We start from the raw sequence: 72,089 nt of genomic DNA on the forward strand, positions 1-72,089 counted from the left end.
CATCAATATTTATGCCCCCAATCAGGGAGCACCAAAATATACCAAGCAACTACTAACAGAACTAAAGGGAGAAATTGACCAACACAAAATTATAGTAGGAGACCTAAATACATCATTGACAGCTATGGCTAGATCATCCAACAGAAAATAAATAAGGAACTAGCAGGCCTAAATGACACATTACATGAAATGGACATAATTGACATTTAGAGAGCACTTCATCCTAAAACATCAGACTACACATTTTTTTTCTAATGTACATGGAACATTCTTAAGGATAGGGCATATATTGGGACATAAAACTAGCCTCAGTAAATTTAAGAAGATTGAAATCATACCAAGCATATTCTCTGATCACAAGGCTTTGAAATTGGTTATCAACAGCAAAAAGAAAGCAGGAAAACAAACAAATACGTGGAGATTAAACAACATACTTTTAAAGAACCAATGGGTCAAAGAAGAAATTAGAGGAGAGATCAAAAGATACATAGAAACAAATGACAATGAAAACACATCCTACCAAAATTTTTGGGATGCAGTGATAGCAGCTTTAAGAGGGAAATTTATATCATTACAGGCCTATCTCAAGAAACAAGAAAAATCCCAAGTAAATAACCTCATGTTACACCTTAAAGAACTAGAAAAAGAAGAACAAGTGAAACCCAAGATCAGCGGAAGAAAGGAAATAAAAATCAGAGCAGAACTAAATGAAATAGAGAACAAAAAGACAATAGAAAAAATTAATGTGACAAAGAGCTGGTTCTTTGAAAAGATTAACAAAATTGACAAACCCTTGGCTAGATAAGACAAAAAGACAGAAGACACTAATTAACAAAATCAGAAATGAAAAAGGGGAAGTTATCACGGACACCACAGAAATACAAAGGATCATTTAAGAATACTATGAAAGACTATATGCCACCAAATTCAATAACCTAGAAGAAATGGACAAGTTCTTAGAAACATATAGCCTTCCAAGGCTGAACCATGAAGAACTGGAAAATCTAAACAGACCGATCACCAGTAAGGAAATTGAATCAGTCATCCAAAACCTTCCCAAAAGCAAAAGTCCGGGACCAGATGGCTTCACTAGTGAATTCTACCAAACCTTCAAAGAGGATCTAATACCAATCCTGCTCAAACTCTTCCAAAAAATTGAAGAAGAGACAGTACTCCCTAACTCATTTTATGAGGCCAACATTACCCTGATACCAAAACCTGGTAAGGACAGCACAAAAAAAGAAAACTACAGACCAATATCTCTAATGAATACCGATGCAAAAATCCTAAACAAAATTCTAGCAAATTGAATACAACAATGCATTAAAAAGATTATTCATCATGACCAAGTGGGTACATCCCCAGGGCACAGGGATGGTTCAACATCCGCAAATCCATGAATGTGATACATCACATAAACAAAATAAAGGACAAAAATTATATGATTATATCAATTGATACAGAAAAAGCATTTGACAAGATACAACATCCATTTATGTTTAAAACACTTAATAAAATAGGTATAGAAGGAAAATACCTTAACATAATAAAGGCCATTTATGACAAGCCCTCAGCTAATCTCATAATTAATGGTGAAAAACTGAAGCCCTTTGCTCTACGTTCAGGAACACGACAGGGCTGTCCCCTATCACCTCTGCTTTTCAACATAGTGTTGGAAGTCCTTGCCAGAGCAATCTGGCAAGAGAAAGAAATAAAAGGCATCCAAATTGGGAATGAAGAAGTTAAATTATCACTCTTTGCAGATGACATGATGCTATATATATAGAAAACCCTAAAGACTCCACCAAAAAGCTATTAGAAACAATCAACAAATACAGTAAAGTTGCTGGCTACAAAATCAACATACAAAAGTCCATGGCATTCCTATATACTAACAATGAAATCTCAGAAAAAGAAATGTGAAAAACAATTCCTTTTGCAATTGCAGCAAAAAGAATAAAATACCTAGGAATAAACTTAACCAAGGATGTGAAGGACCTATATGCTGAAAACTATAAGACATTTTTGAAAGAAATTGAAGAAGACAAAAAGGAATGGAAAGACATTCCGTACTCATGGATTGGAAGAATCAACATAGTTAAAATGGCCATATTACCCAAAGCAATATACAGATTTAATGCAATCCCCATCAAAATCCCAATGGCATTTTTTAAAGAAATAGAACAAAAAATCATCAGATTTGTTTGGAACCACAAAAGACCCCGAATAGCCAAAGCAATCTTAAGAAAAAAGATCAATACTGGAGGTGTCACACTCCCTGACTTTAGCTTGTACTACAGGGCTACAATAATCAAAACAGCATGGTATTGGCAGAAAAACAGACACATAGACCAATGGAACAGAATTGAGAACGCAGAAATAAAACCACATAAATATGGACAGATAATTTTTGACAAAGAGGCTAAAAACATACAATGGAGCAAATACAGCCTCTTCAATAAATGGTGCTGGGAGAATTGGACGGCCACGTGCAAAAGAATGAAACTGGACTGCCATCTGTCACCATGTACCAAAATAAATTCAAAATGGATCAAAGACTTAAGCATAAGACCTGACACAATATACTGCATAGAAGAAAACATAGGTACTAAACTTATGGACCTTGGGTTCAAAGAGCATTTTATGAATTTGACTCCAAAGGCAATGGAAGTAAAAGCTAAAATAAACGAATGGGACTATATGAAACTTAAAAGCTTCTGCACAGCAAAAGAAACCATCGACAAAATAAAGAGGTAACCAACTGAATGGGAGAAGATTTTTGCAAACAGTGCCTCTGATAAGGGGCTAATATCCAAAATATACAAGGAACTCATGCAACTCAACAACAAAAAAACAAACAACCCGATTGAAAAATGGGCAGAGGACCTGAAGAGACATTTCTCCAAAGAGGACATACAAATGGCAAATAGACATATGAAAAAATGCTCAACATCACTAATCATCAGAGAAATGCAAATCAAAACCACAATGAGATATCACCTCACCCCAGTCAGAATGGCTATCATCAACAAGACAAATAGTAACAAGTGTTGGAGAGGCTGTGGAGAAAAAGGAACCCTCAGACACTGTTGGTGGGAATGCAGACTGGTGCAGCCGTTATGGAAGGCAGTGTGGAGGTTCCTCAAAAAATTACGAATAGAATTGCCATATGACCCAGCAATCCCTCTCCTGGGTATCTACCCAAAAAATCTGAAAACATTTATACATAAAGACACGTGTGCTCCAATGTTCATTGCAGCTTTTTTTACGGTGGCCAAGACGTGGAAACAACCAAAATGTCCTTCGATTCATGAATGGATAAAGAAGTTGTGGTATATATACACAATGGAATACTATTTGGCGGTAAGAAAAGATGATATAGGAACATTTGTGACAATATGGATGGATCTTGAAAGTGTAATGCTGAGCGAAATAAGTCAGACAGAAAAAGAAGAGAACCATGTGATTTCACTGATATGTGGTATATAAACCAAAACAACAAAAGAACAAGACAAACAAATAAGAAACAAAAACGGGTAGACAGACAATAGTTTAGTGGTTACCAGAGGGTAAGGGGGCTGGGGGATGGGAGATGAAGGTATGGGGGATCAAATATATGGTGATGGAAGGAGAACTGACTCTGGGTGGTGAACACACAATGGGATTTATAGATGATGTAATACAGAATTGTACACCTGAAATGTATATAATTTTACTAACAATTGTCACCCCAATAAATTAAAATAAAATAAAATAAATAATAGAAAAAAAAAGATAGTTATGGCAACATGAGGTCATTAGGGTGGGTCCTAATCCAATGACTGACACCTATAAGAAGAGGAAATTTGGACACTTATAGGTACAGACGGATGATGACGTGAAGACACAGGCAGAAGACGGCTGTATAAGCCAAGTATAGAGGCTTCAGAAGAAACCAACCCTGCTGAAACCTGGTCTCAGACTTCTAGTTCTCAGAATGGTGAGACAATACATTTCTGTTGTTTAAGCTGCCCAGTTGTTGGTACTTTGTTATGACAGCCCTAGCAGGCTAATACAACTCAATGTCTGTGACAGAAGACAGTGCTGGATTTATTTTTTTACTATAATGAGGGAGAGCTATGCTAGTCAGGAAGTTTCTCTGTGCAGATGGACTGATTTTATTTGGGGTTTGGAGTTCAGAGGTTGGAGGGACTTCAGAGACAAAAACAGGTTGGCATCAACTGTAGAACTATGGTTTCTTGAGTGAGACCCTGGTTGATTGGTTGGTACTCAGAGGTGTGTGTATCAGTGAGTCCATCCTTGATGGGCTCTTTCACTGGCTGACTTTCCAAAGCAAAGTACTGACACTGATTATTTGACTTGCAAAGTTGTGTTCACTGTCATCGATCAGGTGAACGGGTTTAAAGCAGATTCTGATAGCTGCTTGTTTCCCTGGCTGCAGACCACTCTGTCTTTTTCTAAGCTAGTGGGAACCTTCTTATTCTCTACTCGTTTCACAGTCGAGGCCCCTCAAGACTTTCAGCTCCATGAAAATGGGAACATGATCTCAATTGCTCATCTAAATACACCACAACAACTCGAAATGACTGGCATAGAGTCGGCACTCAATAAATGTTGGCAATTATTATTATGTCTTTCTCAGTGTTATTAGTTCCTGGGAATAGTTTGTCATCTAGGCTCCTCAAATGGGAATGGCTGGGTGAGAGGATGTGCACATTTTCAGCTTTGGTACCTAAAAGTAGAATAGGAGGAGCTGGAATGAGAAGGTGGAGCTAGAAAACCAGGAGAAGAGAGGGCCAAAGAAGGTACTAGAAGAAAGTGTTTTTAAGAAGGAGGATGAAGCCAACTGTATTGATGGCCATGGTGAAGCCACATAACCTGAGGACAAAGAAGTACCATTGGATCTGACAACATTGTGGATTTTGAGCAAAGCAGTTTCAGGGGCCTGGCGTGGATGGAAGCCTGCTTAGAAGGAACTGGTGAGAGGATATGTCCTAAAATATAGTGTATTAATAGAAAATTTGAGGTATAGCAAGGCCAACAGATCAGAAGATGACTGTCATCAATAAGAAAGTTTGTTACTCACACTTCCCAAGAAGAAGGGGCACACCATGCCCTGGGGCACCGCACAGGGCAGTACCAGTGTTGGTCTGGAGTTAGAGGGAGTGAGAGGGAACTGTGGACAGGAGCCTTTATTATGCTTGCCATGAGAAGGAACAGGTGAGGCAGAGTAGCCAGGCTTAGGATTGGCTAGTTTGAATAATTTCAGAGAGTCCTGGGATATAGGGGATGTCTCTAGGCCTCTGGTGCCTCACTCTGGGGTGGTTAGAGCAGAGAAATGGTGGCCCCAAGTGTGAGAGGCTACTAATGGAGTGGTTAGGGGTGTGTAGACTCTGGATTAATTGGTTTGTGTTTGAATAGTATGCCCCCAGGAAGAGGACTCCTCCCCAGGAGAAGAGGTGCAATGAGGGAGGCAGGAGGTCCAGGCAAGGTGACGCAGGCCTATCACTGGGTTGTCCAGAAAAGGCATGTCCAGCATACACATGTCGGGCAGATGTTAAAGCATCAAGTTTACGGAAACTAGGAACATGGTTAATACAAAATGGAAGGTGAGGAACAAGGTGTGGGAGCAATGAGTATAGATATGTCTTTAGAGAGAATGTGGGCTCCACAAAAAATCAAAAGTCATTATGGCTGAAGTATGCAGAGCTGGGACATGAATATGAAGATGAAGATGAAATCTGGGATAATGTTCTGGAGATGCACATTTCCAAAGCAGAAAAAGATGTCCTTTGTGATAAATAGTCTGTCTCAGAGGTCAATCCCTGGATCCTGGTTTTCACGTTTTTCTCCCACATTCGGGAGCTGATAATCTTCTTCCCTCACATTCTGATAAAACAGTTCAATGTCCTGAATTCTTTCACAGTGACCAGCACAGAAAAAGAGTCTCATAATTGCCCACTGAACTAAATTCCAAAATATATCCTGAGTGTAACCATAGAGAATGAGAATATTTTCAGTTATTGTCATCTCACTGCAATTATATCAAGGTATACACAACACACACACACACATTCCTACCTAACCACATATTGATGAACATTGTCAGTTTTTTGGAATAGTAATATGATGTAGTGGTTCAGAAGGTGATGCAGGGGCGGCCAGATGGCTCGGTTAAAGTGCGAGTTCTCAACAAGGTTACCGGTTCAATTCCCACAAGGGACGGTGGGCTGCATCCCCTGAAACTAAGAATTGAAAACAGCTGGACTTGGAGCTGAGCTGCGCCCTCCACAACTAGATTGAAAGACAATGACTTAGAGCTGATGGGCCCTGAAGAAACCCACTCTTCCCCAATAGTCCCCAATTAAAAAAAAAAAAAAGAGAGATGCACATGTGAAACTGATCAAGAGTGTAGGCGTCTCCCTGCATTAAAAAAAAAAAAAAGGTGATGCAAACATAGCTTTTAGACATATTCAGGCATGCCTCATAGTCACCCATTTTTTAAGCCAATCACCACTCCCTTGACCTTCCAAACAAAGCTTGGAATTTCCGCTCTGTGTAAGCCTTGCTGAGGAGTTGGGTCTTCAGCTAAAGAACCACAGGAAGCTTTTGGAGGATTTTTAGGTATCGGAATGATACAGATTTTCATTTTTAAAAAGACCATGGAGAATGGATTCGAGAGGGTAAATATGCAAGGGGGATAAGAAGTGACTGCAGGGATCCAAGCTGAGGTAGTGGTGGCTTTCACTGTCTTGGAAACAATGAGATCAGATGTGAGGAAAGCTATTTCAGGAGGCAGAATTGGCAGGCTGGTGATTGACAGGATATGTCAGGTGTGGAGAGGAGACCCACAAGGACCACACTCAAGTTTCTGCCTAGGGCCCTTGAGAAGAATCAGTTAAAAACATGTGGATGGCAAGTCCCCTGCAGGATCAGGATCATTTTTAAATGTCCATGATGGGGCAGAGGAGTTCGTGAAGGAAGCAGACCCAGTGGGCTCATCTTCTGGGAGGAAAGAAGTGAACTCCTGAAAGCAGTGTTGGCTATATAATTTACAGGAGTCAGTGCAAAATGAAAACTGTTAAAAAAACAGCAAAAAACAAAAAATGTGCATTGAAGGTACTAAAATATACTGCTTCTTCCTTCCCTCCATGGTCTCCCTCAAGATGTGTCCTGGTAATTTTCCTTTGCTAATAATTAATGCTGTGCTCCCTAGGGTACAGGGATAGTTATGGGGTGAATGCAGACCCTCCCAGGCACTTGGGAGTCCTCTCCATGTTTCAATACTGGCTAGGTTCCTCCTCCTGTTGGAGCCAGAGCGAAGTACCAGGCCCTGGGCAGGGAAAGGAAGTGAACCAGGTATTCCCCCTTCCCATCCCAATACTGGAGGGTGAGCAATTCCCAAAGGCCTGAACCAGGGGTGGGTGAGTGCTACACCCCTCAAATTGCCTACTGAGTGCACCCTGCCTCCACTTCCACATTGCCTCCTCGCCTGTGTGTCTAATTGCTCTTTGCCTCACTGTTATAGGGACACTTGTCACTGGATTTAGGGTCCAGTCAGGTAACCCAGGATGACTTCATGCCAAAATCCTTAACATAATTCTATCGGCAAAGACCCCTTTTCTAAATAAGGTAACATTCACAGTTTCCAGGGCTTATGACACTATCTGTAGCACCTAGCAACATGCTTAGCATATTATATATGATCCACATAGTTCTTATGTAAATGAATGTGCAGCTCATGCTTGCCCCTCTCCCTCCAGCCCTATAAATGGAGGCTGTTATAGAAGCTCAGAGGACCTGTATGGTCACTGGTTCTTGACTTCTGTGCTGTCCTGGTTGAGTGTGAAGTCCTTAAAAACTGGGATCATGTCTTTGTATCTTCTCTTTTGTGGAATCTTACACCAGGAAGATGTCTGCTATAGATTGAATATTTGTATTCTCCTACCCCCAAAAATTAATATGCTGAAATCCTAACCCCCAAGGTGATGGTATTACAAGGTGGGACCTTTGGGAGGTGATTAGGTCATGAGGGTTGGAGTTCTCATAAATGGGATTAGTGTCCTTATAAAAGAGGCCCCAGAGAGATCCCTGCCCCTTTGTAGGGCAAACTTCTAACTACTGAATATCTGCTCTTCTTATTCTGTGAATGATCTCCTCCCCTCTGAAATTCCAGGGCACCTTGTCTCATTCCTTAGCTCAGGATGCCATATATACCTTATTTTACCTTTCTGTTTCTGAACCTTTCATGTATGTGGGATTCCCATCTGTGCGTATGAAATTAAATTTGGTTATTTTCTCTTGTTAATCTGTCTCAGGTTGATTTAATTGTTAGACCAGCTGGAATAACCTAGAAGGGTAGAGGAAATCTTCTTCTTCCCCCACAAGGTCATGAATGTTTTGATAGCAAGTCTACCTTCAGGATGTAGCATTGTCTGACACATAGAAGGCTACTTCCGCTCCAATCATTATTGGTTGAATGATAGACTAAATGAATTAATAAATGAGAAGGATGCATAATGTTAGTGTTATTGGTGCTTGCAGTAGCTTCTGAACTGAAAAACTATGACTTCATTGAGTCTGCAGAAGTTCACATAGCCAACTTTTTGTTCTTCTGTAGAGACCCCATCCAAGGACTTATTTTAACACATACAAAAGTCTTGCATAAACCACTGATGGAGGAGGTTTTAGGGCTTTATGCAGTCCGCCCCATCACCCAGTCTAAGTTGATGTCAATGTTTTTGGCTTGTTCCTCTTCAAGTGCTCTTAGCTCTTATTAGCTATAGAAGGCAGGTTCAGTTTGTTACCATAGAAACTGCAGCTGGAGTGGGGAAGGGGAGGGAAGCTGAGGAATGGGCAGAGACTGGAATTTTCCAGCTCTGGGGGTATACTGTGTGACGAATCAAAAGACCAGACCAGCACACAGTCAGTTCTCAATAAATATTTTTGGGGTGACAGTGAAAATGTGGGAACTTGAAAAAGTGACCTCCTATCTCTGTGCCTCTTTCCTCATTTTTAAAATAAAAATAATAATTATCCTATTGCATAGGAGGCTTCGATTAAGATAAATACAATTCTTAGCACAGGGCGAGGTACTTTATACATCAAAATTTCTTAAGCATGGTCTTCAGACCTGCTTCATAATTGTTTGGAGATAATTATTTATAAATTCCAGATACCATTTCCCCCCTTCTCCAGTTCTCTTTCTAAAACAAATGAAATCATCTTTCCTCCCCACCTTAACAATGCTGCCTTCTTACTAGGGTGCCAGATAAAATATATGAAATCCAGTATGCTCAAATGGGACATACTAATGCTTAAAAATTATTTGTTGTTTATCTGAAATTCAAATTTAACTGGGTTATCTATATTTTTACTTGCTAAACCTGGCAACCCTACTCCTCCCACTGGACTACTTTGTGACAAATGAAAAGTAGGTTTTCCAATAAACTTTAACTTAAAAAAAAAAAAGTCACTCCAATAAACTTTAACTAAAAAAAGAAAGAAAAGAAAGAAAAGTAGGTTTTATCAGCTAATCTAGCAGATGATTCACTTTAACGGTAATTCTACCTCCGCACAGCATTCCCCTTTAAAGATTTCATTCAGTCAGTCATCTGAGAAATATACATGGACCATCCATACTGGATACCTGCACTGACAAGTGCCTGCCCTCTCAGCGCTTGGTTGTCATAGAATCATATATCTTTTTCACAAAGGATAATGAAATCTATTCAAAACATGATCTAATAGAATTCTAAAATTGACACTTATTTTTAAAGAATTAGCTCCTTCGCAGTTCACTTTACCCCACACTGAAAACAAACATACAAAAAAGCTCATTGCCTACATCATAATATACAAGTAATGTGCCCGAATACAAATGTCACCAAGCTCTAAAAAAACAGCTGGAGGTAGTTAAGCGATGTGGTAGTTTGCTCATTGCTCAATGTCTGCTTCGGGTTCTGGCAGTGAGCTCCGAGGGCAGGGCTTGTCTCGTTTCACTGATGGTTCCCAGGCCCTCTTGTGTAGGGTCCCCCGTGGGAGGGTGGGAGTAAGTGCTCGCTGACCAGGGAATGCCTGTTCTGGGCCCCACCTCTGTACTTCGCTGTGAGTGGGCCCGAGTCGGAGACGGGAGACTCTAACACGGTAGTAAATGGAGGCGATGGTTCTACTAACTATTCTCTACAGAGGTGCAGGATTGCTAGTCCACAGCTGTGGGCGAACACCTGGAACTCCAACTCCCGGGCTTGGGCCTAACATGGAAGGCAGGACGGGGCGCATGCCCAGATGGCCTGGGGGTGCGACACCTTGGGAGGCAGCTGCCCGCCTTCTCGGCGTAGCCTTGGGGCTTGCGAGGTTGGTGGGCACGTATTGTGGGGCCTCCTCGGGACGTAGGCTTCCTCCCTCTTTCAGAGACGCTTCCGGCGACTTCCAGACTGCAGTCCCAGCGTCTCCATCAGGCCGCAGGCGTCGCGCTAGGCCCAGCCCCTCGGAAGAGAGGTGTTCGTTGATGACCTTTCCTCGGTTCCCTTATGGTCTCTGTGTTGCGGCACTCCCTCGACCAGGCCCTCCAAAGACCTCCAGCCTCGCTGCCAGGGTCTTTTAAAAAGTGAGAAGAAACAGAAACTTCCAGGAGCAGCTGCTAAAGTCCGGATCCGCTCTTCTACGCCTTCCACACTAGTATTTCCCCTGAAGTTGGAATTTCTATCGATTAGCGTTGACTTTATCGGAGAAAGCCTGTGCACGCTAGCACCGTATCTAGGAAATGGCCAGTTGGTTATTGGGATATCCAGCCTCCTTTGTGATGTAAATTTACATACTTAAACCTTACCCAGTGTAAACATACAACTTAGTGTGTGTGTGTTTGTTTGTTTTTAGCACATGTGTGCAACGCTCACTGCAATCCCGTTTTTGGAACGTTTGCATCACCCTTCCAAAATTCCTTCAAGTCCATTTGCAGTAGGTGATGGCTTCCAACCCCAAGCAACCACTAACCTGTTTTATGTCTCTTTAGAGTTCCTTTTTGTGCACAATTTCATGAAGATGGAATGGTAAGATATGTGATATTTTGCAGCTGGATTCTTGGGCATATTGCGGCGATTTTATCAGGAGTTGGCTCCCACCTCTTTTGAAAGAAGATAGTTTGGTTTCAGAACTTCTCTGCTGGGAGTTTAGATGGATTGTGAAGATTGTTGACTGTGTTTGGACAACTGGAGGAATGCTGTTGCCTCCTTACCCATCTTAAGTTTGGCTCTCTTTTGCCAATTTCTGTTTTCCTTGGGTCGAGCATGTTTATTTAGGATTTTCAGGAAATTGCACATTTCCTTAATATTTGCAGATTCATTAGGTTAAGATTAAATGGTGTGTTGAGCGTGTAGTCTCTGAAGGCAGAAACAAGGGTTAGAGGCCTGTGCTCTTACCAGCTCTGGTGCTTTGAGCAATGTGCTTAACCGCCTGACACCCAATTTCATTCACAGAATTGGGTAACAGTGAGACCCTACTTTCCCTAGGTGTCAAGAGGATTAAATGGAAATCTTTTACTTAGCACAGCACCTGGCAGCATAGGGAGAGTTCTATAACTGTCAGCTGTTATTTTCATTATACAGAGTCCTTGCCAATTAAAACAGCTTAGTGATTGTAAACCTCTGTGAACCAGTTGACTAAAGGAACTGGGAAGCCCTCCACTGTTTTCTAGGCCTTGGAACACATTATGGAACAGAGAAATTACTTGTTCCTTGAAAGTTGGAAGGGAGTTTCCATTCCTATTCCAGTCACTCTTTAAAGCCATGCTTTTTCTTCCTTTTGGGGTATACTTTTTGTATACCCTATTCCATTTCACTAAGAGTTTTAAATTTAATACTAAATAACGGGTCAGTAAACCTTTTCTGTAAAGGGCCAAATAGTATATATTTCAGGCTTTGTGGACTATACGGTGTCTGACAGAATGACTCAGCTGTTGCAGAGTGAAAGTAACCATAGATAGTATGTGAACATGGGTGTGGCTGTGTCCGATGAAACTTTATTTATGGACATTGAAATCTGGATTTCATACAATTTTTGTGTGTTATGAAAATATTATTCTTTTAATTTCTTTTTCAACCATTTAACCACTTTTATTTCAACCATTTTGTATGTGGACAATACAGAGACAGAAGGCTGGATTTGGCTTGCGGCTGTAGTTTGCTGACTTCTACCACAGAATTTCATGACATAGTGACTAGCGGTGTGTTCTGGAGTCAGAAAGACTGTGTTCTGGTCTGTATTAATGGAAGGTATTTGGGCAAGTTACCCAGCACTCTGAGCCTCAGCTCCTTCATCTGGGAAACAGGCATTATACTAACATACTTACCTTCTCATCCTGTTATGTTGAAATAGTACTTGTGAAAGGTCTTGCACACTGTTGGGAGGCTAGTGGAGCACACATTAGCTATCTCATTCCTTTTTGAGAGTTAGTGCTGGAGGGTGTAACTGGATTGAAATCCTGGCTACTTTTTAGCCATGTGACTTTGCGCTAGTCACACAATCTCTCTATGACTCCCTTTCCTTGTCCCTAAAATAGGGATTATAATAGTACCTACTTCAGACAGTTGTCTTAAAGATTAAATAAGCTAACACTTTATAAAGTGCTTAGAAAAATTCCTGGCACGTATAAATTCTTAAGATTAGCTATTATTATTTCACAGTAAGATGTATTTGGGGTTGAAAACCCCTGTGCTGTTTTGTTAAAATGAAAAACTTTTGTCTCTTTGCTGAAGCGGTACAATTTATAAGGCATAGGGATTATTTATTCCTTGGAAGCGTGAAGAAAATTGCCTGTGAATTGCAGAGGCTTAGAGCACTTTTTGAAGAAAGCACTCCCTTGACATTTGCCAAGTTTTTATTATCTGCCTTCCTTTCAAGAATGATCCATTTCATTATGGCTTTCAAATTTAATAGCCTAGAAATATACCCTGTGGTGGTTGAGAGCTCAGGCGTCTGACAGATTTGGGTTTGATTCCTGACTTAGCCACCTACAGCATGTAACCTGGGACAAGATACCAACCTCTCAAAGCTCGCCTGTGATCTGTAAACCTTGGTAATAATAGTATCTACCTCACAAAGTTATTGTGAGGATTAAACATAATGCACATGAAGTGCTCGGTGCCAGGCCTGGCTGGTTGTAAAAGTTTAATAAATGACAGCTATTTTATTATCCTCCAGGGCACTCTTAAAGTAAGACTCATTTGAAATTGAAAACCATTTGCTAGGTTCTTACGTGGGCAGCCTTCCCTCTTATTCTAGGTTTGGAATGCTTAATAGTCGTATAGGAATTATTTGTAGGAGACGGCCTTCATGAACCCATTAGTTGTCAGTTTCTATTTTCTCAAAAACGGGGCTCATTTCTTAAAGGTTTTCACTGTATTTGTATAGGATTGTGTTGGGATATACGTAGTAAGCAGTGTAGACAGAAAGACCTAGCTTTGAATTCTGGCTTTCTCAACTAATTAGATTATGACCTTGAGTAGATAACATTCTCTCTGAGCTGCAGATGCCTCATCTATAAAACAAGTATGTTATAGTTTCATTAAGATTATTGGGAGAACTCAGCCAGATATATATTATTTTAGTAACAACTTTTATCCAGATAAAATTCACATACCGTAGAATTCCCCCATTTGCAGTGTACACTTCAATGGTATTTAGTATATTTATAGAGTTGTGCAACCCTCAGCACAATTTTGAATATTTTCATTACCCTAAAAAGAAACCCTCATGTCCACTTCCCTCTTCCTCCAGCCCGAGGCAACTATTAATCTACTTTCTATCTCTAAAAGTTTTGCTTATTCTGGACATTTCATGTAAATGGAATCATACAATGTGTGGGCTTTTATGACCAGCTCCTTTCACTTAGCATCATGTTTTCAAAGTTCATCCAAGGTGTAGCATGTATCAATACTTCATTCCCTTTTATTGCCAAATAATAATTGTATGGATAGATCACATTTTATTTATGCATTCATCAGCTGATAGGCATTTGGGTTGTTTCCACTTTTTGGCTATTATGATAATGCTGCTGTGAACATTCATATACATACAAGTTTTGATGTGGACATGTTTCATTTCACCTTGAAATGGAACTGCTGGATCCTATGGTCACTCTTTAACCATTTATGGAACTGTCAGACTTTCCAGATTGTTTTTAAAGCACTTAAACCAGTGCCTGACACAGAGCTAGTGCCTCGTTCATACAAGATAGCTAATCTGGTAGCACATTTTCCTTGTAAGAAACATGTTCTCGAAAATCACTTTTCTAATTTAGTTAAATGAATTGGCAAGCCTTCTGTTTTTTTTAATGCCCTGGAACAATTTGTAGAGACTAATTTTTTCCTTGGGCATTTAAAAGACACTTCCAGTCAAACTGAGATTTCAAGTAATTTCTACTTCCCTAGAAATGATACATTTCTTTAAGGTTTTTAATTTGTTAGCATTGAATTATACAGCATAATGGTTGAAGAGTCTGACCTCTGGAGTCATTTACTAGGTAGGCAAGTTTGAGTGAGATACCATGAGCTTCAGTTTCCATATATGCAAAACAAGTGATGAGGACACCTATCTTGGAGGTATTATAAGGAGGAGCTGCAAATACATGCAATGCTCGATACAGTATCTAGCACACAGGAAGTGTTCCGTAAATATTAGTTTTTAATCTCAGAGCTTGTGCAGTTGAAAATACCTGTATTACATTATTAAAACATACTGGAGAGTCTTAACACATAGGAATTCTTTGTAAGAAGGTTTTTCCTAATGTTTTTTTCGTGGTCCTTTGGTAGTCAGTTTTTGTAATTTTTATTTTTCTTGAAAATGTTCCTTGTCATTAAAATTTTCATGTGTATTAGTGTAAAATCTTATTTAGTATTAACACGTTTGCTTTAACTTTTAATAGGTGATGCCGTATTTTGCCATACATAATGCACACTTTTTTGGTCCAAATTTGTGAGGGAAAAGTAAGGATGTGCATTATACATGGCTAGTACTAATTCCATATCTATATAAATGTTTTTAATTCTTTTATTTAGGCTTATGAGTTAAAAGTGTAACTCTAGAAATGAGTAATGATATCTGTATGCAAAATATGTATGCAAAATAATACCTGGAATATAATACCGGTTTTGTTGAACTTACGATGAACTTGCAACTATGAAGGGTTCTTGGCTTTCTATGATGCATAAATATTGTAAATTTGTTACTGGTACATAAAATTTCTTGTGTTTTGTAATAATTTGTTACATAAAATTTCTTGTATCATAATATGTTAAAAAATAAATGCTAAAATTCCTTTATAATACAAAAAACACCTAAATGTACACAAATAAAAATTTGAATTAAAAAATAAAAGAGTTTTTTCCCTGAAAGTTTGGGCCAAAAACGTGGATGTGCATTATATACGGGAGCTCATTATACATGGCAAAATACAGTGTATGTGTGTGGTTCAAAATTCAAAAAGGAGAAAAGGGTATATAGTGAACACTTTTCCACATTTCATCTTGAAGCCACTAGTTTTCCGCCCTCTAGTATCACTAGTTTTGTGAATAATCTTTCCAAAGTTATTCCATGCATATAGAAACAAGTATGTATATATTTATTTAACAAATGAATGTCAGTGTTTAGTGCTCAACAGCTTGGCTTTTCACTTAACAGTGTCTCTTGGTGATAATTCTATAAGATACTGTCTTATGGCTGTGGAATTTTCTATTATATGGAATTTGTAAAATCCCTGTCTCTTATCTCCAGCTGTTTTTCTGCTTTCTGATTCATGTTTTACTTTTATCTCAATGATTGTCTTTTTCCTGTTTTCTTTAGATTTGTCTTGTGGTGGGCCTTTGACAAAACCAACCCGATAAGAATGCATGTCCTCTCCTGCCTTGATGAGCTGCACTGTGGAAGCCAAATCACCTTATCTTTCGAGTCACATCCTGAGCTTTTGATATGTGAGTCTATGTAGAAATCATTCCATTTTTTGGGGGGGAGATTTTGGTGAGGATTTGAGTTCTGCTCACCCCAGGAAGAATTCTGTTAAGCTAGAGGTTGTTTGTCAGGGATCGCTAGTCCTTCTTTGGTGGCCTCCAGGGCCCTGCAATGTCTGACATCTCTCAGACAGCCTTTGTCGCATGCCGGTCTGTATCCTAGTTCCCCGTTCTCCATATTCCTCTTGTACACGCTGTCAATTAGGCCTGGCATGTCCTTGTCTAGCACCCAGTCCAGGTCATACTCTGTCTTTGTGCTACGGCTCCGTGTATCTTCACATTTATTGCTGCTTACTTGTATCGTTTGTACGGTTATTTGGTTGATTGGTCTCATCCATGGACTCTGCGGCCCATAAAGGCAGGGCTGCGTCTCTTTAGCAGTGTGTCCCTAGTGTCTGGATATAGTTACTACTCAGCACCTGTTTATTGAATGGTTGAATAAATGAGCATCCACCATTCTGCCAGTTCAGGATTAGAGCTTTGTGGCTGGTAAACCAATCTGAGGAAAAAGGATGTGAATAACCCTGCATTTTCTACATAGGTATTATGGTTAGCATGTGAAACTTGACTTCTGACTGCTTCCCATGGAGAAGGGGCCCAGTGCCCTTTTGGACAGGCACATGCAAGCGGAACACAAAAGCTTTCCTGCCATATAGGAACACTCGTAGTTCTGAACCTAAACACCAGCTGCCAAATATCAGACACAATGTCCTTTTATAACATCTGATTTGTGACAGGGTTGTCCTTCGCTTATCTTTAATCTTATATGTAATCAATTACTTTTCGGAACTCTTAATATCTGACTTTAGGAACAGTTTTGGTCAAAGAGTTGGTTGCCTTTAATATGAATGTTTGGTTTTCTGTTGTCCTAAAATTCCTCAACCATGTTAAAAAATAAGTTTACCCTTAAGGAAAATTGGTAAATTGGTTAGATTTGTATTACTGAGTAACTGTATACAAATTTGTATACTAAGATATTTACCTACCATACACAAGAGCCCTAACTACTGAAGAACTGATATCTTTATTTTGTAAAATAGTGTTTATTTATTTATTTATTTATTTTTATTAGCTTCAGGTGTACAAAACAATGTAATAGACCTTTGTCATTTATATCCCTCACACAGTGATAACCCCCCTCCCCCATCTACTAACCCTCTGACATCGCATGCAGCCATTACATTTCCATTGTCTCTATTCCGAATGCTGTACTCCACTTCTTGTAACTATATATATATATATATATATATACATATATATATATATATATATATATATGTATATATATATATACACACACACACACACACACACACACACACACATACACACACACACATATATATGTGTATATATATATATATATATATATATATATATATATATATATAAACTTGTAGTTGACATTCATTATTGTTCAGCTTCAGCTTCAGGTGTACAGTGCAGTGATCAGACATCTATATCATCCCTGAGGTGGTCTCCCTAACGAGACAAGTGCCATCGGATACCCTACAATATCTTTACAACATTATTGATTATATTCCCCAAATCGGTTTCGTTTCCCTGTGGCAATCTTGTGGTTATTGACTACGTTCTAATCCCCCACCTTCCCCTTTATCCCCACCCCCCTCCCATCTAGCAACCCTCAGTTTTTCCTCTATGTCTCTGAGACTGTTTCTGATTAGTTCATTCATTTATCCTATTCTTTAGATTCCATGTATAAGTGAGATCATATGGTATTTGTCTTTCTCTGTATGACTTATTTCACTTAGCATAATGTTCTCTAGGTTGATCCATACTGTTGCAAACGGTAAGATTTCATTCTTCTTTATGGCTGTGTAATACTCCATTGTATAAATGTACCACAGCTTCTTAATCCAGTCATCTACCGATAGGCATTTCAGTTGTTTCCATGTCTTGGCTATTTTGTATAGTGCTGCAGTAACCATTGGGGTGCATACATTTTTTCAAATTAGAGTTTTGCATTTCTCTGGATAGATACCTAGCAGTAGAATTTCTGGGTCATAAGGTAGTTCCATTTTCAGATTTTTGAGATACCTCCATACTGTTTTCCATAGTGGCTGCACCAATCTGCAATCCCATCAACAGTGCATGAGGGTTCCCTTTTCTCCACAACCTCGCCAGCACTTGTTGTTTGTTGATTTATTGATGATAGCCATTTTGACTGGGGTGAGGTGATATCTCATTGTGGTTTTTATTTGCATTTCTCTAATGATTAGTGAGGTTGAGCATTTTTTCATATGTCTGTTTGCCATCTGTATGTCCTCTTTAGAAAAATGTCTCTTCATGTCCTCTGCCCATTGTTTAATTGGGTTGTTTGATTTTTTGGAGTTGAGTGAGTTTTTTTAATAAATTTTGGATATTAACCCCTTATCGGATATATCATTGGCAAATATGTTCTCCCATTCAGTAGGATCCCTTTTTGTTTTATGGATGGTTTCCTTTGCTGTGAAAAACCTTTTTAGTTTGATGTAATCCCATATGTTTATTTTTTCTCTTACTTCCCTTGCCCAAGGGGATATGAGATCAGTAAAAATCTTACTCCGGTAATCTCTGTAAAGTTTCTTCCTGTACTTTGTTCTAGGAGTTTTATGGTTTCAGATCTTACATTTAAGTCTTTAATCCATTTTGAATTTATTCTTGTATGTGGTGTAAGAAGGTGGTCCAGCTTCATTTTTTTGAATGTGTCTGTCCAGGTTTCCCAGCACCATTTATTGAATAGACTGTCTTTACCACACCATAAATTCTTGCTTCCATTGTCGTAGATTAAATGACCATATAGGCATGGATTTATTTCTGGGCTGTCTATTCTGTCCCATTGATCTATGTGTCTGTTTTTATGCTAGTACCATGCTGTTTTGATTACTGTCGCCTTGTAGTATAATTTGATGTCAGGTATCGTTATACCTCCCACTTTGTTCTTATTTCTCAAGATTGCTGAGGCTATCCGGGGTCTTTTATGGTCCCATATAAATTTTAGGATTATATGTTCTATTTCTGTGAAAAATGTCTTCGGTAGCTTGATAGGAATTGTGTTGAATCTGTATATTGCCTTAGGCAGTATGGACATTTTAATAATATTAATTCTTCCTATCCATGAGCATGGTATGTGTTTCCATCTATTTGTATCTTCTTTAATTTCTCTCTTCAGCGTCTTATAATTTTCTGAGTACAGATCTTTTACTTCTTTGGATAAATTTATTCCCAGGTAGTTTATAGTCTTTGAAGCAATTGTAACTGGGATTGTTTTCTTAATTTCTCCTTCTGATATTTTATTATTGATATATACAAATGCAACTGATTTCTGAATATTAATTTTGTATCCTGCTACTTTACTAAATTCATTTATCAGTTCTAACAGTTTTTTTGGTGGAGTCTTTAGGGTTTTCTATATATAGTATCATGTCATCTGCATATAATGACAATTTTACTTCCTCTTTTCCAATTTGGATACCATTTATTTCTTTTTCTTGTCTGATTGCTGTGGCTAGAACTTCCAGCACTATGTTGAATACAAGTGGAGAAAGTGGGCAACCTTGTTCCTGATCTTAAGGGCAATGGTTTTAGCTTTTCCCCATTGAGTATGATGTTAGCTTTGGATTTATCATATATGGCCTTTATTATGTTGAGATATAGTCCCTCTATGCCCACTTTCTTAAGGGTTTTTATCATGAATGGCTGTTGGATATTATCAAATGCTTTTTCTGCATCTATTGATATGACCATATGATTTTTATTTTTCATTTTGTTAATGTGGTGTATCACATTAAATGGTTTGTGGATTTTGAACCACCCTTGCATACCAGGAATGAATCCCAGTTAATCATGGTATATGATCTTTTTAATGTATTGCTGAATTCTGTTCACTAAGATTTTGTTGAGGATTTTTGCATCTATGTTCATTAGGGATATCGACCTGTAGTTTTCTTTTTTTGTAATGTCTTTGTCTGATTTGGGGATCAGGGTGATAGTGGCCTTGTAAAAAGTGTTTGGGAGCCTTCCCTCCTTCTGGATTTTTTGGAATAGCTTGAGAATAGGTGATAATTCTTTTTTGAGTGTTTTGTAAAATTCACCTGTAAAGCCATCTGGTCCAGGGCTTTTGTTTGTTGGGAGCTTGTTGATTACTGATTCAATTTCCCTGGTGGCAATCAGTCTATTCAGGTTTTCCATTTATTCTTGAGTTAGCCTTGGAAGGTTGTATGCTTCTAGAAAATTGTCCATTTTTTCCAGATTGTCTCATTTGTTGGCATATAGTTAGTCGTAGTAATTTCTTAAAATTATTTGTATTGCTGTGCTGTCTTTTGTCACTTCTCCTCTTTCGTTTCTGATTTTATTAATTTGGGTTCTCTCTTTTTTTTGATGAGTCTGGCTAAAGGTTTGTCGATTTTATCTTCTCTAAAAAACAACTGTTGGATTCATTGATCTTTTGTATTGTTTTTCTGGTCTCTATTTCACTTATTTCCACTCTGGTATTTATTATTTCCTTCCTTGTACTCCCTTTGGGCTTATTTTGCTCTTCTTTTTTCAGATCCCTTAAGTGTGATCTGTGATTTTTCCAGATCCCTTAAGTGTGTGAAAACTGTTGATTAGTGATTTTTCTTGTTTCTTTAGGTAGGCCTACATTGCTGTGCATTTCCCTCTTAGGACTGCTTTTGCTGCTCTCATAGATTTGGGTCATCGTATTTTCATTTTCATTTGTCTTGAGATGTCTTTTGATTTCTTCTTTGATCTCATGGTTGACCCATTCATTATTTAGTAACATGTTATTCAGCCTCCATGAGTTGGTGTGTCTTCCAGTTTTTTTCCTTTAGTTGATTTCTAATTTCATAGCACTGGTCAGAGAAGATAATTGGTACGATTTCAATTTTCTTAAATGTATCAAGACTTGTTTTGTGGCCTAACATGTGGTCTATCTTGGAAAATGTTGCACATGCGCTTGAGAAAAACATGTATTCTACAGTTTTGGGGTGAAATGCTCTGAAAATATCGATTAAATCCAAGTGGTCCAATGTGTCATTTAAGGCCGTTGTTTCCATATTGGTTTTCTGTCTGGCAGACCTGTCCCTTGTTGTCAGAGGTGTGTTGAAGTCCCCTACTATGATAGTGTTGCTGTTGATCTTTGTCTTAATGTCAGTCAATATCTGTTTTATATATTTAGGTGCTCCTATGTTGGGTGCATAGATGTTTACTAGGGTTATGAAAGCAGTGTTTATTTTAACCTGACTATTCATGCAACAAACTAGCTCTGTGCAGAGGACTATCAGAGTTAGAGTTCTAGCACAGACCTCTCTAGAACCTCTACTCAACATTTCCACGTGCTTGAGTATAAGCATTTCAAATGAAACATCTCCACTTGCTTGAGTATAAGTATTTCAAATGTAACATATCCAAAAGAGAACTCTTGAATCTGTGCTCTTCCCCTGCCCAGATCTGTGACTCAGAAGATTCACTTCCTATCTCGTTGCACAGACCAGAAACACAGGAATCATTTCGATTCTTCTTTCTTTGCCACACATACACAAATTATCAGCAAGATTTGTCTATTTTATCCCCAAAATAGCTCTTGTATTTGTTCATTTTTCTCTGTCTCACTGCCACCATGCCAGTTCAGAACACTGTCACCCTCTATGTAGACAGCTGCCTCCTAACTGGTCTTCCTGCTTCCAGTCTTACCTATCTCTAGTCCCCTCGTTCTCCACACAACAATATGAATCATCTTACCTTATTTAAAAGTCTCTAATGGATCCCCACCACATTTAAGGTTAAATTCAAGATCATTACCTTGGCCTACAGTTCCTAAAGGGCTGGCTCTCGCATACCTGTCTGATCTCATTTTATGCCCCTCACCCCAATCTTGACATCCTCAAGCCATTCTGGCATCTTTACTTTTTTTTTTCCTTTATGGTCTTTGTACATTGCTATTTTATCTGTCTAGAATGCTCTTCCCCTTGTTATTCCCAGGGCTGGCTCTTTCTCACTATTTAGTTTTAGTGTCTCTTCTTCTGAGAAGCCTTCCCTGACTATACAACCCTCCTCGTTTCAGCATCTTTTTTTTCCTTCAAAGCCCTCACTACAATTTTTAAAGGTTTATTTTGTCAATTTACTTATTGTATCTATCTTTCCAGCTAGATTGAAGCTTGAAGACATAGTTATCAAATAAATTGACTAGGGCAGGCGCCATTTCAATTTCATTCACAATGAACTATGCCCAACATTGGGCCTTATATGTAGTAAGCACTCAAATATTTGTTGAAAGAATGAATGAATAAGCATTTAGTGAGAGACTTCTATGTATTAAATTCTGAGCTAATCCAGGGGATTACAATACCCAGATAGCCCAATCTATCACAAGGAAAGTTTTAAACAAATATGAAATAATAATATATAAGCCGTATCATTTGGCTACAATGCAGTTAAATTAGAAATCTATAATCAAAAAGTTTTTAAAGAACTTGGAAACCTAAACACATTCCTTAAGGTTATTAAGAGGAAATTTAATGGAAACAATGTAATATAGCACTTAACAACAATGAAATAAATATATGGAATGTGGTTCAAATGGTACTTGGGGGGGCGGGGGGAAGTCATAGCCTTAAATGTATGTTAAAAATTTAGAAAGATTAAAAGTAAATGAGTTAAATATACAACTCAAGACAATAGGAAAAGAAACCCAAATAAGTAAAAGGAAGAAAATAATAAAAAACCAATTAAATGGAAAACAAGAAAGAATATGGTCAAAAAACCAAAAGTCACTTAAAAGACATAAAATTGTCAAATCTTTATCAAATTGATGAAGAAAACAACAATAGATTAAATTATATTAATAGATAAAGGGATATAAATATGAATGAAGAGATTAAAGACAAAAGAATACTATGAATAATTACATGCTCATAAATTTAAGTGAAATGGACAGTTTTCTTAGAAAATATAAATGACCAACACTGACTCAAGACAAAGCAGAAATATAAGTCCAAAATTAAGGAAACTGAGTCCATATTCCATGCAAAAATAAATCAGCTTTAGATCATTTTACAATGAGTTGTACTAAATTTTCAAAAAACAGAGAATCTTGATTTTCTGTAAACTGTTGTGGAAAATATAAGCAGCAAGATAACAATCCAAATCATTTTATAAGTCTAGTAATAACCTTGATACTGAAACCAGACAAGTAAGTCTGGTTTAATAAAGTATAATAAAGTAAGAACTCAGATGTAAAGAATGAAAGTAAAATATAACCCAGTAAGTATCCAGCTGCATGTGTGTATAAATCAGACCCTCATAATCAAGGAGGGTTTGAGAATGTAAACATGTTTCAACAGGAGAAAATTTGCCTTAATTCTCCACATTAAGAGATTATATAAAATAATAAAGTACAATTTTCCCAATAGATATAGAAGAGACATCATATAAAATTAAACTTATTATGATAAAAATTTTAGAAAACTATAACTTAAAGGAATTGCCTTAAACCCCAATAAAAGATGCTTTACAAAAAAGCTTGTTGTGAACATTTTTATTTGATGGTTAAAAGTAAGAAATACCTCTTTTCAAGTCTAGAATGAAACTTATTCCACATCACCCTAGAGGTCCTACCCAATGCATTATGATAATGAAATGAGGTATGATTGTCAATCCAAGTAAAAAATTGTCATTAATAAATATGTTAACATTTTTAAAAATCCAGGAAACTCTTAGACAAACTATTAGAATTACCACGAGAGGTCAGCAAGTTCTTTGGATGCAAAATCAACACATAAAAAGCAGTAGCAGATAATTATTTTCAAAAACTCATAACCCAACACACATCTTGAGAAAATATTAGACAAACTCAAATTGAGAGACATTCTACAAAATACCAGACTAGCAATCTTTAAAACTGCTAATGTTATGAAAAACAAGGAACTACTAAGAAGCTGTCACAGCTCCGAGTTGCCTAAGGAGACCCAACAACCAAAGGTGCCATGGATGGGGTCTGTGCCAGAGGGAAGGCATTTATGGAAAAATGGGTGAAATCCAAATAAAATCTATAATTGTTTTATACTGATATTAACTTCTTTATTTTGGCAATGTACCAAGGTTACGTAAGATGTTAACATCAGGAAACGGGGTAAGGAATCTTTATACTATCTTTGCAAATTTTCTATAAATCTGAATTATTTTTTAAAAATCCCCACAAAAAAAACCCAAAAGAACTATACCACAGTTGTAACCCAAAAATAACCAATTAGATAAAAAATAGGCAAAAAGACCTCCTAAAGTCAAATAGGACCTTTATAGGAAAAAAAATTACAACATACTGTTGATGGCCATAGAAGACATGAATAAATGGGTGGCATAGACTGTAACCAAAGATAGGAGGCCATGAAAAAAAAACTGAAAACATTTTCAGTTTTCTCTACATTGCTCTATGGATTTAATAAAATGTCAGTCAAAATCCCAGTAGGATAATCAAGTTTGACAAGCTAATCCTAAAAATCATTTGAAGACAGAGGGCTAACAGTAGCCAAAGACACTTGTGAAAAACTAAGTAGGGCAGTTGCCCTTTCAGATATCAAGATAATGTAAAGCTGTAATAATGGGCCAGCGGGACAGACTAGAGTGTTTAGGGACAGGCCCACTCATACACAGAAACATGTCAGGAGAAAAATTAGATCCCTACCAGAGACTATTACAAAAGTAAACATAAAAAAACAAAAACATAAGGCTATTAAAATATCTTTAAGACTTCAGTGTGGGGAGGGATTTCTTAAGGTATAAAAAGCAGAAATCTGAAGGAAAAGATTGTTAAATTTTGCAGCACCAATAATTAACACCCTTCCATGACAAAAGATATTGATGGCATTTCTTTTAACATTGCTTATGGTATGACTTATATTTAGGTGTGACTGGGGGAGGGGACAGGGGGTAAATCCAGCTGGAATATGACATCTTCTTCTCCTTTAAAGATCATCCTGGATGCTGTGTAGAGAATGTTGAAGGGAACTCTTTGCAGTGGAAGCAAGTGGTCAAGTGAGTAGGCTAATATCCAGGAGAAATAATGGTGATTAGGACTGTCATGCAGAGGGAAAACATGGGACAGATTTGGGATGTAGCTTTAATGTACAGTCAGCAGGACTTGCTGATGAATTGGATGTTGGTGGTAAAGAAAAAAGAAGTTGAGAACAATTGTGAGATTTTTGGCCACTGCAATTGGTGCAATTTATAGAAATGGGGAAAAGGGAAATTAATATTTTACTTTGAGTTGCTGATTAGACATCTAGGTAGAGCAGCCAGCTGTAAAGCAGACAGTTTGGATATATGAGACTGGGCTTCTGTGGCAGAGGATTTAAATTGGGGGGCTATTGGCATGTAGGTGGCATTTGAACCATGCACTAAGTGAGACTGCTGCCTAGAGAATGGCTGTTGCTGCGATAGTCCAGTGACTGAGTTTTGAGCATTTAGAGGTTGAACAGAGCAAAAACCAGCTGACACAGGAAAGAGGCCATTGATGTGAGGGGGGAATCAGGACAGTGTAGTATCACCGAAAATAAAATGTCAGTCAAAATTTGTTTGTTATCATTGTTTTAATGAGGATGTTGAATGTTACTGACAGTGGAGTAAGAGTAAGAACACATTTCCTAACCGGGTAGGGAATTGCTGAATTGTTGAGCAATTGTAGAGTTATGACATAGTAGGGAGAGAGAGTGTACTCTAAGGCTTTGGAATCAGTGACAGAAGACCACACTGGCAAGAGGGTATTGGGGGGTGGTAGAGGAGTTAGTAACTGGAGGAGCTCTGAAAGCATTTGGTATCTGATGGGCATGAATGATCCAGGATCCCAGGAGAAGGTTGTATTGAAGATAGAGGCCTTTGAGGAGAAGAGGAAATGGGGTCTATAGAATGTGTTAAAATTACCTGCAAAACTGTAACCAGACATTAGTTAGGATCACCAGGGGAGCTCCAAATATGTCTGTGGGATGCTGAGCATCTACAGTGTTTTACAGCTCCCCAAGTTATCCTGATGTGTAGCCAGATTTGAAAACTTCTGATCTAAGGGTAGTACTAAATTCTAGTGGTGCCCTTAGAATTTCTGTAGAGGCTGCTGAGGAATATGTTTTATAGGTACATAGTAAACACAATGTTTTCATTCAGATTTCATGTTTATGTGGCACTACTGGGTAAATGAGAAGAGACTGGGAAGACTTGAGTTTAACACATGCCTCACCCCAAGCCCGGAGCTTCTTAAGGTAGGAAGCTATTACTGATTTATATTTATACTTACTAAGTATAAATATAAATTTGGGGTATCATATTCTGTATGCCCTTAGGTAACCAGATTTTTGTAATTAACTATCTTACTAATTTTTTCCTGTAAAATTAAAATCATACACTTTTATTGGCCACATAAAATTGCAACGTATGGATTTACAAGAATACAATTATTCTGTGGAGTGCATTTTTTCTAATAAAAATGATGCTCCATGAATATGCTTGCATATAATCTTTTGTATATCTCTGCTTATTTCCTTTGCTTTAGTTTCTTAAGAGTAGAATAGTTGGATCAAAGAGTACATTAATGAGCTTTTTATAATTCATTGATTTTACTACTAGAAAAGAAATAACATATTTCTGGCAGGGATATTCAAATAGTATTGACTGGAGAATCCCTCCTTTATCCATCCCCCTTCCCTTTTTCCTAGAGGTAACCAGTTAACAATTTCTTGTATACTTTTCCAGAAGTTTTACCTGCATAGGTGTTCGTCCTTAACAAACAAAACAAATGAAAACACTTACCAGTTCATTTCTACAAACTTCATCACCTTGTGTTTCACTAACTCTATTGAGTCATCGGTCCTTATTAGTCTCCGACAGCTCTACTTCATCATTGTCCCAATATACAGGATTTCCTATTGTCATCTGTCACTCTTGTTCTGTACTACAAGCCATTGCCATGCGAGATTGCTTGTGTAGAACATCCCATGAACAGTATTTGTCCGGGTTTCGGTTTAGTATTTCTTTAAAAGTCGCGTCGGAATTTTTCTCCCTTAGGTCTGTCAGCCATTTGTATTTTCCTGTGAATTGCCAGTTTCCTCCCCTTTTGCCCATTTTTTCTGGTTTGGTTTGTATTTATATTACTGATTTCCAAGAGCTCTTCGTTTATTAACAAGTGAGCCCAGTGTCTTTTGTTTGTCCCAGGCAGAAAAGTCTCATCTCTCAGTTTCTTGTCTCTGGACTTCAACATACATGTTTTTTGCCCATTGGATTTTCATTTTTTAGACAAATGTGTTTTTTCTTTTTCTTCTGAAGTTTTGCTTTTGGGAGTCGTTAGTGGGTGGGCCTTTCTCCATGTCAGCCCCCTTTTCTTTGTTTGGGGGTCGCACCCCCCCCCCTTTCCCAGACCCCTCTTTGGGGCCCCTGGCGTAGGCTCAGTTGACGTCAACACCCTTGGTCCTGGCGCCAAGCCGTCACCACGGCAACTGCAGCCTGATTGGCAGAGCTCAGGGGCATGGCGAGGTGGGCCCAGGGTGGGCAGTGTGGCTGCTGATTGGCCTGTGCCGGAGCCCCGCCTCTGCGGAGAGTTTCACAAGGAGTCGTGGGCAGAGGCTCGCTGCAGTAGCTCGGGAGCTGTGGAGAAAGAAGTTGGGTTGGAGGAGTGGACATGTCCACCCCGGGCTGGTGGCGCCGCCGGGCGCCGGGGGCCGTGTGGGTACACTAGACAGTGCACGGGCTGTACCTTGGCCGAGCTGTCGAGCCCGGGGCAGTGAAGTGCGGTGAGGTGAGTCTGGCCGCATACCCATGCCTCGGTGTTAGGCGGGGCACGCTGCCGGTGAGGGACCCTGACCAGCAGGCGGCTGGCAGTTGTCGCCTGGTGGGGATCCTTAGCTGGTTAGACACGAGTTGCCGCGCTTGCCGCAGTGGCGCCATCTTACATGGTCGGCCACACTTTTGAGGTGGCCGCGGAGTCGGGGGGCTGCCGCGCCATCTTGCTGGTATGGAGGTGGGGGACAGGGATGGGATTGTCGCGGCTGCTGCAGACTCATGTCACTGATGGCCCGCCTGGGTGGGCGTCGAAGTAGCGGCCAGTTCCTAATGAGCGGAGTCGGTGCGGTTTGGTCTTGGGGTACCCCGCTTTTATGGGCTGGGTCTGGGGGCTGCAGAGCACTCTCCGCATCTCACAGGGTCCTTGCTTGGCTTGCTACCCAATGGGCCGCCCTGCATCCTTGTAGTCTTTGGGGGTGTGGCTTGTTTTGCCGCAGTGGCGGTGGGAGGAGTTATGGGCTGCGAGGGGTGGTGTCAGGGGGGGCTTTCGCGCCTATAGGATATTTAATCTGGGCGGTGATGGGCTGTCCCCACCTACCTTGATGCCATCTTTGGTGGGGTGGCTGAGGTGTGCTGGCAGGTGCTGTCCTGATTGGTTTACTGGATTGGGGCAGGGCCGAGGGCTATCGTCACTGCGAGTCACTCGTCTATGACGAGCTTGTTAAGCTCCGCCTGCCTCAGCGCCATCTTTGATGGAGGCGGTTGAGGTTTGCCGCGCAGGCAAGATCTTGGCTGGCTGACCGCAGGGGGCGGGGCCAAAGGCTGTGGTATCTGTGGTGGCCCGGTGTTCTTTGCAGTGATTGAGGCTGTGGGTCCTGCCTACCTCGCACCTTGTTTGGTGGGTGTGTGTCTGCCCGCAGAGGCTTGCAGTGTCAGTGCTACCCTGACTTCTGAGATTGGGCCACGGCTAGTGACCATATTTATCAGCCAGGTCCATGTAGCACCTGTTGAAGCCAGGCACTACGCCTGGAGTTTGCCATAACTTGCCACTGTGGAACTGTTTGTCCTGAGGGACAGGGCTGTAGGATGTCAGTGTGCCTGCTCTTTCTCCTTGGCTAGGTCTGGGGGCTACAGAGGCTCACCCCTTCCCCTGTCGTCTTTCCAGGACTGTTTTCACTCTGAGACGTGTCTGGCTCCATTTTTTGGCAGGAGGGTATTAGGGGACGGGTTGAAGCCAAGGTATATTATGCAGGCGCCATGTCGGCGAGGTTGAGGGATGGAACCACGGTCGGTCTTTGAGGACTGACAGCCCAGCAGGGCCCCGCCCACTCTGCTATATATGTTGGTCAGTAGGTGGCTGCCGACGCTTACTGCGCAGGTGCCGTAGTGAAAGACGGTGGAGCTGCAGGGGCAGGCCTGAGGGAGGGCTGCTGAGCACCGCCCATTCTAGCGCTAGTTTGTTGGCTAACAGGTATCAGCTGAGACTTACTGCGCAGGTGCTATCTTGAGTGACAACATGGCTGGCTGCAAGGGGCCGCTCCAGCGCTTTGTTGTCCAACAGGTAGATGCAGATTTACTGCGCAGGCGCCATTTTGAATAACGGCGGGGCTGGCTTGCAGGGAGTGCGCCGAAGGGAGGGCTGCGTCTCCCAAGTGACTAATGGGGTGTGTAGTCCCATGCCGACTCGAGCGCTGTGTTGGCTGATGGGTGGCCGCCGAGGCTTAATATGCAGGTGTTATTATAAATGATGGTGGACCTTTAGGGGGGCAGGCCTGAGGGAGAGGCTGACGTATTTTGAGTGACTGATGGGTGCCGGGGTGTGTGCATTCCCCAGCCCATCTAGTGCTGTGTTTGTTGGCCAGCAGGTGGCAGATAAGGCTTACTGTGTAGACGCCATCTTGAATGACCGTGGAGCTGCAGGGGGTGGTCACAAGGGATGGGCTATATTGTCTGAGTGACTATCATGTTGGTACAGACCCCTGCGCTCCTAAGCACTATATTGGCGGACAGGTGGCCGGTGAAACTTACTGCGAGGGCACCGTGATGAGTGACAGTGGAGCTGCGGGGGTGGGCCCGAGGGAGGCGCTGTGGAGCTCCGCCCTCTCCAGCACAATGGTGGCCAACAGGTGGCACCCGAGGCCTACTGTGCAAGCGCCATCTTGAATGACAGCGGGGCCAGCTGCAGAGGGTGTGCTCAAGGGGAGGGCTGCCTTGTCCTGAGTGACTGATGGGGCTGAAGAGCCTTGCTTATCTAGCGCTGTGTTTGTTGGTTGGTAGGGGGCCGCAGAGGCTTCCGCACAGGCACCATTTTGAATGGTGGCAGAGGTGCAGGGGGCAGCTCGGTAGGCCAAGGCTTACTGAGTCAGCGCCATTTTGAGTGACAGCAGGGCTGTGGGGGACGGGCTGAGGGGCTTTGGTATCTTGAGGGGCTGCGGGCATACAGCCTGCCTCTGCAGGCTCTTCTGGCTACTGCGCAGTCACCGATCTGGCCGGCCTGGTGCGCTTGCTGCAGTGTCGCCATCTTGGGCGGCCGTGCGACGTGGCAGCCGGCGCTTTGTTTCCTGTGAGGGGAGCCAAAGCCAAATGTTGGAAAATGTGGGGACAAGGTTCAACTGTGCCGTTCTGGGTAAATTAGGAGAAAACCAGGGACTCATAATTTAGGAATTTTAATAGACTGGGAAAGAGCAGGATCTTAAGTGATAAAACGGAGGAGGTGGGCTGTTGGGTATAAGATACGGGTTTGGAGGCTCTGAGGGCTGTAGGGGGTTTACGCACAGTAGAAGGCCTGAAGCCTGTGGGATAGGGAATTCAGAGCTGTAGGTGGTTATGGGAGGGGGCGTGGCGTGGGAAATGCTGAGACCTTTCTCTAGGCAGATAGGGCCGTAGTTTGGAGTTGTGCTCCCCAAATCCTGAGAGGTGGCCGGCCATCGGAGAGCTAGACAAGGCGGGGCTTCCTCCTAGAGGGCGGGGCCACACGTGGGAAGAGCAGCTTATAGAGCTGTTGCGTCCAAAGGACTGCTGAATTCACTTTCGCTATATTTTTGGGGGAGAGAGTGACGGGGGAGGGGAGGCGGGGAGTGCTCCTAGTCCTGGTTCCATACAAGAAGCTTGAAATCCCTACCACTCTCTCTTTTGTTCTTTTGAACTAGAGAAAGTGACACAATGGGTTCCTCCTTCACAACTAGGGTGATGGGAGAGAGCTACTTAAGTATATATCTGCCAGTGACAGCATTAACATAAACCAGAGCCATAATCATGAAGGTACTTCCCCCAGGAGCCTGTGATTGAATGCATGCTCTGAGGCACAGTGGGACTTGAAATATGTAATGTTAATCCACTGGAAGCATGTTGATAACCTCTAAAATATTACATAAGATTAAGTAATGATACCATTACCTAATAACGGTTAAAATAGCATTAAGGTCCTAATGTAAGCTAGTCCCTTTATATTATTTAAATGTACAACAGAGAGTTGAATTTCTGGTCCTGCATCACTAGCTATGAAATGTCAGAGCTGGAGTTTTCAACTCACCTTTCTAAGGGGTACCACATGGTTTCCATGGAAAACATCAGTAGATAAAACTTTTTTCCAGATGGTTTTAGGTTGATCTATAATAGTTTGTTATGAGCTCTGAGATTGAGTTGTCTGAGCCACTCTTTTTCTGTGAAATGAGAGCTTTAGAATCAATAGTATTGTGAGGATTAACAGGATAAAAGTAAGGTGCTAAGCACTGTACATGGTATGTAATTAGCAGAAAATAATTGTACCTAGACACTTTTCCCCTCCAATTTGTAACCTGCAGCATGTGTCCCTTGCCTTTAGAGGGATGGCCAGTACCACGTAGATAATAAGTGGAAAATTGGGTTCTTGAATTGATTTAATCCAAAGCCCTGTGTCTTTACTATTTTGCTTTTGTTATAGAAGGTTCTAAGACACCCAGAGATTGACTTGCACACCTGTTGACATAACTTCATTGGGAAAAGGCCGTGATTACAGCCCAGGGTACAACATGTGCCTCGGGGAGTGATGCCCATGGCCCTTCTATCCTGCGAGGGCAAACTGTTCTTCCTAGTCTCGCTTGATCTCTGCCACTGTAGAAGATAAAGATACAGCTGTGGGGACATTTCCAGCCTGAGGAATATAGTAATTGTAAAATAAATTTGGTGTCTCATATTTTCCTTTCCTTCCCCAGCTCTGCCTTCTTGACCTTCTACCCTTTGTTGAGACAACTGGCAAGAAGAGGGACTAGATCTAAACACTAGGTGGCAGAGTCCAGGTGAGCTGAATTCCTTTCTCACAGTGCCACACCCATCCTTGGAGTGAGCGCATCCTTCCTCATCCTGACACTTTTACTGCACACATGTTCCATATAGCCACACAAGCACCGTTTGTGCTCTCTGAGAATGTACAGACTCTTCTAGTGGATTGTGTTTGCCAGAAATTCTCCTTGGCTTCATGCCATTCTTTTTGGTATCCTGACTCTTTTCCTAACACTCAGCTACTCTTTCAGGCCTACTCTTTCTCTTACCCGGTGATTAAGAAGCATGAGAGTCATCATTCGTCTATTAAACATGGCCCCAAGTGTGAAAGGAAGTGTTTCCCTCAAGCTAATATTGTCTATTGGTTAATGAAAGACATTCAAAAAAATAATTGTGTGACTCATGCCTTTGAAAGAGCACATTCATTGCAGGTATTTAACTTGATCTGGGAGAGGTCATATAGGGTCTCCCTGCGAAAGTCAGGGACATTAAGGTTAAGCCCTGAAGGATGGTGGGTGGTAACGTGTGTGGGAAGAGCAGTTTTAAGGAGAGGGCACAGGGCTAAAGGAACCAGCGAGAGGAGCCGAAAATTTAGCATGCCTAGACCAAAGGAAAGAAGGGGGTGATATTTGTTTGAGGTGGAAAAAAGGTAAATGGGGGCTGAATCGTGAAAGACCTTGCAATCAATGGTAAGTATTTGGGCTTGATCTGAAGCAGTGGGAAGCCATTGAGGAATTTTAGCCATGGATGTGACACGATAATCAGATTTGTATTTTTACAATATTATCTGACAAATTGGTAGTCACAAAATGGTCACGGGATGTGAAATACAGTATGGGGAATGTAATCGGTCATGTTGTAAAGACTATGTATGCTTTCAGATTGGGATTGGATTTATTGGGGGGATAACTTCATATCATATAAATGCTTAACTACTGTGCTGTACACCTGAAATTAATATAAAATAATATTGAATGTCAAATGCAAATATGTATAGGCACAGGATGTAAAGTACAGCATAGGGAATATAGTCAGTGGTATTGGAATAGCTATCTATGTACAATGTCAGAGGGTAGTAGACTTGGTGGGGTTATCACTTTGTGAGGGGTGTAAATATTTGTGTTTGTACTGGAAGCTCATAATAAAATTAAATTAAAAAAAAACCACCTGGTTGCAGGGTTCAGAAGGGGAAGACAATGCATGCAGGGAGACCTACCTCAGATCTGGGTGAGAGATAGTGGCTCAGATTAGGGTCATGGCAGGGGGATAAGTGAAGTGGATGGATTTGAGAGCAGTACTGAGGACAGAGACTCAGGGCTTGTACTCTTTGTTCATGGCTGGCTGGCTGATTCAGACCAGACTCAGTGAATCATGTTACCCAGGGAAGTGAGCAAAATAGCCAAAGGTGGTTCATTCCATCAGCAAACATTGATACTGTGCCTGATCCAGGACAGGAACATGCTAGACTTTGGGTCTCTGAAAGTGAGTGATATAATCCCTGGCCTCAGTGTCTACTGACTGAGAACCACAGTTAAATGGAGAGAGTGAGAAATCATGCGTACTAAGATAGGTGGCTGTGCTGATGGTGCATTACCATCTGGAGAAAAGCTAACGTGCTGTCCCAGATGGGCCCCTGGCCTCAGCGAATGCTGCAAGCAAGTATCCAGTGTCTGGTGCTCAAGCCCATGGAGACTCAGAAACTATACTCCGCCTAAGGACTCATCTTATGTTGGTAGATCAACATTAATGAAGCTCAGGAGACTTAAAGTAAGCCATACTGACAATTTATGTTGAAAATGGTGTGACTGAAATATGATAATTCTGTTCTCTCAAGTTTGGTGTATTGATCTAGAGTGGGAGATCACTGTAGCAGGGACCCAAATACTCAAAAGTGTGTATGATCAGCACATTCTCTCCCTGTAGGCAGACCTACATGGGAAACGAAACCATAATGAGAAGGTTGCTTGGTGAGTATGGAATCAAAACAAGAGGACAAACTTAAATAGCACTGGTCTGTAAGGTAGCTACCATCTGGTTGCAGTGAAACTCTTGCTGGGGTTACCATGATACCAGAAGCTCCCTAATCTACAGCCCCCACCCTCCCCAATCTCCGTTCAAATTGGTCTGACTAGAGTTGTTCACTGTCTCCTATAGAGGTTTTGATGTTTTGAAGGCAGACCATGTGGTCTGCCTTTTCATGCCTGCCCTCAAAAAAAAACCCCCAAAAATTCTGATCAGTCAATTTTTGATATCAACGTATGGTCACATAAGTCATACTTAAGACTTTAAAGAGATAGTCTGTCTCTTTAAAGTAGCTTTATTCATCTACAACTATTTGGGGGCTGATCATAAAACTAAACTCTTTTTTTTTTTTTTTTTTTTTTTATTAAATTTATTGAGGTGACAATTGTTAGTAAAATTACATAGATTTCAGGTGTACAATTCTGTATTACATCATCTATAAATCCCATTGTGTGTTCATCACCCAGAGTCAGTTCTCCTTCCATCACCATATATTCGATCCCCCTTACCCTCATCTCCCACCCCCCACCCCCCACCCCCCTTACCCTCTGGCAACCACCAAACCATTGTCTGTGAAAACTAAACTCTTAGATACTATCTCCTGTCTTTGGAAATTTGGGGGGAAACCCCTCAAGAATGAACAGTAAGGAAATCTTGCTGCATTGTGGTAAGCGCTAAGCGTAGGTTGCAGAGGTAAGCCCAGGGTGATGTGGAGACTATCTGAGAGGAGCCACCTAATAGGCCAGAGGGTGGAGGTTGTGGCTGGTATGGTAGGGGTAGTGTTCATTTACTACTAGCTTACATTCGTGTATAAGATTGTCACTCCAACAGCCCCTCTTGTCTATATGTATCTGTCCGTAGTTGATTGGATCATACTGCACAATGAAGCATAGAGCCGTGGTTTTCAAAGCACAGGAGTGCTTGTTGGGATGCCTTTTCCTAGGGAACCACAGACCTCCTAAATTGGGACACTTGGAAAGGCAGGTGCAGTTTTCATAAGTCCCTCAGATGACTTTTTGGCACCCCCAAGTTTGAGAACCACTACCCTAGAAGGAATTGAGCTGTAATGTGCACTTGTAGACTCAGAATTTGGGTGAATGCAGGCACAGACTGATTAGTCTGTGTGTTGAGTACCTAACCTGGGAGGTGAAGTAGGACTGGGGCTGGGCCAGTGTTTTCCTCCATGTGCGTGCTGAAGTAGAGAATGTCGGTCTGCAGAAAGAGGCAGGAGAATGGCGCAGATGAGGAGAGGAGACCGCACACCATGCTGTCCCTGAGAAACGAAGAAAGTAACTACGTTGGTTCCTGACTCAGGTTCTCAGTTCCAGCCCCTCTAATGAGGTAGGTAGCACAAGTGAGGGGCTGAGTCTAGGCACTCCATGGTGAGGGACCAAAGTAAATAGAAATGGGGTTGAAGGGTCTCGCAACTGATGGGTTGTGGGGAGCCTGAGGTCAAACAGTGAGGTCACGGAATTTCTTTATCTCTCCTCACATGTTCCAGCCACATTTCTAGCTTCTGACACGTGTGCTTTGAGTTCTTCCCAGTTCAGTGAAACATTTGACATTTGATCCTCTGAGGCCAAAGAACCCCCACGTGTGGTGGGGATGCCTGAGGAATTCTATTTTTATTTGTTTCAGTTACATTGATTGTGAGACCCATGCTTTTGTTTTCTACTCATTTTTGTGAAATAGAAGTAAAGTGGTATAAAACATTCAAATGATGTAAATACTGCTGCATAGAGCACAGTGGCAACGCTCTTCTCCAGCAGGCAGCAGCACCATCCTTAGACAGTCCAGCTCACACATGAAACTTCCTCTGCATGCAGTGCATCCATTTCATGTCTGGATGTCTAGTGTATTTAAGAACAGATCTTTGGAGCTGGAAGAAGAGCTAGAAACCCATAAGCCCCCTGCCCTTGTGGAAAGTGAGAATTTACTACTGGTGCCCATCATTTGTCTCTCTCCTTCCCTCCCCTTGGAATTGGTGGCCTCTCTCAGCCCTTAAGACCACATTCAGGCCTGGTCCCTGTGTGTCCACACCCTTGTCCCCCACATGTGGTCAGACTTTTAAAAATCCTGCCCTTGGCTACTACTTGACTCACGCTGGGATTTCTGCTCCAAAGAGGGAGATGTGGAAGCTTTAGTAACTTGGGGTGTGGGAGAGGCCACCTCCAAGTCTGGAAATGGAGGTGATGGATTTGCCATGTGGCCAGAATTCAGTTGGAGCTATGACACAAGAGGGGGACAACTGTCAGTGAGGTCAGAGTCTGGGTGTGGAGCCCCTTTAGTGGTGCACTTGCCTGAGAGGGGTTTGCAGATAGTGAGTGGAAGACTCCTGGGAGTGCTGCAGAATGGCAGAAGGGGCACATGAGCCCCTTCTGGTCAGAGTGAGCAGCAGGCCATGTCCTGGGGACCACCGCAGGAGACGGGGTGCTGATAAGCAGTAATAAACAGGAAAGGAAAGACAAACACAGTTGAACTTCCGAATTTTACACAAAAATTTTTTCTGATTGTGAACTTAAAACAATACTAAATTAAAATACAGAAAGAAATGGAAGTATCTTATTAATTATAGATTCTGATTTTCCCTATTCTATGAGAGTCTACACAAGTTTATATGGAAGTCTTCTAGTTTAATTTATATGTACTGCCATATGTTTAAGTACCTATGTAGGGTATTTTGTGTTTTTTCTTTTTTTTTTTTTTTTTTTTTTTAACATAAATGAAATCATGCCCCCAATTTGTTAACGTTTCAAACTCAAGTTACAAGAGAGAATTATGTAAGGTGTTAAACAGTGTTTGGGGAGAAGGTGTGATGTACCATCCAGAGCTCATAAAATGTGTCCATCATGCTTTCAATCTACATTTATATGGTTGGGTGTGTGTGTGTGTGTGTGTATTTCTACATACTACTTTGCAGCTATTTTACAATACAAGAATTTCTATGTAAATACCTCTCCATCTATAGCTTTGATTTCTAAAAACTGCATTATATTCCATTTGTGGACATTCTCATTCTGTGTACATATAAATGGGTATATTTGCAGTAAGAATGCCACATGTGCTGTACAGTTTTATAGCCTAATATTTTCATTTACTGCTTTAAATATTTTTTTACATTATTCTTTCCCATGTGTTTAAATAAACTGGTGTATTCATAGCATGAAATACTGTGTGGGCTTTAGAAAGAATGCAAATATAGAAAGATAGCCATCATAAGTTACTGGGCTGAAAAATACATATACACATGTGCAGAACTTCTGGTGTGCTCTCATTTTGGTAAAAACAAAAATGTTAGTATGTATATAAATTTTAAAAGGTTTAGTATAACAACAGATTTGATCAATGGGTATGGCTTGCAGTTTCTACATTAAATGTTCTGTAATGTTTGAGTTTTGTACTCTTCTATGTTTGTAAACAAAATAAAGCTGCAAAATTTCTTGGAAACGTGACAATGATACATAACATTCTATTAAAGATTTTATGTTTTCATTCCTTTTTGTTCGATGAAATTTTTGAGTGCAGTGATTTATTTTAGTGAGAACAAAGTGTGTCATTCGCTTTACAGGCCTTAGCCTTCTAGCAATATGTAGTTGAAATACAGAATTCCTTGGGGGGAGGCCAGACTCCAGCACAGTTTTATTGGTCTTTCCTAATGTCAAAAACAAACCTCTGGACGACTTCTTTTTTGCTTCTTGGAAATACGTACTTGAATAACTGGTCAGCAATTGAAGTGTTGGCCGTCCCCTCTTGTCACTTTTGTTAAAATTATTCATTATCATTTAGTCCTAAGAAAGTTCCCTAGTTTGTACTTAAACAGTTAATGCTTTTCTTGAAGCATTTAAAAACTTTCATTATCAACTAAATTCCCATGTGTATACTAGTAAATACTTTTCGTACAAGTCAGTTTCTGGACTGTATTATGTTCCATTAGTATATTTGTCCTTGCACCCATATGATTGTGTTGGAAAGAATATTTGGTTTTCATGTTTGGGTCATTTTATAGACAACCCCTCCCCCCTGCCACATACACACCTTATTCAGAATTGTCTCGGTGTTCTTGCACATTTATTCTCCCACAGAACCTGGGTTTTGGTCAGAGCTCCTACTTTTTGTTGTATTTTCATTTATGTTTAAGGGAGGGTTGACAACAACTTCCATGTTCCTGTCCAGAAACATGTCTTCATTTATTTAGGATTTGTTTTATGTCCTATACATTTAAAAAAATGTTGTTTGGGGTTGCAAATACTTTGTTGAATTTATTTATGGGAATTTATTTAGCTATTAATATGGTGGAGGGCCTCCCTTCTTTGTTCCCACCTATCAGTAGAATACCTTTAGTGTCTAATATGCTTGCTTGCATTTATTTGAGATAAATTTTTATTATGTTTAGATGGTCTCCTAACCTCTTTGCTAGGGATTTATAAGAAAAGGCTGTTGAAGTTTGCAAATGCTTTTTAACATGGAACAGTGCTCAAAGGGTCCCCTTCCCCCTTAAACCATTATATATAACAGTCTACCTAATGGGCTGTCATCCTTGTACTCCTGAAATAGCTTTTCATGGACGTGGGCTGTTATTTAAACTTGTCTAGGTTGGATTTATTAAACGTTTTTGCATCTAAGTACAAAAAAAAAAGGTTTCTTGAGCACCTACATGGGCCAGTCCTGTGAAGACAGAAGCACAATGATGAAAAACGTGACAGAGTCCTTGCACTCAGGGATTTTGTGGTAGAAGTACAGGCACTCTCATTTTCTATTGAGTTCATACATCTTCAAGCACATCTCTGATTATGTGGGTAAATGGTTGTTGATGGACTTTCTGGGCCATCCTTGGACAGACTTAACCCCCTCAGTCTCCACATTTCCTTTGATCAGATCAGGCAAACCTTTAGACAACTCCTTGCTGCTTTTCTCCTTGCCACTTCCAAACCTATCTTCTGTTTTCTTCAATGTTAATCGGGACTGTTGCTGTGGAGGCAGAAGCTGGACTGGGGTTGTGGGGGCCAAGTGGGTAGAGCAGTTATGCTTTTCACTGGCCAGAGATCTATCACAGGAGTTCATCTGGGATCTGGGTCTTCCCCAGGGTGAGGTGAGTATGGGACCCTCGCAAGTACTAACTCAGCATCTGGCCCCACTCGTACTTGCCCTTTGGGCCTCAAATGGAAGATGGGGTGAGTTGGAGTGAGGGTTGTGTCCCTCATCCAGGAAGGCCCCTAACCTCATCTTGTAGGGCCCACCTGGTGTCAGGTAAGCCTGTAGGAGAAAGTTGACCAGTGTTTCCCTTTCCTGAATTTGACCCTTGGTTGCTCCGACAGGATCTGAGCCCCCTGTTAGGACTTAAGTCATATAACAACATGTGAACAGGACATATACTTCTCCGACACGTGCTCGTCCCTTCCCAGGATCCACATGTAAAATGGTGTCACCTGCTATCATTTATTGCAGCAGCTTTTTAGTGCTGAAGGTTTTTACCTTTTATAAACTGGAAATCAGATATACATACAAGGACTTAATCATAGTGGGCAGCTGACGCCCACCATCCACATGGGAATTGAACCTTGTTTAGAGCCCGTGCTCTAACCAACTGAGCTATCCGGTGGCCCCTGGAGAAGTATTTTTAATGTTTTTTAAAATATATGCCGAAATGACATCCAGAAATATGGTTCACACCTTCATCAGCCAGGTTCTCAACATCAATTTTTATGTTTTCAAATACTTGCCCATTTGATAGGCAAAAAAGTGTTCATTTTAATGTACATTTTTAAAAATTTCTAATGTAAGTTATTTTACATCCCTTTCTGATGTAAAGACCAGCTGTTACCACTAATTTTATGAACTGTGTATTTATGTTCTTAATTTTTACAGTGAGCTATTTATTTTACTGCTTTCTAAGAGCCTTTTACATTTCAAATATTAACTCATCTGTATTGCAAAATGCGTCCCACCCCCTTTTTGGTTTTCAGTTTCGTTAGTTTTTATAGGGTAGAAAATTTGTATCAATCTTTATTTTCACATCTGCTGTGCAGTGGTCTTTCAGTGGTCTCTGATATTGGGTTTCTGCCCGAGCATTCTCCTACCCGTCCCTGTTCTTTGCTGCTGTAAACAGTGCGTCTGTGGACACACTTGTGAACTGTCTTCATGCACATGGGCAGATAGACAGGTCCATGGTCCATCAATTAGATTTCAGAAGTGGAATCACTAGGTTAGGGGTTGGCATTGCATTTGTGTACGAACAGTTGCTGGAGATCTGAGGGATACATTCAACTTGCAGGTGAAATTTCCATAAATATTTCTTGGGTCTGAGAGGTTTCACAGTTGACTCTGAAGTTTTCTAAATTGCCTGTCATGTCATCTGCAGATGGCCAGTGTAGCTAGATTCAAGATGAGAGGTGGAGTGGGCAGGGGAGGGAGGAGACCTCAGTGTAAGGTGTTAGCGCTGTCTGCACCCACTCCGGCCAGCGCCCTCTCAAAGCCTGTGCCAGTGCTTTCGTTTATTGTTTTGTTTTAATTTTGAATTTATTTTTTTGACTAGGTAATACATGCTCATGGTAAAAAATTACAAAAACAAAAAAGGAGAATATACAATGAAAAAGTAAGTTGTTGCCCTTCTTTCTCTGGCCCCCAGTCCCTTCCTCAGAGGCAGTCACTGCTAATCACTGTTAATAGTCTCATATATCCTCCCAGACATTGTCTTAAGTAAATGCATCTGTTTTTATAGTTTCTTAGAATGCTGTACACATTGTTGTGTCGCATTTTGCACTTAAACTCTCTTAGAGATCATCTTATCCATTAATTTACAATTACCTCATGATTTAAAAAGGTTTCATAATCATTAGATGAATATACTGTATTTTGTCCATTATCAACTACGTCAATGAATATATTTTTGCACATACTTGAATGCTATTCGTATCTCGGGGATAAATTCATAGAAGTAGAACTTACAGGATAGGATATGTACATTTTAATTTTGTAGCCAAATTGCCCTGCATAACATTTACATTGCCACAGCAGTACATGAGTATTCCAGTTTTTTCACATAGACGTATATTGTCTGCCCTTATGGTTATTCTGTTCCCGTGGCCCCTTTTTACTCTTCAAAGGAATTTCTTCTGCCATTGTGGGTAGGAGCATTTACGGTCTGATTTTTCTAAGGTTTTTCTGTTAAAAATCTTTCATTTCTCAGTGCTCTTGCTGACCAAGTGCTCTTGCTGACCATGTTTTGTTGGCCTGCTCATAAAACCTTGAGCGCATTTCGAAGTTCATATTTGTTTACTCTAGTCTTGAATTTCTTGAGGAAAGGAATGAGTGAAATTTTGGGATAAGAGTTGGCGACCTCCTTGGGACAGAATACTAATGGGCGTTCAGATAGTCATTGCTGAGTTAGGAAGTCCTCCATCTCTTTTCTATGACCTAGAAGGTTTCTATAGCATAGTAAAATACTTGGTTCATAGACATTTTATTTCCTCCCTCAATTTTCCTCTACTTCCCAAGTCACGTGTGCCTATTTGTATTTTCTTAGGAAAACTGTTGATTCCCTGTCAAGTTTTTTAAGCCTCCCGATCTTATACATAGTTTTCACTGATTGGTCCTTTATGCTTCAAAAACATGCCTGTTAGAAAGAAAAACTAATGTAATAGAGAATTATATGTATAAAATCAAAGTTGTCCTTAATATATCCTGATTTTACTATTGTCAGGTTAGAAGAGCCCTTCCTTGCTCCTGGATAATAAAAATTAGTCTTTCATTTTATTTTATTTTGATTTTAGTTTTACCATTTTTTTATATATGGTATGATCCAAATTAATGATTGGCCAGTTTTCCTATTACTATTGATTGAAATAATACATACATCCCTTACTATTTTTAAATGCCACTTTTATAGACTACTAAATACTCAAGTACATATGGTAATCTCATATTACAATTCTTAAATGAGTAAGTCTGTCATTTGTCAAGTTCCCCAACGTTAATATTCTTTGAAATTCCATTAGCTAGTATAGACTAACTTCAGAGGATTTAGAGCTTTCGTATACTGGATCCATTTATCTCCCGTGATTATCCTGTGTCTCTCCGGTTACTGCCTTTTATATTGCACTACAGTTTTATTCACATAGATGCTATTTTTTTCATTAAATCTTTTATAATGGAGTTCTTAGCATTTAAAAAATTGTGTTAATTTTCTTGTTGAATTATCGTAAGATCTGTCTCTATTGACTCCCAGTATCTTAGTGGACAGTCTTCTGTAAGAGAATGATAGTTTTATTTTTTAGGCCTCTGAGTTTTTCTTGTCTTGTTGAAATTGGGTAGAACTCTAGAGTAATGATCACTAGTAATAGTGTTAAGGCTTTTATATCTGCTTTCAAAGTGTGTTTAATGTGTAGTTTGTTAGCGCTAATTTCTGTCTTGGGTTTTTGAGTTATTCTGACTTCATGAAGAAAATTTGAAAGCTTTCTATTTCTCTTCTCTGGTTGGTTTATATGACATGGGAATTGACCTTTTCTTGAAGATGATATAAAAAGCTTCACCCCAGTGATATCCGAGTCCACAGCCATTTGGACAATTAATTCTCTGACGCTGTTTTTATATTACTTCCGTGTTTATTTGTCCATGTGTTTTTCTTTAAAATATCTGCAGGTCCCTGGCATTTTGACTATTCCTGTGGATAGCGGCTTGTTCTGAAGTTCCAGAAAGGATCCTAGTCCCAAATAGGTGATTTACATACCTGAGGGTCTCATGTTGCCTCTCAGAGGTTGGGCTGCTATCTAGGGGACCAGATTTCTTTTGAATCAGGGTGCTACAGGGCAGGGTAGGCTTGGGCTCTGTGCCTTCCCCTTTCTCTGATCTTCTCTGGGACATTCCCTCTTAGCCAGGTCTTGGATAAAATTATGCTGTTGTCCAGATGTCATACCAGGGACCCAGAGCCTGGGCACATGTCCTTGCCCCTGCTTTGGAATTTTTCAGCCCAGCAGGGTATTATCAAGTGCGCTTGTCTCTTGTCAGCCCTCCCTCCTGAAGGAGGGCAGGCAAGGAGGGAGCAGTTCAGTCTCCAAGGTCTTCACAGGGAGATGTGTTTACTTGGTCAGTGCTGAAGCTCCAGAGGACGACAGTAGGAGGACAGTTTACCTGGGAGCAGAGTGGCAGCCTATCACAGCAAGGAGAGAGCGTGGGACTGAGTGTACTACATTTGTTCCCAAACGATAAAGTCTAGTTTGAGACTGAATAATTGAAACCCCTTTTCTTCTTTAAACATTAAAAAAAAAGCTTTAATTTTAAGTTTCTGCTTTTCCTTTTAAAACAAAAGGAGAGAATTTTTGCTACATACAGTTCTCTTCTCTAGAAGTAAAGCCAGAAGTACAAAACTGTCAGGTAAGTTAATTCAACCACCCAAACCTAAATCCCCCCCCCCCCCATGTTGCCTACTTTCTTTAACACCGGTTGTGGCTTACCAGTAATAAAAAGGCTACATAATAAAACATGCAGCTAAAATGGTTTAAGTGAAGGGAAATGTATAGCCTTCATGGTTACATAAGGGGAAAAAAAGATTGAAAATCAGGTTATATATTTAGTCTAAAAAGCTTTTTTATAAAGGGGGAGGAAGCAGGTAACAAAAATGACAGCTAAGCAAATGAACAGTAACAAGATTATTGAAGTAGAAAGCTGGTTCTTTTGAGACAGATAAAGTAGGTCTTTAGCAAGACTGACAAGGCAAAGGCATATGTAGTAGCATGAAGACGTCTAATGTCACTTCATCACATTCCCGCTGATAGGTGAATAGTGGAGGTCTGTCACCTGTGCAGGGTTTCTATGGATTCACCACTATTTCATTTAATTTCCCCCAGTACACGAGGCCCCATTGAGAGCTTCCCATATGTACTCCTTCCCGTATGTACTCATTGGGGAAGGGGCTGGTAGGAAGTGAGCTGGTGAGGGTGGGTGACACACCAGAATCTTCTTTTGCAAAAAACAGTGGCATGGAGGTCACCCCAGGATGTTCCCTCTCCCCAGAAACTATGCTATGCTTCTGCAGGCTGGTGTCTAAAACTAGTTTTAAAAGGTCTGCATATGTTATTTTTAACATGCTGTGTCAGTGTTGATAGCTGGCTCTGTGTCAGGCACTAAATGATACAGTGATGGGAAGTTTATCTCTGATCCCTTTAGTCGGGCTTACAGTTTACTGTGGGGAGGGAGGCAAGTTAACTCAGATTTAAAAAGAAATGCGATCAGGGCTTGGAACACCCAAAAGATAAAGTGAGTCTCAGGAAAGCTACCCTAGTAGCATGAGCCTGAGGCTGGGCATGGGGACAGCCACTCAGAAGGGTGTGCACTGCTGAGGGCGGGGTTCTGAGCGTGCTGCACACTTGGACACTATAGCCGCTCTGGCCAGCAGGACTGCCCACGAACAGGGAGGTGTTCTGTGCTGTCCAGGGTGGTCACGACTGACGCTTGAGATGGGGCTAGTGTGACTGAGGAGCTGATTTTAATGTATTGAATTTGAATTGAAGTAGCCACATTTTATGCAGCAGCACAGGTGCAGAGAGAGATTGCTGGTGAAGAGAAAATCGGAGTGCCTGTGATCACATTCTTGGAGCTGAGCACTCCTGACGTTTTCACGTTGTCTTCTGTCTTACATGTTGAATACCTCCTTAACAATGACGTTAAGGGAAGAACTGCCCAGAAATGGCACAACTGGCCCCCACCCCTAATTCCCTCTTTCCGTTTTTGCTAAGAGAAAAGTTGACGTCCAGTTTTAGTAATGGCTAGCACCTTGCGCATTTCCCCTGTGCCAGGTATTGGGTGGGTCATTAGGCTTTTTAGGTACATTCGCTTCACAGTTCTAAAAGGGAGGGGGGTGTCTATTCTTTTTTTACATTCTTGGGGACAGACATTGAATAAGCCCAGGGTCACAAAACCAGTTAGTGGCAGAGCTGACTCTTCAGACAGGTCTGTGTGGTGCTCAGAGGTCACGTGCGTGACTCCCATGCTGCGGCACACCTGGTGTCCTCTGTGTACGTCTGTGGTTGGGGGACTTATGCATCTCCCTGGGGCCCTCGGCCTGTTCACAAAGCATTGTTAATGCCCCTTGTAGGGCAGCCCCTTTCTGCTGCCTGGTCCTCAACTTCTGGGACATGTGTATATCTCCTTACGATCTACAGGTCCCTGAGTACTGACTGTCACAGGCTGCTGCGTCTTTCCTGTTGACTCATGTTTGGTTCCTCCACTGAAAATTTTACTTAGAGAAATGCTGCCTCCAAAGTACTTGTCTGCCAACAAACCCAAGAGGTCTTGGGCCCCAGATCTGTATGAGCTAGACAGTGACTTGACTAAGGAGCCGGATGCCATCATAGGAGAAGGCGCGACTGACTCTGAATTCTTTCATCAGAGGTTTCGGAATTTCCTCTACGTGGAATTTGTTGGGCCTCGGAAGACCCTGATCAAACTCCGAAACCTCTGCCTCGATTGGTTGCAGCCGGAGACTCATACCAAGGAGGAGATTGTCGAGCTCTTGGTCCTTGAGCAGTACCTGACCATCCTCCCAGAAAGAATCAAGCCTTGGGTGCGAGCAAAAAAGCCACAGAGCTGCGAAAAGCTAGTTACACTGCTGGAAAGTTACAAGGAGATGTATGAGCCAGAAGGTGAGAGTCTGACGGAGGCCCCGGCGGCTGCGAGCGCCCTGGGCTTCTCAGCCTCTGCGCTGCGCAGGTCCTGGGCCCGGTCGTTCTCTCTATGGGAGGGCTGTCCTGCTGTCCTGCTGTGGGGTGTTAGGTGGCATGCTGGCCTCTGCCTGCAAGGTGCCAATTGCACCCCTTTCCCCAGCTATGACAACGAAATGTGTCATTTTCAGTGTCCCCTAGGGAGCAGAATCACCTTGGTTAAGAACCACCGCCCTGAGGTGTGGGAAAGGTGACATTTCACCTTTCTCTGAAGGGGGGTTCCATGAGGAACTGGAGAGCCTCCACTTGCCTCGTGCCCTGGCCCAGGCTCCCTCTCGTGAAATCTGGGGGTGTAGTGTCCCAGAAAGGTATACGTGGCTGCAGTTGGCGTTGAGGTAGCGGTCACAGCCATATCCCCACCTAGGAATGGTAGGAAGCTGAGGCATGAGGCTCTGATCCCTCGAGCTTCTGGAGGTGGGATTGTGCAGTGGGGGGCAGGGATAGACTCCACTTGTCCACTTGGGGGAACTTGAGAGCGTGTGGGCAAGAGATGACAAAGCATTAAGTCGGTCTCTGTCCTCCCAGACAACAACAGTGATGTCCAAAGCGAAGACAGCATGAGCCGAAAGGGAGCAGAGTCCCCGCCGCCACGGCCCGCCTATTTCTGCAGTGAGTAACAGGTCTTGCCACCTATCAGGACGTACTCCCAGACTCGTGCTCAGTTTTCCCTAAGAGTTTGCCATGTTGCATAGGGGTGCACAATGAACATCAAGACTTCGGTGAGGCTGGCACCGCCTTCCTCAGGGCAGCCGCTACATCTACTCAGATCTGGGGGCAAAATGCATTAAGTGATGACATGTGAGGCATCTTAAGCATTTTTATATGAAAGCAGATACCAATGTATGGAGCGAAATACAATACTGTTTTTAAATGACAAGATAAAATATTTAAAGCTATTGGAAATTTGCAGCAGGCTGTCTCAAGCTGTGCCCACAGCCTCCCCAGGAGGGGCAAAGTTCATCATTACCCCTTTGCCTCTAAGGTTATTTGTTAAAGGTTCTTCAGTGAACATTTCAGAGGAGTATTGCCTTTGGGGAGGTTGCATGTCTTGTAAGTAGACCCATGCGTACATTAACATTGGCTGGAGTACGCCAGACAGCACAGGGTCTAGAGTCCATTCTCCTGAATGTCACTTGACCGTGTAGGAATTGGGAAACCAGCAGAAGTGTTTGTTTGAAGGGGAACCACACTTCTAACCGAAGCTTTGAAGTAAGCCCCACTTAGGCAAAGCCTTTAGAAATGGCTCCAGGTCCAGGGTAATGATAAGAGTCCAGGTGATGCTTGGGTGTCTAGAGGCCTGAATTTGGGACCCGTCTCAGGGTAGGAGTAAGGATGGTAGCCCTCCCCAAAGCAGTGTGCCTGTGGAGGGTGAACGTGCATGTGTCCAAGCTCTAACTCGTCGAACATCTGCCTTTCTCAGGGGACCGGGACCGGGACTGGGACCACCACTGGGATCGTGACTGGCACCGGGACTGGGACCGTGACCGGGAGCTGGAGCGGGAGTGGGACCAGGATCGCAGGGGCAGAAGCAGGGACCTGGAGTTTCGAGACCACTGGCCGTACACCCGGAGCCCGAGAAGCAGTAAGTCCTGTGCTCTGGCCTCTCCAGTGCAGATGGAAAGTTGGCCAGACCTTATTCCTTCAGGGCACCTTTTCTCTCCCCAGGATTCCCCCAACGGGATCGTTCCCTTCCTGTGATGGAGAAAACATTTGCAATGGAAAGAGGGCACAGACGTAGGGACTTCATGATGGATTATGAGTCGCGATCCCAGGTACGCTCAGGTGTCCTCTCTGGAAAGGCCATTGTCATTTCATGCCAGAGATGCCTTTTTCCCCCAGGAGGGTTGTTCATCTATCCCTGCAAATCCCACCTGGGTAGGGAGAGAGCCCCAGTTACTCCCTGCAAGGAGCCCAGGCCTGTCCCCAGGAGTGACAAGTGGCAGGGTGACTGCTGCCTATTTCCTGATTCATCCACATAGTCAGAGGAAAGGAAGCCTTTTCCACTCAGCATATGTGTCACTTGGTAGATTGGTCACATTGGCTGTTTCCTAGTGCGCCAGGGAAACAGAACGATTCTAGAGATCTTTGTGGCCCTCAGTAAGGAGCCAGTCCACAAAGCGACTGGCAAGAGAGCAGAGGCTCTAGAGCTGACAAGGTCTGGGTTTGAATCCCAGCTCTGCCACCTGCTAGCTGTGCAGCCTCAGACCATTTACATAACTAAGCTGAACCTCAGTTTCCTCATCTGTAAAATAGGCGTGGTGATTACCTCATCAGGACAGATTTATACACATGTGAAATGCTTAATACAATGCCTGGCACGTGGTAGGCACACCCTGAATGCCAGCACTTAATGGCAGTCATTTTAAGAGGCAGTGTGCTAGGGAAATTGGTGAAGGGGAACAGGACGTAGGATTTGAGCAGACCCTTAAGGAAGGTCACTTGCGAGGTGGCAGTGTGGAGGAGGGCCACAGAACAGAGAGAGGAGCCCAGGGCGCTGAGCCTGCATGTCCTTTTACAGTCACGCGCCTGACTGGGTCAGGCCCTGGGGAGTGCAGCAGTGACCGAGACACTTAGGGCCCCTGCCCTGGAGGCCTTCAGTCTTATAACTGAGAAGGGCATTCAACAATTGCACAAATCAGTCTCTATGTAAATATTGTATGTGACTGCTGATTGTCCAGAGTGCTCTTAAGGAAAAATAGAATGTTAATGGGAATTTGGCACAGGGATCTTGATTTAGATTTGAAGGGAAATGTCTCAAAGACAGTAACGCTTGACATGTGTACGATGGGGAGCCGGCCAGGTGAAGTGTCAGGATGAGAGGCCCCCAGGCTGTAGGGAGAGCCCGGGCAAAGGCGCTGAAGCAGGAACTGAACAAAGGCCAGGTGGGCTGGAACACAGAGCACGAGGTACCCAGTGGCTTGGAAGTGTGGGTGGGCTTGGTCACTGGTCTCCTGTAGCCAAGCAAAGAGCTCAGGTCTGTCCCCAGTGCACAGAGGTATTAATAGTGGTTCCTGTGGTGGAATTTATAAGGAGGGCTTTGAATTCTCCTGGAAGCAGGCAGGGACTTTGGGTGCCTAACGGGAAGGAGTAGTGGGTGGAGCTTCTGTAGCAGCACTAGCTAATGGGGGAGGGGACATAGAAGGTGGGCGGGGTCAGAGGTGACAGGTCCTCCAGCCTAAATGTGGGTTATGTTCCCATTGTCCCAGGGATAACTTCAGTTTGCAGCACACTTAGTTTGTCACTAATTTTGATTTCTTATTTGGAGAAACCAAGTTGATCAAACTTTTATGAATCCACATTAAAATATTAATTGTAGAAACCACCTTAAACTTGATTTAGAAGAAGTAGCCTCTTTGGTAGCATTGCCATTGCCACCTGTGAAGGTGGTTCAGTGGTTTGTGCACACTGCTCTGTGAGGCAGTGATGGATGTTTTCAGTAATCTGTGGGGAAATGAGCAATGCAAGTGTCCTTTTTTGGGGGTATTAAAATAATCTTAGGAAAGGAAGATGATAGGAGATTGGTAGCGATATTTTTGTCTTGTTTTGCTTTTAAAATGCCCTTCCATAACACTGAAGAGTTGGCGCATGTCTGTATAGTCTAAAGGTCTGAAAGCCACTGATTCCTATTAACTCATAATGGTAGAAACAGCAGCAGCCGAAAACATAAATTACATTTGGGGGTGTGCAAAACAAAATTCCTGTCTTCTTTCAGAGTGATGTGTAAGTGTCTTAATGGTCCATGAGGCCGAGTTGTGCTGGCACCGCCCCCTGACAGTACCTGTCCAGGTGGGACTTGATCTTCAGCCTGCGCACGTTTATATCCACTGTTGATTACAGATACCAAATGGATAAGCTTTAGAGCGACCCACTTGCAGTAGATTAACAATTTTAAGTCAAAGCATCATTTTTCTTTCAGAGAAACAGTATAGTTCAAATTTTTAATGTACATTTATTTTACTCAGATTAGGCAAATGGAGACAAAGATAGGAAAAATACTCCTCCCCTTTTGTATTGCCCTTGCGGTTTGTCAGCACCAGAGATGGTGACCCTCTGACTCCTCAGCCCCGCAAGTTCTGACCTCATGAGCCCCAGTTTCCTCCCTCGCACATGCATCTGTCCCTCCTGTGTCACAGCAAACCAGTGCTGAGTCCTTAGGAAGCACTGTCACAAACCCGGGCACAGTGGCCCCTCTCCAGAGGAGCTTGCTATCCGACCAACGGGAAGGACGCGGCGCAGCTGTACAGGCGATAGTCGTACTGCCGCTGAAACACTGCCTGAGCTTTCCCAGCTCAGTGGTCCTCCTAGAAATCTCAGCCCTGACTTGAAGTTTCACTTTGGAAGCTCAGCTTAGTTTTAATGGGATTTGCTGTTTACTTACTGGACATTGTCTGTTGCATAAACGAGGCTTTTCCCCTGAGTCCCAGTGCCTGTGCCTATTTATAGGATATGCACCCAATTGTTAACTGTCTTTTGCTACATTTTCACATGGCTATAATGTTCCAGCAATGGAACTATAATAAATTTAGTATCAAAGTGATAGCATAGACTAATAATACACATTTTTCTAACATAATTTTGTTAATATGTAAAACATTGCAAAAATTCCTCACGCATAAGGGGCTGATGCCCTTCTCTCCATTTTACAGATGAACCTGAGGCTCAGAAAGATTTCTGTTCCCAAGGCTGCACGGCTCATAAATGCACTTGTCCTTTAGCCCTCGAGCTTTCTCTGGTTCCCCAGCCTGTGGGCTTCCCACAGCGGCTTCTCCCTCCTGAGTCTGTCTTCAGGCCTTGGTGCCGAGCTCTCTAGGAGCCCACCTCTAACACCAGTATTGTTCTAGTATAGCCGTAAGAAAAGGTTCTGTAAGATTCTGCATAGCAGACGCTCCTAAGTGATGCAGGGAATTTAAAAAGGCTTTTAAGGAAAGTATCCGTTAAAACAAAAGAGGAAGGTATAAAAATGAATGCACTCGGTGCTTAAAGTTACTCTTGGGTTATTTGGAACTTCTGTACACCTAGAAGAGCCCACAGTGTAGCCATGTTGTACAATGTGAGGGTGTGCGGGACATGGAAGGCCACACTGGGGAGGGAGGCCTAAGTCACTTCCTGACTTGTCTGCTAAACCACGTTTTCTTTCTCTTCCCCACATATGCCATACAGAGTTGATATTTAGCCTGTTGAAACTTTCCCACCAGTCCCCCTCTCTCTGTCAAAATCTTACCCACCACTTAATGCCCCACCCAAGACCCTCTACAAAACCTTTGCTCACTGTTCAGCCCACCCTGAACTGTCCCTCTACCAAACCCGTTTAGCACTGATTATCTGTACCCCACTTTATTGTTCATTGTTCTCTAATTGTTTCATGAGTCTTTTCTCTCCAACCAAATTATAAGCTGCATGAGGGCAAGGAATATGTGTCATACGTCTTTTGGATCTTCCTCAGAGTATAGCGCCAAGGTAGGTACAAAGTAGGTCCCCAGTAAAACTTGACTTGGATCACTCAGAAGCCCAAACATGAGCACTTTCTACACACCTTTGTCTGTGTAGCTCCCATGTCGCCAGCATTCTTCTCTCTTTGGATGCCCATGGAAACAGACTCCATTGAGAGATGTGTGTTTGCTGTTTTAGGATGCAGTGTCATACCAGGACGTTGTGGACCTGACTGAGGACAGGGAGCCTCAGAACCCGATTCAAGACAACATGGAGAACTACAGGAAGCTACTTTCACTGGGTAAGCAGAGGCTTCTCCAGTCTTTGGATCATTTTGTCTCATTCTTTTTGTGATGCGGGGTATTAGAGTCCATGCTTGAATGCTAAAGATAATAAGAAGCCTTCGAAAGGTTTCAAGCAGAGGAATAAGTGATGAGATTTGTGTTCTTAAGAAGTCACTCTGGTTCTGGGTGAAGAACGTATTGTACAGGGTGGGGGGAGCAGGGAGACGGCTCTTGCCACAAGAGTTGGTACTTTCCTAGTATGGTGACAGCAGAGGTTTTTAAATACACATTTAGAATGGGATCCTGAGTTCCAGTTTGGACTCTCCTAGAAGATAACTAGCTCAAGTCATAGTAGGCAGTTGGCTCTGCTGGTCTGGTGCTGGGAAGAGAGAGCCACACCGAGAGTGTTGTGTGAGGCAGTGGTGCCTGAGCAGCTCGAGTTTGGAAAACAGTTGGAGAAAGAAGAGCCAAGAAGAAGGACGAAAACAGTGGAGGCCAGTGAAAGAGAGGATATGAAGATTTAAGAGGCAGCTGTGAGGAGGTGAAGACTAAAAGGGGAAGCACTCAATTTAGGGGCATGTGGAGGTCTTTGTACAAATTTGTAGATGGAGTCAGGGTAATTAATTAAAATTTGTATTACACTGGGCTAAGGAGTGATAGTGAGGAGATGAGACTGCAAATCGAAGACATCCAAAGGATGGGATATGAGTTACTTCATATTTAGTGGCTCAGAGAAAGACAAACATCAATTTATGGTGATGAGTCTTGGTCCCCAACTTAAGTATGAGCTGTTGTATTTTTGTGAATAGGGGTTCAACTTGCTGAAGACGATGGCCACTCCCACATGACACAAGGCCATTCATCAAGGTCAAAGAGAAGTGCCTACCCAAGTACCAGTCGAGGTAAGAATTAGATAGATTGTGCACAGTGGTCACTTTAATCAATGAGATGGGCGATATATATACATACAGTAAGTCCTCACTTAATGTTGTCCATAGGTTCTGCGACTTTACGTGAAACAACGACTAACGAAACCAATTTTACCATAGGCTAATTGATATAAACAGAGTTAACTTCCTACGGGATCTCATCAGTGTTGAAACAACGTTGAACGAAATGACGTTATTCGAGGACCTGCTGTACTGATAAACCTTTTACAGTTTATATTCGCACCACCATCACAGAAGTCCTGTTAATTTGCACAAGTATAGGGACGAGGGAGTATTTACATTTGGGGTTTCTTTCCAGGTCTGAAAACTATGCCTGAAACCAAAAAGTCAACCCATCGGCGGGGAATTTGTGAAGATGAATCTTCCCACGGGGTGATAATGGAAAAATTCATCAAGGACGTTTCACGCAACTCCAAATCAGGGAGGGCAAGGGAATCTAATGATCGGTCACCGAGGTTCCCCAGAAGGCCAGGCCGTGATTGGAAAGATGTCTCATTCAACAAGAGGGAGTCAGTGATTCAGGAGAGGGGCCATGAAGGGAGTGCCTTCAGGGGAGGCTTTAATTGTAACTCAAACCTTGTTTCCAAAAAGAGAGTTCTTGAAAGAAAAAGGCGCTATCAATTTGACACCGATGGGAAGGGCTCAGTTCATGATCAGAAAGGCTGTCCAAAGAAGAGGCCCTTTGAATGTAGTGAAATGAGAAAAGCAATGAGCATGAGTAGCCTTGGCGCCCCCTCCTTCACTGTGTCACAGCCACTTGATTTTGGGGCAATGCCCTATGTGTGTGATGAGTGTGGGAGGGCTTTCAGTGTGATTTCAGAATTTGTTGAACATCAAATTATGCATACTAGAGAGAATCTGTATGAGTACGGTGAATCCTTTATTCATAGTGTGGCCGTCAGTGAGGTTCAGAAAAAGCAGGCTAGAGGGAAACGCTTTGAATGTAAGGAGTGTGGAGAAACCTTCAATAAGAGTGCCGTTCTTGCTGAACATCGGAAAATTCACACTAGAGACTATCTCACAGAATGTAATGATGAGGAGTATGAGGAGCCCTTCATGCCTAGTCCAACCTTTAGTGAGCTTCAGAAAATATATGGAAAAGATAAATTCTATGAATGTAAGGTGTGTAAGGAAACCTTCCTTCATAGTTCTGCCCTGATGGACCACCAGAAAACCCACGGTAGAGACGGCAAAGATAATGAGCGTGGGGAAGCCTTTAAACCCAGCCCAACCCTTAATGAGCTTCAGAAAATATATGCTAAAGAGAAAATGTATGAATGTAAGGTATGTGGGGAGACCTTCCATCACAGCTCATCTCTGAAAGAACATCAGAAGATCCATACTAGAGCAAACCTATTTGAAAATAAGGGTAAAGTGTGTAAGGAAACCTTTATTCCTGGTCAGTCCCTTAAAAGGCGACAGAAAAGTTACTCAAAAGAGAAGCGCTATGACTTTAAAGATGGGGGGGATGCCTTTAGGCAAAGCTCAGACCTGAGTGAGCATCAGAAAATTCATTCTCGAAAGAACCTCTATGAAAGGAGGGGGTACGAGAAGTCTGTCATTCATAGTGTGCCCTTCTCTGAATCTCAGAAGAGCCATACTATAACAAGACCACCTGACAATGAGGGTGAGAAGGCATTCACCATTAGCTCTAATCCTGATGACAACCAGAAATTTCTCACTAAAGAAAATATCTATGAGAGGAAACCATATGAAAGGTCTGTAATTCATAGCTTAGCCTCTGCTGAAGCTCAGAAAAGCCACGGTACAGTGGGGTCCAATAAGCCAAAAGTGATTGTAGAGTCAACCATTCAGAGCTCAAATGTTGCTGAACATCAGAAAGTCCGTGCTGGAGAGAATACCTCTGAAGGAAAGAGTTATGAGAGGTCTGTTATCTACAGTTTAGCCACTTTCAAACATCCCAAAAGTCGAAATGGAAATGAACTCATTGAATGTAATGAGAAGGGAGAGTCCTCCATTTGTATCTCAGATCTTCAGGATAAGCAACAGAAAAATCCTGCCAGAGAGAACCCTTATGAAGGGGGTAAGAATAAAAACTACAAGGACTCTGTTATACGCAGTGTACCCCATACTGAACCCCAGAAAAGTCTTACTGGAGGGGGAGCCAACGAGTTTAAGAAGGATGGCCACTCGTCAGTTTCCAGCTCAAATATCCGTGAACATCAGAAGGCCCGTGCTAAGAAGAAAAACATTGAGCACAGGAACCCCGAGACCTCTGTAATTCACTCCCTACGTCTTGGTGAATCTCAAACATTTCATCCTAGAGAGAAAGTCTATGAATGTCCAGAGTGTGGAGAGTCCTTCATTCAAAGCTCCGACCTCACTGAACATCAGAAGATTCACGATAGAAAGAAGCCCTCTGGAAGTAAAAACTACGAACGATCTGTTATTCGCAGCTTATCCTCCACTGACCCTCAGACGAGTTTCGCTGAGATGAGTTATGTTCAACAGCCAGTGCAGACAAGTTATGCTCAACAGCCAATGGGGATGAGTTCCGCTCAACAGCCTGCACAGACAAGTTATAGCCAACAGCCAGTGCAGGCAAGTTACAGCCAACAGCCAGTGCAGGCAAGTTACAGCCGACAGCCAGCACAGGCAAGTTACAGCCAACAGGCAGGGCAGGCAAGTTACAGCCAACAGCCAGCCCAGGCAAGTTACAGCCAACAGCCAGCGCAGGCAAGTTATAGCCAACAGCAAGTACAGGCAAGTTACAGCCAACAGCCAGTGCAGGCAAGTTACAGCCAACAGCCAGCGCAGGCAAGTTATAGCCAACAGCAAGTACAGGCAAGTTACAGCCAACAGCCAGTGCAGGCAAGTTACAGCCAACAGCCAATGCGCCAAGAATGTAAGGAGTGTGGGCGGTGCTTTGCTACCGTTGAAGACCTTAGTACACATCAGAAAATCTATGCCCAAGAGGAGTTCCACGGAGGGAACCTGTTTGGAGCCTCTGTTATTCAGGGTGTAGGCCTTGATGGGCCTCAGCAGGACGAGGAGGATGAGCAGGACGAGTCGGATGAGCAGGATGAACAGGAAGACCCCGAGGACGCCATCTATGGATGTAAGGACTGTGGGCTGGGCTTCGCGGATCGTGCAGACCTCAAGGACCACCAGAAAGTTCATGGCAGAGAGTATGTGATCAACACTCGTGAGTACACGCAGTCTGTAATTCACACCCATTCTGTCAGCGAGTATCAGAGAGATTACACTGGGGAGCAGCTCTATGAATGCCCGGCATGTGGGGAATCCTTTGTTCATAGCTCCTTCCTTTTTGAGCATCAGAAAATCCATGAGCAAGATCAGTTTTATGGCCAGAGAAGGTATGATGAGCCTTTCATGCAACCCTTGGTCATTAACCCACAGAGGCCTCATGTCCCACAGAAGAATGCTCCGTCAGGGCTGTTCCTTCAGTGCCACGTGTGTGGTCAGGAGTTCATCCATGGCTCGGTCCTTGATCGGCACATGATAGTTCACATTGGAGAGGAACCCCCGGCACAGGGCCAGGGCAGTGATGACGCTGTCAGTCCAGGCTTAGCCCTCGCTGAGCTGCAGAGAAGTGAAGCTGAAGAGAAGCACTACGAGTGTGACACCTGTGGGGAGTCTTTCCTCAGCCAGTCAGACCTGAGGGAGCACAGGAGAGTTCACGAGAAGGAGGAGCCCTACGATTATGGGGCTTCCTTTGTTCACACCTCATTTCTTACTGAGCCCCCCAGAAGAGATTCACCGTTTTATGAGTGCAAGGACTGTGGGAAGTCCTTTATTCACAACACAGTTCTCACTAAACATCAGAAGCTTCATGTTGAAGAAGAAGAAGCAGCAGCTCAGGAAGCTGAAGCCAATGTCCTTGTCCCAAGAGAGGTTCTGAGGATCCAGGGGTCAAACATGGAGGCTGCCGAGCCGGAGGTGGAGGCCGCCGAGCCCAATGTGGAGGCCGCTGAGCCCACCGTGGAAGCCGCAGAGCCCAATGGAGAGGCCGAAGGGCCAGATGGGGAGGCTGCCGAGCCGAATGGGGAGGCTGAACAGCCCAATGGGGAGGCCGAACAGCCCAACGGGGATGCAGATGAGCCAGATGGAGCAGGCATCGAAGACCCTGAAGAAAGAGCTGAAGAGCCAGAGGGTGATGCCGATGAGCCAGATGGTGCAGGGATTGAAGACCCAGAGGAAGGAGGTGCAGATCAAGAGATTCAGGTTGAAGAACCATACTATGACTGCCGGGCATGCGCAGGAACCTTCACTTCCAACTCGGCCTATGGCGAACACCTGAAAACCCATGCCAGGGTGATAATATTTGAGCCTGGAAATGTCTATGGGGAAAGCTCACACTACACTGAACACGCCAGCACCAGCACTGGTGACAATGATAGGGCCGACGACAAGTACTTCAAGTGTGACGTCTGCGGGCAGCTGTTCAGTGATCGCCTGTCCCTTGCTAGACACCAGAATACCCATACAGGCTGAGAAGACAAGTGTAAAGATTGGAAAAACCCTATATTTAGAACTGGACCCTTACTAAACCACAGAGAATTTGAACCAACCGATAATAATGTCAGAAGTAAACTTACCTTAGTGTGGACAAACCTGACTTAGCATCAGACAACTCAGACTGGAAAGAAATTGCAGGTAGAGATTCCTTCAGTCTTCATTCGCCCCCATCAAAATTGGTGTGTGCATGTGGGAAAGCCCTAGCACATAGCTTACCTTTCATCCAAGTAATCAGATTAGGGGACATCCTAGGAGTTGCAGAGGCAACAGAAATTGCCCCAGCCCACTGTAAATGACACCTCTGTAACCTGTATGTAATGTTTCCTGAATGTATATAGAATAGCAAATCAGCAAAATAGAAATCACCAATACTTGGACTTAATATGACACCCAGTTACAGTTTACTGTGCAGAGGTACCTTACCTGGCACGCTTTGATTTTTCTTGTTTTCTTTTTTTTTGGAGGAGGAATAGAGCAACAAATTAGAATATATTTGTAGGCATTTTAGGTCCTGAGAAAGATTTGTTCTGCATTATTTTAACCCCACCTTTTTGAGTAATTGACTGTGTATTGTTCCTTACTCTTAAATATTCTTGTAAAGGTGTAGCATGAAAGAGAAAATGTCTTTTATTCTTGGCTATTTGAAAAGAGAAGTGCTTTGAGCTTCCTTTTCAACCATTTCGTCTACACCAACACTTTGTAACCTAATGCTGTATACGCCTTTACAATATGTGGATTGACCTTTTGTGACCCAAATCGATCAGTTGCCACATTGTACCTTGCAGTGATTCTCATGCAAAAATATTACAAGTTTGTTATTTTTTTAAACCAATTTAATGTCCGTTTGATAGTGAATTCACAAAAGTCGAAGCTTTTCCCTGTAAATCTTACTTTGCCTTTAGACTGGGTTGCAACCATCACTAGATCACTATAGTGCCTAATGAAGGTTGAGAACCATAGGGAGAGGCTCTTGTGCTGTAAATAAAGATGCCAGCTAACGACTTTCATCCCTTCCTTTGTGCGCTTCCTGCCTTAAGTGACAAGTAGCAACGTGGCTTCGTTAGTAATGTACTGCCACGTCAGTTTGCACCCTGGGTGCCCAGGAGCTAGTATCCATATAGCTTTCTATCGCTGAACTAAATTCTCATCTTTACCTGTCTGACCCCCAACCCCATGTTTAATTTGCATTTTAAAAATTAAAAAAAAAACCCTACAAAAACTTTCTTTACATTCAACCCAAGCTTAACATGGACTCAGGTTCCCCAGCAGCCTTAATTTGTTTCATTACCTCGTGTTTCTTCTTTCAACCCTCCTAAGTATTTCTGAGTTCTCCATTAGAGTGTTGTGTTTGTCTGATCTCAATTTTCCACTTTAATCAGAAATTGACCTCATAGCTTGAGGTTTCCTGTGTCTTGTTCTATGGACCACCTGTGCTCCTTTTCCTTCCCTTTCCCTCGCATAATGACTATTAAGATATTTTTTGGCTTTGAGTTGGCTGGGAAAAAATTTTTTAAATTTAAAAAATTTTTAAAAAGTAAATCTGTGGAAGTGAGCAAAGGATAAGAGCAGAAAATTGGAGCAAGTGAAATTAAAATACCTGCTGGGGGGATGTGTCTAAATCTCACTCTCCAATGTCTGCATGGTTAGAGCTCAAGGAGAGTGTGTCAGAACTGCTGAGAATGCCAAAGTTGAGGGAAGTTCCAGGATGAGAGCATGAAGCAGACACAAATAAGCCAAAGAAGGGCGTCCTAATACGTCACCAGACCTAGGAGGGTGAGGAAGCTGACAGAAGGAAACAGAAATGGGGATTAGAAAGCCAGGTTGGTGAGAAGGAATTAAGCAGGACGTCCTGGGCAATATAGAAGGAGGGGCCATTTCAATGGCATGGTGTATGTGAGGGCCCGCTGCATAGATGGAGGTTGGAACAGACATCCAGGAAAACGGGAGCAGTCGGGCACTGCATCAGAGGACACTTGAGATGGAAGCCATTGCTGACATTGGTGGGGTGAACTTGGGTTCATCACTGTTGGCAGGTTTAATTGGTGGAACCTTTTCAGAAAGCAATTTGCCCAATGTCGGGGAGTCCATTCCAACCTTGTGTTAGTGAAAAATTAGGAACAAATTGAATGCCAAACAGAATGATTAAGTGAACGTATTTGTGGACTCTTACGCAGCTGTTTAAAAATGATAATCATGAAGAGTTATTTAGCAACATGGAAATATATTTACAGAATATTAAGTGGCAAAAGCAGGACTCAGAATTATATTTATACTACAATTACAACTGTTTAAAATGTATGCTTATAGTTAAAAGCTGTTGTGTTGTTATAGGCTTCTAGTTGAGCATTATTTTCTTAAATTCCTTGATGTTCTTTATGGTAGTGTTAATAAAAAGTTTATAATCATGTTTCCATTGTGAAATAATTTGAACTCATTATAAGACAGTTGGAAAATACAGAAAAGTGGAGGAAAAAAAGCCTCATATTCCCACCATCCAAAGACAGAAACTCTTTAGTATATTGTTTATTCTTGTTTCTGTGCACAGGTTTATGATTATAACTGTGTCAAAATGTGTATTCAAAATAGCTGTTACATTATCTTTGTGGAATTATTGTTAAACACTTTCATCTTACTGTTTTCAAATGTTCCATATAATAGTGTTCTGATAACAAAGTTGATTATGTTTGTTTCTATTACAACCATAATACATATGCAGAGGAAAAATTGGAAAATACAGTAAATTAGAAAAGGGGAAAAAAAAAATCACCCATATTCCCAACACCCAACAGCTACTGTTAACATCTTGATCTGTTTCCTCCATCTTGTTTCAGTGTACAAGCTTGTGATTATGGCAGTGTTGAACATGTATGCATAAAGTCTAAGGTGAAAAAATTATGGAAAGTAATTAAAATAGTGTTGTCATTGTGGGATTATGGTTGATATTTTGTCTCTAATTCCTTGAATGATCTTTGGTGTTTTGGTATTAAATCTTATGTATGTATTTTTCCATTACAAATATACATACTCATGTCAAACTTTGGGAAATTCAATAAGTAGAAAAAAAGAAATTCACCCATATTCCCAACACCTAACAACAACTCCTGTTAACATCTCTATCAGTACACCAATCTGTGATTATTAAGGCGTTAATGATAAGTATGCATAGAGTCAAAGATGGGAAGAAATATGGAAAACAATTAAGAAATAGTTGTGTGGTCATTGTGGGATTATGGTTAAATATTTTGTCTTGGTTTCCTTGAATGATCTTTATCATAGTGTTTTGGTAATCCACCTTTATTACATTTATTTCCATTGTAAACACAGAATGTGTTCATTATAGAAACTTTGAAGTCGCAGAAATGTAGAAGAGAAACTCACCTATATTTTGACCATCCAAAGACTGTGGTTAACATCTTGATATATTTTTTTATCTTGTTTCTGTGCACAGGTTTTTGGTTTCTTATAATATGGTTGTGGTTGTTCTATCTGTAATAGTGTCAACAATAAAAATAAAGTTAAAAATAAGATATTGCTCAGTCTCTTTTGTTCATTTTAAGTGGTTTGTTCATTTTAAGTGTTTTTTGTTGTTAAAATTATAAATCCAAAAATTTTGTGCCTTCTTAGGTCTTTGTGCATTCTTGGCTTACAAATTTTATTTCATTTTTAAGTATTACATATTGCAACAATTACTTCTAAGCAATCTTTTAATACTGTATGATTCCATATTTTTAACTACACTATAGAATTAAAACATACAAGGTGTGATAAAAAATTATGGTGAATGTTTAAATTTAAAAAATTTTATTACTGTAAAAGACACATTGTCATTAATCCCTCTTGAAATGCTCCCCCTTGCTTCAAACACTTATCCCATTGTTCTTGCTACTTTCTGAAGCAGTTTTGGAAGTCCTCTTTCGTGTCTTTAGTTGCACTGTCGTGGCTGCCTCGATGTCCTGAGTTCATTCAAAATGTTTACCTTTCATGGTCATTTTGACTTTTGGGAAGAGCCAGAAGTTGCACGGTGCTTGATCCAGTGAATAAGGTGGATGAGGACACACCGTAATGTTTTTATTTGACAGAAATTGCCATACCAGAAGTGACATATGACACGGAGCCTTTCCATTGTGATCATAAAATAACGGTGAATGCTGCTGCCAAGTGCCATCCAACAGAAAGGCAGGCATCTTCAGTTCGGGAATCGGTACGTCAAACCTTAGTGATAGTATGTGACAACTTTCAACTTGTTCGGTGCAGTCAGTCAGGTATGAGCTACGGTTGAGTGAAGGTGTGTTTTAAAGTGTGCCGTAAATCATCTTCCATCACAACATTCCGTGTCACACATTGCTTCTGGTATACGGCAATTTCTTCAAGTAAAAAACATGGTGGGTCCTCATCCACCTTATTCACTGGATCTGACACCATACAACTTCTGGCTTTTCCCCAAAGTCAAAATGATTCAGGACATCGAGGCAGCCATTACAGTGCAACTAGACACTCATGGAAGAAGACTTCTAGTACTGCTTCAGAAAGTGGCAAGAACGATGGGATAAGTGTGTTTGAAGTGAGGTGTAGTATTTTGAGGGGGATTAATGGCAATGTGTCTTTTATTGTAATAATTTTTTTTATTTAAACATTTACCATATTGTTTGATCACAACACATATCCTGATGGTGTTTTTAAACTTGGTAATAACCACAAGTATATTTTAGTTACTTGAATTGACAGTTTTAATTTTAATCATACTTAAATAAGAGATTCTCTCAAACACAAATAAGAGTGATCCCTTAACATAAAAGTTGATATTATGGTTTAGGATTTCTTTAAAGTTTGTATTCCTAAATCTTTAATGAGGTCAAAAGGTTTATCCTCAGAGGAGTCATTTCCCTTTTTTTAACCTGACATCATGACCAGAAACATCCCAGGCAATTTGGCAGTTTATACCAGATAAATTAGGAGGCAATTTTTTTTTTAATTTTGTATTGAGGAATTTTGGGGGACAGTGTGTTTCGCCAGGGCCCATCAGCTCCAAGTCGTCTTTCAATCTAGTTGTGGAGGACGTAGCTCAGCTCCAAGTCTAGTCGCCATTTTCAGTCTTTAGTTGCAGGGGGCGCAGCCCACCATCCTATGTGGGAATTTGAATCGGCAACCTTGTTTAGAGCTCGCACTCTAACCAACTGAGCCATCTGGCTGCCCAACACCTACACTCTTGAGAATTCCGTCCACCATCGCTACCTTAGTTATAGGGGTAACTACTCCCAGGCCACCATGTTCAGTCCATGAGACTTGACCTCCTCGGGCCTCAGCTGATTGGTACTCATGGGTTCCCAGTGTCCACTCAGACTAAGGGCTACCTGGGTGGTCATATAGGTTGGGGCTGGGCATGCTGATGAACAAACAGACCTGGAATAAGGCTACATGACTGGAGGGAAGCTTGGTTCCTCACCCACCCCAGTGCTTTGTGAATCCTGGCTAAACTGCCTACGCTTGAGTTCCCTAAGAACTACATTTCTAAAATTATCCCCTTGTCACATGAACTGGCTTGGTTATTGGTGTTTCTTGCTGTTTTCAACAGCCCTAGCCCATCCCTGGGATGCAAGGATAGTTCAACCACAACATAATAAAGGCCAAATATTACAAATCCACAGCTAATATCATACTCAACAGTGAAAAGCTGAAAGCTTCCTATAAGGTCAGGAATAAAACAAGGATGCTTTTACACACATCTATTCAACATACTACTAATTAAGAAAAAAAAGTACTACTGGTAGTCCTAGATAGCAATCAGGTAAGAAAAAGAAAAGGAATCCAAATTATAAATGAAAAAGTAAAAGTTGTGGGGTTTTTGTTTTGTTTTATTATGGAAGGTAACATATTCATAGGTTCTGGGGATTAGGATGTGGACATCTTTGGGGAGGTATTCTACCTAACCCTCCCTTAATCTGGAAAAGAAGGGACAGAATGTTGCCTACTGTTTTCTGGAATGAGAAGGGGAGAACCTGTCCTGGATGGGTCTCCTAAGGTCATATATTGCCTAGACCAGTGGTTAAGAGCCCTCATCCTAGAAACAAGCTGAGCCTGGGTTTGAATCCCAGCTTCCCATTTCCTAGGTACTCTCAACAGCTCTGTGCTTTCATTTCCTGCAAAACAGAAGTAATAATATCTATCCAGGACTGGCTGCATTGTTTGGGGGACCCAGTACAAAGTTAAAATGTGGGATCCCATGTTCAAATGTTAAGAATTCCAGACATCCACAGAGCGGTAATAGGGACACATCTCCAATCATCCCTCACACTCAAGAAGGGCTGTTCTGGCACTTGGATCTGGTGGGGGATGGGGCTGGTGACACAGTGAGCCCAGAGCTCAGGTTCTCCATTCTCTCCACCCTCTCAACCAGGAAATGGGGTCCCAATGGCCTGGAACTACCATCCAATCAACCTGTGAGAGAGGGAACAGGAGCCCTTCCCCACGCCTACTCTGGGCAGAGTCGTCTTGGGTGACAGGCACAGACCTTTCCAGGCAGTGACTCTGGCCTGGAACTGAAGTAATGCTTGTCTCTACCTAGCCCTCTCCTCTGGATGCAGGGGAGAGATGGAGGAGCCATCCCAGACCCCAAGAAGCCTTCTATGGTAAACTGTTTTCTGCACTGGGCTCCAGCCACTGTCCTTTCTATAAACACATCACATATGTCCCCATCTCTGGGCATTTTTGCACTGGCTATTCCTTTTGCCCAGAACATATCTCCTGCAGATATCAATATGTCTTGTTTCTTGGGACTCCTTCAGAGCTTTGGCCCAATGTCTTCTTTTTAGGGATACTCTCCTTGGCCACCCTGAAATTGCAGCACTTCCCCAAAGCCCCCCACCTACCACCACATACCTCCTAACTGTTCAATCCGTCCAACGCACTTCGATTCCCATCCCCACTAACTTCTGCTATTCAGTACCAGCTCTGTGCTTCCTGGGGGCAAATCAGTTAACATTTTAAGAGCCTCCATTTACTTGGTTACTTAACCCTTTCATACCTCAGTTTGCCATCTATAAAATGGTGGTGATACTACTACCTACCTAATAGGGCTTTGGGGAGTGGTCATTACATTTGTAATGCCTTAGAACAGGAAATGGCTTAGAACAGGAACTGGCATAGGGTAACTGTCCAAAAAATACTAGTATGTCCTCATTATCATCATGCATAAAATAATTATTGCATATTTCAGTACACTGTCCCCATCTACGAGGTCTGACAATTAAGTTCGTGAACTCATCCTAGAAAAAGTGCTACTTACCTCGTTACTGAATATCACTATGGTCACCTTCAAAGTACTACCCTGAGGAAAGCTTTGCACCGACACCAGCGCCTAGTTCACCCTTCAAAGCAATTTTGGAACTCCTGGAATGGCCATCAGAGTTGTCATATTACCCTTGATGTCCTGAATGTCATCAAAATGTCTTCCTTTCAATATTTCCTTTATCTTCGGGTAAGGAAAGAAGTCATTGGGGCCCAGATTAGGTGAGTAGGGGGGGTATTCCAATACAGTTATTTGTTTATTGGCTAAAAACTCCCTCAGAGACAGTGCCATGTGAGCTGGTGCATTGTCGTGATGCAAGAGCCATGAATTGTTGGCAAAAAGTTCAGGTTGTTTAACTTTTTCACACAGCCTTTTCAGAACTTCCAAATAGTAAACGTGGTTACCTGTTTGTCCAGTTGGTACAAATTCATAATGACTAATCCCTCTGATATTAAAAAAGGTTAGGAAGATTGTTGCAACAAGTTTGCGAACTTAATTGTCCAGCCTCCTATGTTGAGCCCTTAATAAATGTGCGTTGATTAAATAACAGTGGTTCCTAAACGCAGGAAAACATGCTCTACCTTGCTCATGAAAGGAAAATGTAAGCTAGAACTATGCTGAGATAGCATTTCTCAACCCTCATTTTGGAAAATTTGAAAAAGCATGTAACAGTGGGATAAAGGCACACTCACACAAGCTGGTAGGGATCTAAGATGCAGCAGTGTCTATGGAAGGGAATCTGGAAGTCACTATCCAAATGACATATACATGTGTCCTTTGCCTCAGCAGTTCTACTTCAGGGGATTTATCTTACCAGTAGATTTACAAACCAGCAGAATTGCTGAAGATCAAGGTTGTGCACTCATCACTGGTTGCAGTAGTAGTAGTAAAAGACTGAAAAAACTCAACCATCCAGCAGTCAGGAACCAGTTAAATAAATTAGGTCACAACCATACAACAGAATCCAAACAGCTGTTCAAAAATGGTGAGCAAACTATTGTACTGATAAGAAAACTTTCTGAGCTATACTGGTAAGTAAAAAGAAATTAAGGCACAGAACAGTGTGTAAAGTGTGCCACCTTTTGTATAAAAAGGGAAAAATGAGAATATGAGTATTTATGCAAATATAGAATACATGTATTACATTTATACAAATACATAATTATATATAACAGTGAATATATATTGTAACAGTGTTATATATTATATAATTACATTTTATGTTACATTATATGTCAGTGTATTCTTAAGTGGTATTATAAATTATGTTACATCTTTAAATTTTTATAAATTTATCAAAATTTAAAGATGTAACATAATTTATATATTTATAAAATATACCATTTATATACATAATTTATATAAATATTTATAAAATAATTTTATATATTTATAAAAACATTTTATATTTCAAAATATATTCATTTAAATAACAGATATACATATGTACAAAGTATATATTATAGTGTAGATATATATACATAATATATATCAATGATAATCACACACATGTATGTATGCATGTAGGTATAATATGCATACACATAACATATATTCCTCTGTGTGCATAAAGAAACTGAAAGGACACAAAATAATTACAGTGGTTAGCTGTGTGCTTATGGTTTATGGCATAAAAATTTGGTGGGTGGCATAGGCGCACACACGCTGGTGAGAGGAAGATTTTTCACTGACAACTTTTTTTTTTTTTGAAAACTTTTTTTTTAGTTTCAGGTTTACTAAACAATGTAATAGTTAGACTTTTCACCCCTCAGCAAGTGATAACCACTCTCCCCCAATCTATTACCCCTCTCTGACACGTATATGGCTGAAAACTGTTTTTTTACTTAAAAACTTTTAGACTTATGGGGCGATCATTTATAAGGTATATAAATGTCTAATCACATATGCATCTGAAACTAAAATACTGTATGTCAACTATAATTAGAAAATACATTTAAAAAACTGTATACCATGTATTAACTACTCAAAAACTTAAGTGAAGTATATTAAGGAGGAAGGCCCCCAGCAGCCAGTTCTTCAGGCCCCTCCCACTCGCAGTTTAGCCCAGCCCTCTGTCGGAGTCCCGGATTTCGAGGCCTTGCGCTCCAGCAGCCCCTCATTGCTCACGCGCACGCGCCGCTTTGGGGCGGGAAGTGCAGGAAGTGCGAAGCAGAGTGCCTCAGTCAGGCGAGGACGTCGGGTGGACTAGGTGAGTACTGAGGTTCCCCGGGCGGGCATGAGTGCACTGCGCGCAGACAGCGCGGGACCTGGACAGGGCCATAGGAGACATAAGGATGAGGGGTGAACTCGAGGGCAGGCCAGGCGGCCTCAGAATGCAAGAAGCCCAGGGCTGTGAGGCGCGGGATTTCCTGAGGGGAACGCCGGCCTCCGTCAGGGGGATGCAATGGCGGGCTGGGCGGCTACAGGAGGGCTCCTCCGTGGTGAAGAACGACAGGGAGGGAGTGTGGTGTGCGGTGTGAGGGGCATCCATAGGTCAGATGTCCTGGCTGAGAAAACCCGGGAACTGAGGGGACGGTGCGCAAGGGCGGCTTCCCCTCCCCTCTTGACCCCTTTCTGGGGATCAGGCCCGGTTTCTTCTTCTCCAAGGCCACCAGTAAACGCCCTCGACCTTCTGGATAGGACAGGTACGCCCGCTCCACCCCTTGCTCAAGACTGGTCTTTGGCCCTGACCCTCACCCTCTGATTCCAGCTCTGACCTTCCTCTCCTGGCCTCATCTTTTGGCTCTGCCTTTCTCCCCTCCGCCCTGTGCCCTCCTCAGCTTTCCCAGCTCCTTTCCCTCATCCTTCTTCGTCCCCTCCTCCTGCTGCTGGGTCCCTTCATCCTGCTCCGCCCCCATCCCGCTCCGCCCCCCATCCCGCTCCGCCCCTCATCCGGCTCCGCCCCTCGTCCGGCTCCGCCCCTCGTCCGGCTCCGCCCCTCGTCCGGGCCCGCCCCCATCTGGCCCCGCCCTCATCCCGGCCCGCCCCTGTCCCGCTCCACCCCTCATCCTGTTCCGCCCCCATTCTGCTCCGCCCCTCAAACGGTTCCACCCCTCATCCTGCTCTGCCCCTCATCCTGCTCCGCCCCTCATCCTGCTCCTCCCCCTCATTACTCCTTTCCCATCCTGCTGCTGGACTTCGTCCTGCTGCTCCCCCTCATCCTGTTCTGTCTTTTCAGTCTGCTGCTTCCCCTCTTTTTCAGTCTCCCCACTCCTCTCTCTGGCCCTCCCCTTGGCTCTTTCTTCTTGTGCATTAGCCCCGTTCCTCCTTCTGTACCTATCCTACTCCTCTCTGTGTCCTTCCCCTCTGCCCTGGCTGCAGACCCCTTCCTCTCCCTCAGCCCCACCACTGCTTTCTCTCAGTCCTGCCCCTCTCTGTGTATCTCCTTCCTACCCTGGCTATACCTAGTTTTCCAATCCTGTCCCTATTTTCTGCTCTTCCTCTTTATCTCTCCCCACTCCTCTGCCCCTGCACTCTGCCCTGCCTTGCTTTCTTGCTTTGCTCCTTTTCTCTTGCCTAGGCACCCCTCTTCATTTTGCTCCCTTCAGTCCATATTTACGCCTCCCACCATACCCTCTGCCCACCCAGAGTCTCTTGGTTTCCATTCCCTTCTCCGGACACTCTTAGCCCTACTTCTTGGGATGATTTTCCCTACTCTGAAATCAAGGAAGTCATACATTTTTAAGGACTCTTGGTTTTTTTGTTTTAAGTATTTAATATGTGAGCTGCTTTTGCCACTATTTTTAAAAAAATTTTATTAGGGAATATTGGGGAACAATGTGTTTTTCCAGGACCCATCAGCTCCAAGTCAAGTTGTTTTCAATCTAGTGGAGGGCGCAGCTCAGCTCCAGGTCAAATCGTTGTCTTCAATCTAGTTGTGGAGGGCGCAGCTCACTGGCCCATGAGGGAATTGAACCAGCAACCTGGGTGTTATGAGCACTGCACTCTAACCAACTGAGCCAACTGGCCGCTCGTCACTATTTATTAACATGATTTCCTCCCGTTTCCAAGAACTTCTGGTGGGGGGATAAAAGGGACTGTTTGGGTAGAAAGTATAGATACTACCTTTCTTCTTTTAGGAAATTTACTTACTGCTCTGTTTTGTTTCAAAATTCATAAGATTTTTTATTAAGTTATATAATACACATTTTTACCTCACTGTAGAGAATTTTCCTTAATAGTAGGTTAAAAAATTGACTCTTCAGGATGGTATGTCTTGTGGTTTTAATCTTCCGCCTTCCTTAATCCTTAACAGCAGACGGAAAAGAATATTTTCCTTCTTTTTTGTCATTTTACCAGATGAGAAAAGTTAAATTCAGAGAGGTGCTACAAATTGCCCAGGTTTTCACATCATTTAGTGGAGATGGCCAATGTTCCAGAGTACAGAAACTTCCTAGATGTCAAATAAATATTCCATAATGAATGCTCATAGATAACTGCTCATAGATAACCCCCTGGTGCAGTATCTCAGTTTACTTTCTAGTGTTTTCCTGTGCTTTATAGGGTTAAGCATATAGTCTATATACAAGTTTGTTTCCTTCTTTTTTCACTTGATACTATAACCTAGATGTTTCCCTAAACTAGAACTTTTTTAGTGAAATACACGTACAGAAAAGTTCACAAGTTATATGTGTAGAGCTCAGTTTTCACAAAGTGAACATACTGTGGCCATGTCACGAGCTCCTAAATTAAGAAATAGAACATTACCAGCTTTCCAGAAGCACCTTCTGCTGTCCCAGGCATTACCACTGCTGCCCCCAGTGCCAACGGTAACCACTATTTTGACTTAGATTTGTATTGAATGTTTTTGACCTGTATACAAATGGAATCATATAATGTGAACCTTTTTTTTGAGCCTGCTTTCTTTCACTCAACAGCAAGATACATCCATGTTCTCAATTCTGTTTAAAGTTCCAGTGCATGTATATATCATTCTACTGTGGCTCTGTCTCCTCTCAAACACTTACTATTGTCTGATTTTTTTTCATTTTGAGTATTCTGGAGGGTGTGTAGTGATACTTCATTGTGCTTTTAATTTATTTTACTCTAATAACTAATGAAATTGAGCCTTGTTACATGTTTATGGGCCATTTAGCTATCTTCTTTTGTGCAATACTGCTCAAAGCTTTGAACCTTGTTACTCTTATTTTGTCTGCTTTTTTCTTACTGATTCATGTGAACACTTTATATATTTTGCATATGAATCCAGTAGGATATATGTATGGTAAGGATCTTTCCTCATTCTGTATAATATATAGTCATTTTAACTCATTGATATTTTGAAATGAAATCCTTTCTTCTGTGGTTCATCAGTTCATTGTGGTTTGGGTTTCAAGTCTCTTTTCCCTACAATGCCATTTCTGAACTATTTCTAGCCAATGCCTGTGGATTTTCCAGACTTGAGAATGGGCTCAGGCAGCATCACGTCTGTAGGCGTGCAAATCTCTGTGAATGTGTATTTAGGCATTTGTGTGAAATGAGCTAAATAACGTCCTTCAAATCACCTCCCCCTCACTGTCCAATCCTAACTATGCATGCCACTGGTAAGTCTGTATGTAATTTCCGCAAGTCCTGAGGTCTGTATCCTTCGTTTATCTGATATAGCTCTTCCCACCATCTTCCACAGCACTGTGTTCTTGAGCACCCTGCCTTTTCGAGTATCTCCATCCTCGGAAGGACCAAGCTGTAACAATGCTGCACGTGACACGGGTTTTGGATCGCTTGAGCAGTCCCCAGCTCTTTTGTGCATGTGATCAGGAAGAGAATCGAGAAACCATTCCCATAAGAAACCCAGGGGCTCTGAAAATTTCTCATGAAAACTTCAGGCATTTTCAGTACCTGTCAGTGACCAGGCCTCACCAAGCTGTGAGCCAAATCTGGGAGCTCTGTTGGCAATGGCTGCAGCCAGAGACAAACACCAAGGAGCAAATGATGGAACTACTGGTGCTGGAGCAGTTTCTGAACACCCTGCCAGAGAAGGTTCAGACATGGGTGAGGTTGAATCAGCCCAAGAACAGCACAGAGGCAGAAACCCTAGTGGCAAACTTGATCCAAGCATGTGAGGAGACAGGTGAGAGAGGAAAGAAGCAACTGGCCATTTCCATTTATTGAACATCTGCTGTGTGCCTGGCATTTAATGGGAGCTGAATAAACATTTAGTAATTGGCAGAGTTAGGCAGAGTTAGTTAGCTGGCTCTGGCATCTGTACGTTTAAGCCCAGTGTTACACTGCCTCTAGTGGACATAGGGAATATTGTCCTAGAGTTAAAAAATGGTCAAAGGCACAAAACTATTGGTAGAACTGGAATTCCCAGGGGGAAAGGAAAGAGCTCTCTAGGATATAAGAAAGAAACAACAGATTAATGAAAGGTGCACTTGGAAAGAGTCTACAGGCAAGGAAGGCCTTCAATGTTAAGGTTTCTATAGGGGAAAGTTGTGGCTGATCAGTGAATGAAAAAGATGCAGGAAAATCTTAATAAGAGCTGTATTGCTTTCAGTGCCTACTGTGTGCTTTACATATGTAATGCTTAATCCTTACAAGAGCCCTTACAAGTATAAGTATTATTATTTACATTTTGCAGTTGAGAAACAGGTTCCCTGGTGATTCAGTGGACAGTGAGACGGGGAACCACTGATATCGAGGAGGGAACTTCCACTGTATTTGCAAAGCAGTGGGGAGCCATTGAAGGATTTAGAGCTGGTAGATAACCAGAGATTTTTCAGAACTTGCTATGTTGAGCTGAGAAATGATTTAATGATCTTTCTCTTATCACCTGTACCGCTACTACCTCCCATGGCAGGACAGGGTAGTGTGGGGGTGGCAGGCACCTCTGTGTCTGTGGGTGCTGCCAGAGTGGGCTCAATTCCATGATCATTCCTTTCTCCCTTCTAGATTTTCCTGCTCAGGACTCTGTCCTTGCAGAAGAGAGGAACACTGGAGAAGACCAAAAGGAGGGCATAGAGATGTTTGACAATTTGCCATCTGCTGGATCCCAAGTGAGTCAGGCTTTCTTCTGACTTGGTTCTCCAATATGGCAATCTCACCTTCCTGATTTCTGGACCTTCCCTATCTAATTGAACTACATCCTCATTTTCTTTAAGTCTTCATGTAAATATCACGTAACTGTCTTCCCCTGGCTAGCTTATTTAAATTTTTCTTCTGATTCCCTTTCCAGCTTTATTTTCTCTCTTGTACTTATCACACATGCTATCTCTTTAACATTTTTCCTCTTTTCCTATCTCTTGAATTAATTTTTTTGTTTGTTTAGTATTTTATTTTATCTTTACTATTGGCTTATTCAAAACAATCTTCATGTGGTTTGCACTATTATTATGCTCTTTTTAATGTATGAAAGAAATGGCAGTTATTACAAGGATATGATATGGGTGTGGGGTTTTCTTTTTTTCAAAAATGCACTTGTCAAATCACGTTTTGAAACCTAAAAGACAATGAAATCAATACATTGCACTTCCTTTAGAACCAGAAAATAATTCATGCAAGTTGGCAATTAGGAAAAAACTGTCTAAGAAGGCTCCTTGATGGGGAGATAAGGAAAAAAAGGTTGAGAAACACTATTCTAGAAGACCTGTTTCTGAGAGTAGCCCTCTGTCCCTACAGTGTCCATGGCAAGGATCCTAAGAGAAGATGCTCACAGGGACAGCCGAGGTAATGTGAACGAGGAATTTACAAATGGGTGGATTATGACTGGGGAGCGCCTGCCCCTAAGGGCAGCTATGACTCAACTTTAGCTGATGGTGCCATGTGAGAAGGTGGGCCCAGGTCTTCTGATTTTTTAAAAGAGAAGCCAAAATTCTAGTTAGTAATATGAAATCTATAAACTTTTTGGTGATGTTAGCCAATATGAATGAAAAAAAAAA

The 72,089-nt window shown here is 42.0% G+C and overlaps 1 protein-coding gene across 11 annotated transcripts; it reads left to right on the forward strand.

The window, feature by feature from the left end:
- The first annotated feature begins 27,585 nt into the window (after positions 1-27,585).
- Positions 27,586-60,452, forward strand: PEG3 (paternally expressed 3). 11 transcript variants are annotated; one of them, XM_019716868.3, is made up of 11 exons: positions 27,623-27,783; positions 31,961-32,044; positions 33,951-33,994; positions 35,268-35,390; positions 45,206-45,685; positions 46,289-46,372; positions 47,184-47,345; positions 47,429-47,535; positions 51,392-51,494; positions 52,287-52,379; positions 52,726-60,452. In XM_019716868.3, exons 5-11 carry the CDS (start codon positions 45,292-45,294, stop codon positions 56,901-56,903), a joined length of 5,121 nt encoding a protein of 1,706 aa, XP_019572427.2. In that variant the 5' UTR covers positions 27,623-27,783; positions 31,961-32,044; positions 33,951-33,994; positions 35,268-35,390; positions 45,206-45,291; the 3' UTR covers positions 56,904-60,452. The 11 variants fall into 11 exon arrangements, with proteins under 11 accessions (XP_074171458.1, XP_019572428.2, XP_074171461.1 ...); XM_088800444.1 differs by having other exon boundaries at positions 45,433-45,685; XM_019716872.3 differs by having other exon boundaries at positions 45,520-45,685.
- The last annotated feature ends 11,637 nt before the right edge of the window (positions 60,453-72,089 follow it).

The sequence above is a fragment of the Rhinolophus sinicus genome, chromosome 8 (assembly GCF_057876585.1).
Source record: "Rhinolophus sinicus isolate RSI-liver-muscle chromosome 8, RSI-T2T, whole genome shotgun sequence".
Lineage (NCBI taxonomy): Eukaryota > Metazoa > Chordata > Mammalia > Chiroptera > Rhinolophidae > Rhinolophus > Rhinolophus sinicus.

Bases quoted from the DNA above. Each gene is read 5' to 3' on its own strand.
- PEG3 (XM_019716869.3), top strand. From the start codon at position 45,292: ATGCTGCCTCCAAAGTACTTGTCTGCCAACAAACCCAAGAGGTCTTGG. The intron at 47,536-51,391 runs GTACGCTCAGGT...TTGCTGTTTTAG, and splicing joins ATTATGAGTCGCGATCCCAG to GATGCAGTGTCATACCAGGA. The intron at 52,380-52,725 runs GTAAGAATTAGA...GTTTCTTTCCAG, and splicing joins CTACCCAAGTACCAGTCGAG to GTCTGAAAACTATGCCTGAA.